At 42.9% G+C, this 72,089-nt stretch overlaps 1 protein-coding gene across 1 annotated transcript; it reads left to right on the top strand.

Annotated features, from left to right (window-relative positions):
• Window positions 1-24,603: 24,603 nt before the first annotated feature.
• Window positions 24,604-58,315, top strand: znf653 (zinc finger protein 653). Its single transcript, XM_068021129.1, has 8 exons — window positions 24,604-24,914; window positions 33,514-33,563; window positions 37,062-37,997; window positions 42,972-43,056; window positions 46,391-46,502; window positions 49,560-49,674; window positions 53,564-53,663; window positions 56,033-58,315. The coding sequence occupies exons 1-8, from the start codon at window positions 24,628-24,630 to the stop codon at window positions 56,232-56,234; spliced, it is 1,887 nt and encodes a 628-aa protein (XP_067877230.1). The 5' UTR covers window positions 24,604-24,627; the 3' UTR covers window positions 56,235-58,315.
• The last annotated feature ends 13,774 nt before the right edge of the window (window positions 58,316-72,089 follow it).

Raw genomic sequence — 72,089 nt, 5'->3', positions numbered from 1 at the left:
ATTACCTGTCTCTTGCTGGAGTGCAGTTCCATAGACACTGGCAGCCCTCACCCAAGTAGTTACACTACCTGTATGAGCTTGGGCAGTGATGGTCAGCTGGCTTTTTGACCATGATGAGCAAGTTTTAACCTAGCATCCACAGACATCCAGCAAAAGGGCAAGTGGGGTGGGGGGGGGGGAAGGGGTGGGTGTATGGGTTATTGGGTAGTGATCAGTCATGCTTGTATTGAATGGTAGGGAAAGCTCAAAGGGCCAACCTATTCCTGCTGCAATTTCTTTTGTCCTTGGTGTACTAGGAGCTGGGACCCTGGCTAATTTCATCCTACCCCAGTCTGGGAGTGGAAATCCAAACTGCTGTAATATAGTGATCAACTAACTTAGTCTAGTTAACCTGGAGATTGTTCTGGTCTGTTTAGTTTAGTACTGCACCACATGATGCCATTACGGGAGCTGGTGGTAATAGTTCTAACTGGGTAGATGTGACAAGCACAGAGGAAAACAGTTTCTATTAGACAATAATAGAATGGGAGATGCACATTAGAACATTGTAAAGTACTGAGATACTTTTGAAGTGTAGTCACTGTATGCAGAAAGCAATAGTGGTCAATGTACACTCAGCAAGATCCCACAAACATCAATAAGGTGAAAAATGATCTATTTCTTGGTGATGTTGGTTGAGGGATCAACGTGGACCAAGAAAACTTTACATAATGCCTTAGGATCTTTATTATCAACCTCCTGTGTAGAAGGAGACAACGTTGTCCTGGGCTTATTGTCTCATCAGAACGACAGTGCCTCAGACAGTGCAGCACTTCCTCACAAAGATTATATGCACAAGTCTCTGCAACAGGGACTTACAAGACTGGATTACCCTCAACCCGCCTGCAAAGGGTGGGGATAGAACCTCTATCCACCACCCTACACACCCCCCCCAACTCAGGCTCAGGGTCTACGTTGGCAGCCACAGTGGGCTACCAGCAGCATCTATGTCACCAAGAGGGAACCTACCAGAGTCAAGCAGCTAATGTTGTGGTCGGACTGGAAGGGGTGGACACTACTTGCCAAGGGTCAGCGGAGCCCTGAAGGTTGGCTTTGAAAATGTGGAGAGCAAGAGCATTGGGATTACTAAAAAGAGTTAAAGTAGCCTTAAGAGAAGGAGAGGAGCCAAGTGCTGAGCCCTTTCCCTCTGACATTATTCTAGTCAGAACTACTGGCATTATCCTGGGGCCTTCTGGCATATTGCCCCTATGCCCTTGTCATCTGCAGTGGCATTGGTGAAGCCCAGGGAAATTGACTGCATTGTTGGACAGCATTGCCATCATTGAACTGTGAGAGGGCAGTGAAGAGAAGACCGCTAACTTTATTGCCAGGGATGGGGGGAGGACAGTTTGGGCCAGGGTGTGCATGCAGCAATCGGACATCCTACGCAATGTTTCTGCTGTTTCCACCACTATGTCCCCCGACTAGGGGGCATTATAATGGAGAAGACCTCAGGCCACAGTCTTTACACATCTACACATCAATATTGTCAGCTTATAGCCATTGGGTGGGTGGAGATTGCCAGTGTGCTGCTAATTATTTAATACAATTATTATGCAGCAACATTGTAATTTATTTGGCTGCGACTGTTTAGACTAACTGCCGATTTTGATATCTGGTTTTTATTATGGTAGTGTAGTTGGAAATTAACCAAATTCTTTCATATTTTATTGATATATAGAGAATTATAAATGAATAAAATAACAAACCGATGGACAGGGGCTCTCTTTGGAGGATCAGAAAACATGTTCCTGGTATGGAGCAGTTTGTTCCATTAATGCTCTGTGTTTTCACTGCGTGACGGCTCATTTTAAATTAAGCGCAAAACCATATACTGAACAGGCAACTCTAGTAGGCTCAAGCCCTTGATCGGCATATACAAGAACAACAACCTGCATTTGTATAGTGCCTTTAGTGCAGTAAAGCATCCCAAGGTGCTTCACAGGAGCGTAGTCAGACAAAAATTGACACCGAGCCAAAGAAGAGACATTAGCACAGGTGACTAAACACTTGGCCAAAGAAGTAGGTTTTAAGCAATGTCATAAAGGAGAAGAGAGAGGTGGAAAGATTTGGGGAGGGAATCCCAGAGCTTAGGGAATAGCCAACTAAAAGCATGGCTGCCAATGGTGAGATGAAGGATGTTGAGGATGCGCAAGAGGCCAATGTTGGAGGAGTGCAGGATGATTGTAGAGCTGGAAGAGGTTTCAGAGATTGGGAGGGGGTAAGGCCATGAGGGGATTTGAACATTAAGGATGAGAATTTTAAAATAACTTGAGTTTATAATTGTCATTCAAATATTAGTTTGATTATTTGTTCTGTTGTTTTCATTGACAATGTCTCAACATTAGATGAACTCTATTTTTGACAAGATGAGGGATTTTATTTATTAGCAAACGGAACACTTATTTCATGCACTTAGTATTAATATTCAACACCCCAACTATGTACATCTAACCCTTCTCAGTATAGCACCTTCTACTCCACCAGTGCGACATTTGCGCCAACATCCATCCCAAGGCCTTTGAAAGTGAGAGGTAATTTGGGATTACTAGGTGCTAAATTAAGGGCAGTTTTCTGTTCTAGGCTGTCGCCTACTGGGAACTGAGTGTAAACTGTCTCAAACTCAGATCACATAGTGCCATTAAATATAATTTTGCCTCATGATATTTACAAAGACAGATCCTCAAGTTGCTCAGTTACCATTGAGTTCTCTTCAATCATGAAATAGAAAGTCATATTTCATGGATTAATGCTCTGTATCCTCTTTTTTTTTTTAACCACAATTTCCCTCAATGTTTCATTGCCCCTAATGCTATGACAATCTCTCCTTCAAGCAATACTGTAGGACTGCAGCTCTGCTCCTTCATCACTCAGTCAGACTCGTCAACCATCAAGAGGTATGGCTACCTGTGGGTAGGGATTGTCTTTGATGGGTTTTTTCTCTCACTTTGAGAGACAGCATTTCTAGGTCACCTGACAGGCAAAGATTGTAAAAGGATGACTTGCATTTATACAGCGACCTCATCACATCACAAAGTACTTTGCGAGTATGAATTGCTCAGAAGATCTTCAAAAAGCAGCTGGACGAGTTCATGAGAGAGGAGGACATTTCAAGTTTTAATAGGTAAGTTGTAGGGGCATGAGGTATTTCCTCTCTCACTCACAAAGGTGAGCAAGCAAGGCACGAGGAGACTGCAGTGATACATGACTATCACTAATCCCAGACATTTTCCTAAATCAGCCTCAAGATTTTCCATTGTGTTTTGTCGCATCCTTGGGACACTGCCTTTCAGTTGATGAGCTGATGGTGTGTATGGCTGCACAATGCCTGGGGATTTTCAAATCCCTTTTCTTTTCCCTATGTTCATGATTTGTGGGTTATTATGTAAGAAAATGAGGCAGCCACTTTTCACACCGTGTGGGTGTGCAGCATAATGAGCATCTGTTCTGCTACTGGGTGGCACTGATTCAGATAAGATGTGTAAGATGTGTTACCCCTCCAACTATGCTGCATTGACTTGAACCCAGCAGGGAGGCTTAGTTTAATACATCATGCAAAAAGGCAGAAACTCTGGCAAGGCAGCATGTCGAACAGCATGGCATTCCCTCAAACTAGCAATGGGGTTTCAGATAGATTATATGGTCAGGTCCTGGAGTGGAGTTAGAATCCACAGTTCATTGCTGTAAATCTGCGAGTACAGTCAACTGAGTCAAATAAACACTGGAGGTTGTAAGCCTGCTGCATTTAACATCAGGAGTGTGATGGAATACTCTCCACTTGCTTGGATGGGTGCTGCTCCAACAACACTCAAGAAGCTCGACACCATCCAGAACAAAGCAGCCCACTTGATTGGCACACAATGCACAAACATTCACTCCCTCTACCACCGACGCACAGTGGCAGCAGTGTGTGCCATCTACAAGATGCACTGCAGCAACGCACCAAGGCTCCTTAGACAGCACCTTCCAAACCCGCGACCTCTACCACCTCAAAGGACAAGAGTAGCAGATGCATGGGAACACCACCACCTGCAAGTTCCCGCCCAGGTCACACACCATCCTGACTTGGAACTATATCGCCGTTTCTTCACTGTCGCTGGGTCAAAATCCTGGAACTCCCTTCCTAACAGCACTGTGGGTGTACCTATCTCACATGGACTGCAGCGGTTCAAGAAGGCAGCTCATTACCACCTTCTCAAGGGCAATTAGGGATGGGCAATAAATGCTGGCAAAGCCAGTGACGCCCACATCCCATGAATGAATTTAAAAAAAAACAGCATGGACCAACTCTTGTTGGGGTACAGTTCCATGGCTGCTCGAACCCGATTGCCGACGAGGATCTAAACTCGGTACCCATTGAATGCCAGTCCTGGTCAAAACTGCTGGGGCTACCAAACCACTGTGTTGGGACTGTCTGGAGCTAATATGTCATAATAGAAGCGAAAGTGAGGCTTCAGAAATGTGGAACTCCTCACCTTCCTCAGTCTTCCTTTCTTCTTACAATTTTCAGAACATTTTAAAACCCATGCTTGATGACACCTAACATCTTACACTTTCATTTACTTCATCATCTCTCCTGCTCTTGTGGACCCAAATGCACCTGCGCCATGGAGTTTGTCCCATTCATCTGGACTTCCCAACCTCAAAAAGATGCAGGTCCATTGATTCATTAAAAATAAACGACACTTGACAAGAAAGGAAAAGAATATGAGATGTTGAATCCGTTCACTTGGTGTTTTCTTTAAACAAAAACGGGAAAGATATGTTAAGAAACTCGAAAGATATTTGACAAGCTTAAGGGAGGTCTTTGTTGTCTTTTTCCTGCACTTCCTGTGGTCTGTGTTTATTCTCCCCCCTGGGAGTGTGCTTAATGTGTGTGGGCTGAGGGGGAGATAGTGGGGGGGTCCACTCAGAATGCAGTCAATTCATAGATTTGATATGCATGGTGTGTTACTCTAACAGTGCAGAGGTCTGTAGTCTGAGGCTGTCAAAAGCAGATAGTATCACTTGATTAATCTGCAGCCCAGATCTGCTGTACAGCCGGAGACTAATTTTAAAAACCCACAACTAATTAAAAACCCATGGTTTTAAAATTGTATCTCCTATTAAAACCAGCATAGCTGTTCCTTTAACCCTTTTGTCAGCCTCTCAGTCTGTCAAACAGCAAGGTACAGAAAGAAGGAATTTGCATTTATATAGTGCCTTACATCTCAGTACATCCAAAGCACTTTACAGCCAATGCAATACCTTTGAAACATAGTCACTGGTGTCATGTAGGAAACATGACAGCCAATTCGTGCCCAGCAAGCTCCCACAATGTGATAATGACCAGGTCATCTGCTTTAGTGCTGTTGGTTGAGGGATAAATTTTGGCCAGGACACGAAGGAGAACTCCACTGCTTTTCATTCAAGTAGTGCCATGGGATCTTTTACAGGGCCTTGGTATAACATCTCATCTGAAAGATGGCACCTCCGACAGTGCAGCACTCCTGTACTGGCATACCAGCCTTGATCTTGTGCTCAAGTCTTTGAGTGGTACTTAAACCTACAAACCTTCTAACTCAGAATGTAGAGTGCTACCAACTGAGCCACTGCTCACACCCTAGCTCATTGGTAAAGCCAGTGAGTAGGTGGGTATTTGTTTTTTTTGCTGGCATTTTCAGCATTGCCTGGGCAACATTCAGAAAGGAAAATATGGTGGGGAAGGATGGCACTCCTGTAATGGAGACTGCCCAATACTTTTTTTCATTTGAAGAGTATCTGACTGTCGTGCGATCCTGCCTTGACTGATTCTATCTTCTAGTGTGCAACTAAGACAGAACAGCTGGAACTCCTCAGCTTGCACTCCATGGTCTGGTCTTTAATGGTTTCCTGTGTCTCCCATTGGAAAGTGTGTGAGTATTTCATGTGGGGCAGTATCTGGTACAGCTGTGTTGCTCCCTCCCTCCCACAGAAGAGCAGCATACTGACACTCACTGCTAGGCTTCAACATGAAGAAAGGCCACATCAGCAAGATACCCTTGGGTGCCCAGTGACTGTGAAACCTTAGTCAGTAGGAATCTTGAGGGGGAGGAGGGGGAAATCAGGATTTTGCTGTACTGTCAATGCTTACCATTATTACTAGGTAAAACTGGCTGCAGTTTCAGGCAAATGTGCAGTTAAACACAGAAATCTAGTAATCGCTGTCAGTGATACCTTGCTCTTCCACAGGGTGTGCTGTTGCAGTTTTTGCTGATGGAATCTGCACAAAAATCATTGTTAAGGTGTGAACTTAAACTAGTTACCCACTATTATTGCATTAAAGACCAATGAAAAACTTCAGCCTTGTTCAATCAGGAGTAGCTGATTTTTTTAATGGTGTGGTAAGTCATAATTCCTACTGAACAACCTCTCTCGCCCTTAAAAGTTAACTTTACAAGTGTGGAGTCTCATTCCTTCAGAAGAAAATTAACGGTACAGATTTTTTAAAGAAACCTAAATGTTACATTTTAAATTTTTTGGTGTTTTTCCATTCTTTTGAAATACATATTTTTTTTTACATTTACAGATTTCATTTCCTCTGGTATTACACTGGTTAATATATTTGCTTAAAATTCCTTTGGTGTTATTTTAACACAGTTATTCATCCATTATTAGCAGTTTTGATTCAGTGATAGGGAGAAAATGTTTCCACTGGCAAGAGGGTTGGTAACCAGAGGACACAGATTTAAGATAATTGGCAAAATATCCAGAGGAAGATGAGAATATTTTTATGTAGCAAGTTATTGTGATCTGGAATGCAATATTTGAAAAGGTGGTGGAATCAGATTTAATAATAAATTTTAAAAGGGAACTAAATAAATACTTCAAAAAAGGAAAAAACTTGCACAGCTTTGGGAAAAGAGCAGGGAGGTGGCACTAATTGGACAGCTCTTTCAAAGAGGCAGCACAGGCATGATGGGCCGAATGGCCTCCTCCTATATTGCATGATGATGTGCTTTAAAATGAACAGGTTACTGACTTTGTTTAAACAAGGTTACGCAAACACATAACCAATACAGTCTGTTGTGTTATGCCCTGGGGCAGGTCCTAACACAAGTTGTTACATGTGATTCTTGAGCCACTTACAAAGGGAGAATAACTAAGATGGTTTCAGGTTACCTTCCTTACGGTTTTTATGTCACGGAGTGCCTTCTGTAACCAAGGCTAAAAGGCTCCTCCTATTTGTACAATTGGAGAGGAGTATCCACTGGACGCAAGTACTCCATTGGATGTCAACCCTGTATTCAGAGTCGGAGCTGTCTGGAGTGGGGCTCGAACCCAACCCTTCTGACTCCAAGCTGGGAATATTACAGTGAGGTCTCCAAATAATGGGTTAAGATCTAGTGGGGTATCGCCTCATAATGGAGGCAATGGTCACCCCATCTGCACTCTAGTCTCCACTCACCAGGGTGACCAATACAGTGGCAGATGATATTAAGCTCCCTGGTTTCAATTTAAGACCGTGGTCTTACTTCCATTGTGGAAGCGAGGATCAGAGAATTGGCTACGGGGGTCAAACTTCAAGAGGTTTCCGGTGTCCATCAAACTGCTGCCCCCCTCTCCCTATCTCCTCAGCCTGAATCAGCTGCATCTGTAGAGGAGTGGAGGAAGGAAACTAAATGGGAAAAAAAAGGCTCCAAACACTCCTTTCAGGTGAAGCAGCGATTTACTTGTACTTCTTTCAATGTAGTATACTGTATTCGCTGCTCACAATGTGGTTTCCTCTACACTGGGGAGACCAAACACAGACTGGGTGATCACTTTGCAGAACACCTGCGCTCAGTCCGCAAGCAGGACCCCGAGCTTCCGGTTGCTTGCCATTTCAACACTCTCCCCTGCTCTCATGCTCACATCTCTGTCCTGGGATTGCTGCAGTGTTCCAGTGAACATCAACGCAAGCTCGAGGAACAGCATCTCATCTACCGATTAGGCACACTACAGCCTGCCGGACTGAACAGTGAGTTCAATAATTTCAGAGCATGACGGGCCCCCCATTTTACTTTCATTTTTAGTTATTTTATTCTTTTTCCTTTTTTTAATATATTTTTTGTGTTTATTTTATTTTATTCCATCTTAGTTTGTTCAGTTCGCTTACCCACTGTTTTTTTTTCATGTTTGTACTTGCGGCTGCTCAATTTTCAGTCTATTAACACCCTATCTGTACTAATGCTTTGTCCTGCAACACACCATTAACATATTGTTTGCCTTTGCTCCATGACCTTCTGGTCAGCTATTCTGTGACCTTGTCCTATCTACACCTTCTCCTTTGTTATCTCTTGCTCCACCCCCGCTTTACTTATAACCTTTTACATTTCTAATATTTGCCAGTTCTGAAGAAAGGTCACTGACCTGAAACGTTAACTCTGCTTCTCTCTCCACAGATGCTGCCAGACCTGCTGAGTATTTCCAGCATTTCTTGTTTTTATTTTAAAAAAGAGGCTTTGGCTGACTTGAAAATCATGAAAAGCCAGTGTGGTAGAGATCTGAAGGTTTATTTCCACTGGTTGATGAGCCATAGGAATATAAAAACAGGAGGAGTCCATTCAGCCCCTGATACTCTGTCATTCTATTGGATCACAGCTGATATGAATCTTAACTCCATCGACCCCCCCCCCCCCTTGGTTCCGTAACCCTTCATATCCTTACCTAAATAAAATCCATCAATCACAGTTATAACATTTTAAGTTGCCTCCCCAGCTTCAACAGCTTTTTGGGGGAGAGAGTTCCAGATCTCTACTTCCCTCTGTGTGGAGAAGTGCATCCCACCATCACAATGGCTTTGTTCTATTTTTAAGGTTATGCCTTGCTCTGGATTCCTCCACTGAGGAAATAGTTTCTCTCTATCAACCCTAATGAATCCTTTAATCGTCTTCAATTGATTAACTTGATCACCCCTTAATCTTCTACACACAAGGGAATATGAACCCAGTATATGCTAGTAACCTGTGAACGTAAGTTTAAGATGAAGATCAAAAGAGCAAAGGGACAGGTTCGTTAGGACATGGCTTGCCTGCCCAGAAACAATAGGGGAATCAGAAACTGTAATAGCTTTTAAAAGGACACACAAATATTTGAAAAGGCAAAACTGCAAAGGGAAGGCGAATTTTGTTTCTCCTCATTTCGAGCACTGGCCACAATTTGTAATTGAATCCTTTCAGTGCAAGTGGCTCTGGGTCAGAGGTCACTGTGTGTCTGTTGAGTGAAGGATAAACATAGGAGGGGGTAGAATGCAAGGAAGACAGATCATCAAGAGTGATTACCAGCTGAATATTATTACTCATTACAGCAACAAAGATGTAAAATTTACTAATTCACAATGCAAAAATGGGCACTCAAAAAAAAAAGGGTATTACTTTGGAGTGACTGATGGAACTTGTTTTTATATACCAATGAGAAAGGAGTCATTTTGAGAGCATTTTTGTGACCCTTCTCTTGTGTGTCCCTTGCTTTGCTTCAGCAAGTTAAGAATTTGGTCAGAGCATGTTCCAACTCAAGAAACAGGCCCATCAGCCCATCGAGTAGGGTTGCCAACCCTCCAGGAGTCTCCAGGAATTGAAGATCAATGTGTTGGATATTGCTTTGAGCAACTCAGGAGAAAAATCATTTGAAATGTATCTTTTAACACCTTTTGTTCAATAAAACTATTGGAGATGGGATAAAAGGCTGTTCAACTGCGTGAGGCAGTTGAAAGTGAGAGGTCATGTGACGGAACCTCCCGGAATATATCCGCCAGTGTTGGGAACCCTACCATCAAGTCTGCACTGGCGTTTTCCTCCAGATAACCCATCAAGTCTTAATCACACTCTCCCGCTCACTCCCCATACCCTTTAATATTCCCCTTTTTCAAGCAATGATCCATTTCACTTTTAAAGCAATTAAAGACCCTGTTTTGGCACCAGTGTATGGTGCAATACTCCAAATTCTAACCACCTTCTATGCAAAGAATGTTTTTTTCTTCTTAACATGCTTTAATTCTTTTTGTGATTATCTAACACTTGTGCCCTTTAGTTACTGGCTTGCTGACAAGTGGAAATAATTAATAACCTTCTATAATCTACAAGCCTGCCCCCCCCCCTTAACCTTCTCAGCTCTGTTAGAAAAGGAATAAATGAACATTTATCACATTTATATTACCTCTTCTGCCAGCTATTTAACTTTTTAAAAGAATTGAAAGAGAGGCTTGCATTTATATAGTGCCTTTCACAACCTCAGAACATCCCAAAGCGCTTTAGAGACAATGAAGTACTTTTGAAGTGTAACCACTGTAGGAAACATGGCAGCTAGTTTGTGCACAGAAAGCTCCCACAAACAATGAGATTAATACCAGATCATCTGTTTTAGTAATGTTAGTTAAGGGATAACTATTGACCAGGCCACTTAACAGTGTGGAGGGGGAGCACTACATGACCATGTTAACCATTCATCTCCAACTATCCCCAGCAATATCTCCTAGCCTAATATGATTAGAATACTGCTGCTTATGTGAGAAATAATGAAATGGGACTTCATTGTAAGATGAAAAGGGATAGACTCAGGTGGGGCAGCAGAAGGTATTCACTCGACTGTGAGTGTGGTTGATTTTGGAATAGTTTATTAAGGGAGGTTATAGGTGGCGAGTAAGTTTGATCTCTTCAAGGTCAACTTGACAAGTGTCTTGAAGAGATGCACATTATCCATTACAACTGCTGGGGCCATAGAATGGCAGCCCACATGGACCAAAGGCCTTTCCTAGTTTTGGTCTCTTCTATGTTTATATCAGCTCAGGGTGACACACAAAGATGCAATACAGCTCTTCACAGTCATAGACTCATTCAAAACCTGCAGCAAAATATAAATAAATTGGGGGAATGTTTGGGTACAATTGTCTCTTTTTGTTGTATGTTTCATCTTTTTCTTTACCAATGCAGATTAATACCTACATCCAATATGGCCGGCTCACAAGCCACTCCTTTTCCCCAATACAGATCTGCTGGGAAATGTCTGGAATTGTTCAAATCCCTCCGAGACCTCTTCCCTCCCTAACTCGCTAACCTCCTTCATCCCGACAACTCTCCAGGATCTCTGCATTCCTCCAACCCTTGCCTCTTGCCCATCCAATCCTTCACTCCAGCATTAGGGCCTGGCCCTAATCTCTGGCATTCCCGCACTAAAACTTTTCTCCGCCTCCTCCTCCTTAGAACCTACCTCTTGCACCAGACTTTTAGTCACCTGCCCTAATATCTCCTTATGCAGCTCAAGGTCAAATTTTTGTGTGATTACGTTACTGTGAAGTGTCTTGGGACATTTTCCTACATTAAAGGTGCTATATAAATGGAAGCTGTTATTGTGATATGGCTCATTACTGCAGTGAGGTAAATTAGAATCTAGATTACCAGCACCTCCCTTTTTAAAAGTTGGCTGATGAAGGAGCAGTACCTCCTGTAAAAAAAAATCAACAACTTCAGGTCTGATTTGGCCTCCTCCTTATCGATTCTATCCTTGGGGCCCAAGGGCCCAAAACAGGCTCTTGAGGCTCATGAAGGTTTTTTTTTTACTAATTTCACACTCAATTCAGCATGTGAAGTGCATGGCAACTCCAAATCATTAACATGTCCAGGTGATGAATCACTTGGTGAAAAAGAGAGGCGAAAAAGTCATTTTGGGAAAACATCCCTCTATTAACAGAAGCCGGACAGAGACAGTGTGTGTGAATCCGTGTCCAGCATACATTATAAACAACTCAAGTAAGAAGCAGTTGACAGATAAATGGGACAAATGAACTCGAGTCTTTGTGGGGTGGGGAAAGGGTGCGGCAATTTTTTTTTTAAAACAATTAACTCCATCAGCACTGACAAAACAAAACTATGTATAAACATATGTTCAGCCTTGTGTTTTCCAGTGGGCCTGTCTTTTATCGTAACACTTTTCAACTAACTTAAAGTGAAAATAAACTTAGCTCTTTGCCGAGGAAACAAGATAAAAACTCAGTGGCGGATCTGTAAAAGACAAAGATGGAGCTACCCAGATGTTAGTTTGTTAAGGCCCTTTGGGGAAAATACCAGTCTTTTTTTTAAAACATAGAATTAACAGCACAGAAACTGGCCAGTTGGCCCAGCTGGTCCTTACTGATGTTTATGCTCCATGTGAACCTCCTCCCACCCTTCTTCACCTAACCCCATCACATAACCTTTTATTCCTTTCTCCCTTATCTACTTATCAAGCTTGCCCTTGAATGCATTTATACTATTCACCTCAACCACTCCCTGTGGTAGGGAGTTCCACATTCTCTACACTCGTTGGGTAAAGACGTTTCTCCTGAATTCCCTACTGGACGATCCTACATTTAAGGCCCCTAGTTTTGGACTCCTCACATCTTCTCTACTACTACCCTATCAATCCCATCCATAATTTTAAAGACCTCTTTTAGGTCACCCCCAGCCTTTTCTCTGCCTACCACCCACCTTGATTTTCTCTCCTTTAGACCACAACCCAATAAAAAAAAGCTTGCATTTATATCTAGCCCCTTTCGTGACCACTAGACATCCCAAAGCACTTTATAGCCAATGAAGTACTTTTGAAGTGTAGTAATGTAGGAAATGTGGCAGCCAATTTGTGCACAGCAAGCTCCCACAAATGGCAACGTGATAATGACCAAATAATCTGTATTTGTGATGTTGATTGAGGGATAAATATTGACCAGAACACTGGGGAGAACTCCCCTGCTCTTCTTTGCAAAATAGCACCCTGGAATTATTACATCTACCAGAGAGGGCAAACAGGGCATTAGCTTAACATAAAAGCAAAATACTGCGGATGCTGGAAATCTGAAACAAAAACAAGAAATGCTGGAATCACTCAGCAGGTCTGGCAGCATCTGTGGAAAGAGAAGCAGAGTTAACGTTTCGGGTCAGTGACCCTTCTTCGGTTCCGAAGAAGGGTCACTGACCCAAAACGTTAACTCTGCTTCTCTTTCCACAGATGCTGCCAGACCTGCTGAGTGATTCCAGCATTTCTTGTTTTTGCATTAGTTTAACATGACGCTTAAAAGGCAGAACCTCTGCAACTACAGTACCTGCCTAGATTTTTTGCACTTAATTCCCAGAACAGCGATTGAACTTGTAACCTTCTGGCTCAGAGATAAGCATGCTACCCACTAAACCACAAATATTGGGACCTGATTCACAGACTAGCATCACCCTCCAGTAGCATGCCCAAATGGCTGTCCTTTATACGTGACCTCAGACAGGGAATAGCAGCAATAGCCTGTGCATATACAGCACCAAGCAAACGAGCAGGAGTGAGGAGAAGTGGAAGGTAGTCAATCCTGTGCTCCAAGAGATGGCTCAGAAGGTGAAGAGAGGTGCAACAATGTGGAAGGTCAGCACAGTCTATGGGCTGAGGGATGGCCTGTTAGAGGTCTGCAAGATTATAAAAGGGTTTGGCAAGGCAGATGTAAAGGAGATATTTCCATTTGTGGGGGAGATCAACTAGGGGCTATAAATATAAGATAGTCATGAAAAAATCCAATAGGAAATTCAGGAGAAATCTCTGTACTCTGGTGAGAATGTGGAACTCGTTACCACAAGGAGTAGTTGAGGTGAATAGCATAGATGCATTTAAGAGGAAGCTAGAACAACATATGAGTGATAAAGGAATAGAAGGATATGCTGATGGAGTTAGAGCAAGTAGGGTGGGAGGAGGCTCGTGTGGAGCATTAATACCAGCATAGACCAAATGGCCAAATGGCTGTAAATTCTACATAATTTATATGTAAATTCTACAATGACGACTTGCAAACACTCACTTCCCAGCAGTGTTTTCCTCCCTTTTGGTTTAGGAGAATTAGTAGCACCCCCTTACTGCCAACCCAGCTGAGATCAGCTCAACTCAGGGACGGAACTTAAGTCCTTCTTATTCTGTGTGACCTAGCAAAACTATTGGGAGAGGCTATGTTCTTTTGGTGAGGGAATCAGTTCAATGCAAGTAAATGGAAATGTACTCCCAATTAGAAGGAACCCCATCCATGATTCAGCACTCCCATAAAAGGGCACTGAGGAAAACTTGAGGGGGGAAGGAAGGGGATATATTTTCAACTCTATATAGATGTTAGTACTGAGCTAATGTAGAAACAGCAATATAACAAGACAAGGCAGTAAGATTACATCAGACCTAGGAAGCTCAGCCCCAACTCCTCAAACTGCTTCAATTACTCACGGCTCACAACCTTCTCAAGGGCAATTAGGGATGGGCAATAAACGCTGTCCTAGCCAGCGTTTATTGCGCCCACATCCCATGAACGAATAAAAAAAATGTAAATTATAGAGATAGCAGAGATCCCTAATGATGATATGCACAAGAGGAACTGATCAACTTCAAACTGGATATTATCTTAATCCGTAGAATGTAGTGCACAGAATCCCCGATTGTGACTGTCAAATCTACTTGGGCAGTAATTTGAGGTAATTCCTGCTCCTCTCCTGAGGGTGTTGAACCAAGCTGGGGCATTGGAACTATCTTTCTTTTCACTTGAACTCAACTCGCTCCTTCCCTCCATCCTTCTGTCTGCTACTTTCCCAGAAAATCGGCAACATGGCCTCCCTTACGCCCCAATATAACTTCTTAAATCAATTAACACCTTCAAATTGTCCCTCTGAGGACTCAAGTGACTTTGAATAGCTGAACCACACACATCCTGGTCTATATTGAGACAGCTGATCTTAGCTGGAGGGGGAAGGGGCGGTAGAGGTTGTCCAGTTGGCTCCATGGTTAGATGGGAAAAATTGGATCCTACTGAGAGCCACTCAATGGCTACAGCTGGCCATGGGCACATGTAATGGTTGATGACACAGAATCGGAGGATGCGACTGACAGGAAATTTGCTCACACGTACTGTTTGGACGTACTAGATTCTTGATATAGGACTTCATCACATCAAAATATCTCAAAGCATTTCCCGCAATTAATGACTTTCTGATGTGCAATGACTAAATGTCGGACAAGGTGGCCATTTTGTACAAGCAAAGGCCCACAAACAGCAATCTGTTCCATTCATGCTTTGGCGGGTATTGATTGGCATCCAGTGCCTTGTATGTGAACATTGTCCATCTGCAAGCCTTGATAGAGAGTGTTGGCAGGCCACTTAACTGTTGTGTGTAAAGGGTCTGGAGAGGGGGGGGCTATTTGATTGGCGGGGGGGGGGGGTGAGGGGAGGTCAGAGGCCATTTGATTGCAAGGGGACAGGACATTTGACAGCTGGGTGTGGGAGAGGCTTTGAAGGGGGTGGCATTTGATTGTGAGGAGAATGGGGTGTGGGAGAGACCATTTGACTATGGGGTGTGTGGGGGGAGGGGAGAGGTCGTTTGATTGTGGGGCTTGTGAGAGGCTGAACCTAATTCCACCCACAATCAACATCCACACAATTGTGTTTCCACCAGGAGTCCCGAGAGGGACAGGGAATGGAAGCTGAGGCTAATTTCCCTTTTCTGACCCAGTGAGTTTGAGGTTAAGCGTAGAGCCCTTACCATCACCCAAGTTGAGGAGAGCTGACTTAACACACACTGGGGATCAAACCAGGGACATTCCTTATGTCTCAGCTACCCACTGGATAAAATCAGTGAGTTCTGCTATTCACTCAAAGAGGCTGCAGGAAGCACACACATGAACAATTAAACAGCAAATTAACTTTTTTTTAAGGATTGGCAGACCTTTTAAATTCAAGACTATAACAATTATTGTTAATGTCCTTCACAGAAGCTCAGAATTTTGCCAAAAACAGAATGTACAGACATACAAAGTCTATTCCTCTTAATTTAAACTTGCTTAATTTGAAGTTAATTAATTCAAATTGATCTAATATGGAAACACCTCCTGTGCTGTTTTATTATAATTGCTTAATTCGAACGGTGGGATATCAAATTTGCCTGAATGAAGAAAAAAATGACTTCAAATTAACAGGAGTAGACTGTCCTGTTAAAGATTTACTCCACAGCAATGACAGAAATAGGTTATCTATTGGAAAATAATAACAGACCTGATCAGTTTAGAGATTCTCCATGCCCTTCCCCAGATTAAGGTCTCTTTAATAATCCCACTGAGAACAGTCAAGGGTACTGAACACTCCTGCAGACTGTGTGAAATGTCATTCCCCAGTTCACTTGCAGCCACTTATGGAGAGCAGTATCACCATCTACGGTGCACCAGTGGAAATGCAGATTATACAATATCATCAGATCACGGATTTGCAGTTTTCATGGAAGATTGGATGTAATTGTTGACAATGATCCCCAAAATGCTGATGAAAATATTATAAAACCTCAGAAAACCCATGAACTTGACTTTGTTCTATTGCCATAAACTAGTGGCCTTGAAAACCCACGTTCCAGCGAAGGTTGCATTATAAAGAGGTCATTTTTTCATGTGGTTTCTTTATTCGAGGGACTTTGGAGACACTGTTTAATCAATGGGTCAAAATGGTTCTATAATGGGAGGGTGATTTGCTTCACCCAGTTACTGCCCAGACAGTGAGATAGAAATTACCTCCATTGTCTTTATTCTTATGGAGGTCGAACAGCTGTAGCAGGTGTAGTACGTAGTATTTACAGCACAGAAGCATGCCATTTGGCCCAACAGATCCATGCTGGTGTTAATGAGCCTCCTCCCATGCTTCTTCATCCAACCCCAGCACAAAAAAGCAGGACAAGACCAACTCGGCCAATTACCGCCCCTTCAGCCTACTCTCAATCATCAGTAAAGTGATGGAAGGTGTCATCAACAGTGCCATCAAGCGGCACTTGCTTAGCAATAACCTGCTCAGTGACGTTCAGTTTGGGTTCCGCCAGGGCCGCTCTGCTCCTGACCTCATTACAGCCTTGGTTTAAACATGGATAAAAGAGCTGAACTCAAGAGGTGAGGTGAGAGTGACTGCCCTGGACATCAAGGCAGCATTTGACCGAGAATGGCATCAAGGAGCCCTAGCAAAACTGAGGTCAATGGGAATCAGGGGGAAAACCCTCCGCTGACTGGAGTCATACCTAGCGCAAAGGAAGATGGTTGTGGTTGTTGGAGGTCAATCATCTGAGCTCCAGGACATCACTGCAGGAGTTCCTCAGGGTAGTGTCCTAGGCCCAACCAACTTCAGCTGCTTCTTCAATGACCTTCCTTCAATCATAAGGTCAGAGTGGGGATATTCGCTGATGATTGCACAATGTTCAGCACCATTCGTGACTCCTCAGATCCGTGTAGAAATGCAACAAGACTTGGACAATATCCAGGCTTGGGCTGATAAGTGGCAAGTAACATTTGTGCCACACAAGTGCCAGGCAATGACCATCTCCAACAAGAGAGAATCTAACCATCTCCCCTTGACATTCAATGGCATTACCATCGCTAAATCCCCCACTATCAACATCCTAGGGGCTACCATTGACCAGAAACTGAACTGGAGTAGCCATATAAATACCGTGGCTACAAGAGCAGGTCAGAGGCTAGGAATCCTGTGGCGAGTAACTCACCTCCTGACTTCCCAAAGCCTGTTCACCATCTACAAGGCACAAGTCAGGAGTGTGATGGAATACTCTCCACTTGCCTGGATGGGTGCAGCTCCAACAACACTCAAGAAGCTCGACACCATCCAGGACAAAGCAGCCCGCTTGATTGGCACCCCATCTACAAACATTCACTCCCTCCACCACTGACACACAGTGGCAGCAGTGTGTACCATCTACACGATGCACTGCATCAACGCACCAAGTCTCCTTAGACAGCATCTTCCAAACCTCTGACCTCTACCAACTAGGACAAGGGCAGCAAATGCATGGGAACACCACCACCTGCAAGTTCCCCTCCAAGTCACACACTATCCTGACTTGGAACTATATCGCCGTTCCTTCACAGATGCTGGGTCAAAATCCTGGAACTCCCTTCCTAACAGCACTGTGGGTATACCTACCCCACATGGACTGCAACGGTTCAAGAAGGCAGCTCACCACCACCTTCTCAATGGGCAATTAGGGATGGGCAATAAATGCTGGCCTGGCCAGTGACGCCCACATCCCATGAATGAATAAAAAAAAAATACCCTTCTATTCCTTTGTCCCTTATGTATTGAGTAGCCATTTTTATCACAATAACATTTTTGCACGTAATGATGTATTTCAAGGCGAGTTAAATCATTGCATCACAGGATTTGGTGTCCATGTAATAAAGTTGTGCCAAAGGCATTTATATAGCGCCTGCAGCATACTAAAATGCCCCAAAGTGCTTCACAGGAATGCTATCAGACAATATTTGATAACAAGCCACATGAGGTGATATTAGGTGACCGTAAGCTTCGTCAAAGAGGTAGTTTTTAAGGAATGTCTTAAAGAAGGAGAGAGGCGGAGAGGCAGAGATATTTGGGGGCTGGGGGGGTAGGCAAGACCCTGGGACCCAGGCAGCTGAAGGCACTGGCACCAATGGTAGGATGCAGGAAATCAGGGATGTGCAAGAGGCCACAATTGGAGGAAAGCAGAATTCTGGGAGGGTTGTAGTAATGGAGGAGGCTAAAGAGATAACGAGGGGGGAAGCCATGGCGGGATTTGATCACGAGGATGAGAATTTTAAATTCAAAGTGTTGCAGCCGTACGAGCCAATGAGGATCAGCGAGCACAAGGGCGATGGGTGAATGGGACGGTGTGAGTGACGATATGGGCAGCAGAGTTTTGGATGAGCTTTGGAAGTGGAAGATGGAGGTCAGCCAGGAGAGGATTGAAATCGTTGAGTCTGGAGGTAATGAAAGCATCAATGTGGGTTTAAGCAGCAGGTGAGCAAGGGCAGGGGCAGAGACAGGTGATATTAGGAGGTGGAAGTAGGCAGTCATGGTGATGGAGGGGATATGAGGTCGGAAGCACATCTTGGGATCCAATAGGACACTGACACTGTTATACTGAAGGGGTCAGTGTTTGACATAGAGGTGGTAGTGTGTCAGAGTGTTACAGTGAAAGATATAATGCTTTACACAGAGATGTGATGTATCGTAGAGTGTTATAGTGAAAGGGATAATTGATACAGAGGCCGTGGGACACCATTTAACTAAAATGTCGGTGACATTTCCACGCTTTCTAGTTAGATTGCACTTCAAGCTTAGTGTTTGAGGTCAATAAAGTATGGTTTCAATACACTATTATATATCATCTAGTTCGCCAATTAAGCAATAAGATCAGGGGCATTTACTATAAATGACAAGAACTCTTTAACACAGCACTGCTGTAACAGCACCATCTACTGGTGTCAGCCTTCCAAGTGACCACACGTAGCAAATCCACAATCATTACACCAATTCCTCCTGATATTAAGCACCAAGGAACTCAAATTAGGGTGTAGGACAATTTAGATGCAGAGTAAACCTTCTTCCACATCATGCACTCCCAGGTCAGGTCCAGAACGGCTAGAAAAAAAGTGAAGCTCCCTCACTCAGTCCCAAAAATCTACAAGTCTGCAAATGTAAATGGATTATAGGCTAGAAGTACATCTATGCCATCTTTATCCCTCCACCCAAATCAATAATTCTTAGGCTGCACCTGTATTACATTGACAAGGTTATTGTCAAGTAGTTGGGTTCACACTGAGAGATCAGGGGAGATAGCGAGGCCAAGAATATGGGCAAACAAAAAAGGACTAAGAAACCAGTCATTAAAGGTAAGAGGTAAAAGCTCTCAGGGAGACCTGTGAGACAAAATGAAGCTTGTCTCATTGAAGGACATTTGCGGGGAGGAGATCGAAACGTTATGATTCAGACATTACCTAGCGTGAGGACTGTAGGCTGTAAGAAGGAGGGTGCATTGTTTGAAGAACATTTATGAGCATAGTTTGTTCATAGTTCAAGTTCCCCTCCAAGTCACACGCCATCCTGACTTGGAACTATATCGCCATTCCTTCATTGTCACTGGGTCAAAATCCTGGAACTCCCTCCCTGTGGGGCACTGTGAGAGTGCGTCACCACACAGGCTGTAGCGGTTCAAGAAGGCAGCTCACCGCCACCTTCTCAAGGGCAATTAGGGATAGCCAATAAATGCTGGCTTTGCCAGCGATGTCCACATGAATAAATAAAAAAAAGAGTAGAATCATCATCAAAAGTTGACAGATTGAATAATGAATGGAGGAGGTGGTTGATATGAAGATGAAAACTGAGAGTATAAACTAGAAGAACCCCTTAGTTAATTGAAACAAGCTAGAGCCTATAACTACAGAACAGATTTGGTATAGCACTAGATAGCCAGGAAAATAATTTTGGTGGGAGGTGATATGATGTTAAATAAAGATAAAGCACAGATATAAAAGAACTAGCATAACAACATAAAATGAAATTCTAAATATTTGCAAGTTATACCTGTACATATCTCCCATACTCACAGTTAACAACATTAAATAAACACTAGCATTGGCATTCATAATCAGCAAACATAGTACGTGTGGAGTTATTAACAATAGCACAATACTAGGAGTCAGATTGATGAGTCCAGCTGACCATTTATAGAAGTGCAGAGATGCAAAAGTTTCAAATCAAAATGGGCATTTGCATATTTTGCAAATCTATTTAAACATATGGACCTTATTAAATCACATTTCATCAAGCTCAGCAAGGTGGTAAGCATACACAGCCAAAATATCATAACCTGTCAGTTCTTTTCAAAAATGCTGACTGACATGGTCTGTATTACACAGAATGTACAGCACAGAAACAGGTAATTCAACCCAACCCATTGATACCGTGTTTGTGCTCCACACGAGCCTCCTCCCACCCTACTTCATATCACCCTATCAACATATGCTTCTATTCCTTTCTCCCTCATTTACTTACCTAGCTACCCCTAGAGGCACCTGTGCTATTCGCTTCAACTGGAAGGTGTCATCAACAGTGCCATCAAGCGGCACTTGCTTAGCAATAACCTGCTCAGTGACGCTCAGTTTGGGTTCCGCCAGGGCCACTCAGCTCCTGACCTCATTACAGCCTTGGTTCAAACATGGACAAAAGAGCTGAACTCAAGAGGTGAGGTGAGAATGACTGCCCTTGACATCAAGGCAGCATTTGACCGAGTATGGCATCAAGGAGCCCTAGCAAAACTGAGGTCAATGGGAATCAGGGGGAAAACCCTCCGCTGGCTGGAGTCATACCTAGCGCAAAGGAAGATGGTTAGTGTTGTTGGAGGTCAATCATCTGAGCTCCAGGACATCACTGCAGGAGTTCCTCAGGGTAGTGTCCTAGGCCCAACCATCTTCAGCTGCTTCATCAATGACCTTCCTTCAATCATAAGGTCAGAAGTGGGGATGTTCGCTGATGATTGCACAATGTTCAGCACCATTCATGACTCCTCAGATACTGAAGCAGTCTGTGTAGAAATGCAGCAAGACCTGGACAATATCCAGGCTTGGGCTGATAAGTGGCAAGTAACTTCCGCGCCACACAAGTGCCAGGCAATGACCATCTCCAACAAGAGAGAATCTAACCATCTGCCCTTGACATTCAACAGCATTACCATTGCTGAATCCCCCACTATCAACATCCTAGGGGCTATCATTGACCAGAAACTGAACTGGAGTAGCCATATAAATACCGTGGCTACAAGAGCAGGTCAGAGGCTAGGAATCCTGAGGCGAGTAACTCACCTCCTGACTCCCCAAAGCCTGTCCACCATCTACAAGGCACAAGTCAGGAGTGTGATGGAATACTCTCCACTTGCCTGGATGGGTGCAGCTCCAACAACACTCAAGAAGCTCAACACCATCCAGGACAAAGCAGCCCGCTTGATTGGCACCCCATCTACAAACATTCACTCCCTCCACCACCGACGCACAGTAGCAGCAGTGTGTACCATCTACAAGATGCACTGCAGCAATGCACCAAGGCTCCTCAGACAGCATCTTCCAAACCCGCGACCTCTACCAACTAGAAGGACAAGGGCAGCAAATACATGGGAACACCGCCACCTGCAAGTTCCCCTCCAAGTCACACACCATCCTGACTTGGAACTATATCGCCGTTCCTTCACATTCGCTGGGTCAAAATCCTGGAACTCCCTTCCTAACAGCACTGTGAGTGTACCTACCCCACATGGACTGCAGCAGTTCAAGAAGGCAGCTCACCACCACCTTCTCAAGGGCAATTAGGGATGGGCAATAAATGCTGGCCTGGCCAGCGACGCCCACATCCCATGAATGAATTTTAAAAAAACTACTCCTTGTGAAACCGAATTCCACATTCTAACCAGGGGATAAGAGTATTGTCTACTTTCATTTCATTTCCTATTTCCAATACAATAATGTGCATCTAGCAGGTTGTCAGCATCTGAAAAGTGTAAGTATAGATTATGTCTAGAGACACTTGTTGAATACTGACAAAGCAGAGCAATGATGTTAGAGGTCTGAATTATGAGGGAAGTTTGGACTTTTCAGCTTTTAAAGGAGACATCTAAGTTGTGATCTTATAGAAGTATATAAGATAGATAATGGCATGAAAATAGTAAATGCAGAAAAGTACTCCAAACCAAACTGCGTTTAGGCATCAATTATTCACTGCATTTATTAATGACTTAGATGAAGGGATAGAGAGCCATATGTCCAAGTTTGCCAATAACACAAAGATAGACAGTATTGTATGCAGTATACATGGAAGTGTAAAATGATAAAACATGTTAACAGATTAAGCGAATGGGCAAATGGATTTCAATGTAGGCAAGTGCGAGGCCATCCACTTTGGAACAAAAAAAGGATAGATCAGAGTTCTTTCTAACTGGTGAAAAGCTCAAACAGTGTAAGAGTGTTTGGGTCCCATGTACATCGATTATTAAAATATCATGGGCCAGCACAGAAATTAATCAAAACGACTATTGGAATGCTGGCCTTTTATTCAAGAGAACTAGGACACAATGGGGTCGAACTCATGCTTCAGCTACACAAAGCCCTGGTTAAAGCACACCTGGAGTATTGTGTTCCGTTCTGGGCACCACACCTTAGGAAGGATATATTGGCTTTGGAGGGAGTGAAGCACAGATTTACTAGAATGGTAACTGGACTTTAAGGATTAAATCACAAGGAGAGATTACACGAACTAGGGTTCCCTGGAATTTAAGAGTAAGGGGCGTTTGCTTAAGGTTTTCAAGATATTAAGGGAATCCAATAGGGTAGAGAGAAGCTATTTCTAAACTGAGTGAGGAGTCTTTGACTGGGGGAATAGCTTAAAAATGGAGCAAGACCTTAAGGTACAAAGTTAGGGAGCACATCTACATGCAAAGGTTGGCAGAAGTTTAGAACTCTCTTCTAAAAATGGCAGTTGATTCTACATCAATTGCTAAACTTTAAATATGGAATTTTGTTAACCAAAAGGTTATTAATGGATATGGGACAAAGGCAAGTTTATTTATTTAGAGATACAACACTGAAACAGGCCCTTCGGCCCACAGAGTCTGTGCCGACCATCAACCACCCATTTATACTAATCCTACATTAATCCCATTACCCTCTCACATCCCCACAATTCCCCTACCAATACTAGGGTCAATTTATAATGGCTAATTTACCTATCAATCTGCAAGGTCTTTGGCTGTGGGAGGAAACTGGAGCACCTGGCGAAAACCCAGAATTGAACCCGGGTCGCTGGAGCTGTGAGGCTGCGGTGCTAACCACTGCGCCGCCCCTTATATGGATTTAGGTCACATATCAGCCATGATCTCATTAAATGGTGCATAGGCTTGAAGGGCTAAATGGCCTACTGCTAAGAATTCACTATTGGATTTATTAATGGCTATTTTATATTTATACCCTTTGTTCTGGGCTCTCCCACGAGTGGAAACATCTTCTCAATGTCTACACTATCAAACCATTTCATAATCTTAAAGACCTCTGTTAATCAGTCTTCTCTTTTCTGGAGAAAAGAGACTCAGTCTGTTCAATCCTTCCTGATAGGCATAACCTCTCAGTTCTGGTAACATTATAGTGATTTTTTTCACCTTCTCTGGTCCCTTGATATTCTTTTTTATAATATGAACACCAGAGTCATTTAAGAAACAAATGGACACTGTAATGGGGCAACATATAACATTGGGTTATGAATCTTTGGCATCCTGTCCTAGAGAGCTCTGGATGCTTAGTCATTGAGTAGATTCAAGACAGAGGTCAATAGAATTTTGGGTAGTCAGGGAATTACTGGATATGGAGAGGAAGAAGGAGTCGAGGTAGAAGATCGGTCATGGTCTAGTTCGACTGTGTAACAGCCTTGACGGGCCAAATGGCCTACTCCAGTTCCTATTTCTTATATCTTGGATGTATGAATTAAGATGGGTCAAATACCCCTCTCATCCAGTTATCTGAAAAAGCAACCTAGCCATTCTGTTGTCAGGTGTTTACTGACTTTTATGGAACATTTCCCTTCCTAATTTCAGCACCCAACTCTTCCTATTGCATCTCTGCTCTCTATCGAATTGGAAAGCTAAATATCCCGTGCCAGGTCGAAGCTACTTCCGGCCTAGCTTGTCGGCCATGTTGGTGAGGGCTTTGGGGTTGGTGACCCTTTGCTCCGGAAGCACAGGGAGTTTGTGTATGGGTTGAAGTGCGAAGATGGCGGACGGGATCGGGTCCGTTGCTGAGGCGGAGTCGGGTCCGCCGCCGCCCGACGAGGGGGAGGCGGAGGGCACCAAGCGGGGCCGCGGGCGGCCGAGGCTGAGCGACACCGACCGGCTGCAGCGGCGGCTCAACAGTCGCAAGAAGTACGACAACCGGCGCATCTACATCGGCGAGTCCTACGTGGTGTGGGCCGCGCTGCGCGAGCGCTACGGCTGGTCCGACAAGCGGCTCGCGCTGCACCTGGTGCAGCTGGAACAGGGCGCCCGGGCCAAGCGGCACAGGTGAGCTGCCAAGGTGGTTCCCAACCCCTCCAGGGCTGCCCTGGAGCCTCCAGGTTAGAGGAACGGGAGGAGAGGAGGGGGGAATGCAAAAAAAAAAACTGCTACTGAGGCAAAAACAAAGTCCACAACTGCAGGGGAGAGGGGAAAAAATTGCAGCCATTCATTTATTTTAAATGCTATTATTTAGGGGGAAAATGAAATGGTTAAGCGGCTTATCCTGTTGGGTGAATGTATTGTGTGACCAATAGTAGGGGTACTACATGTATTGACTCCTTCTGGGATATATTCACCCAGAGTTGGCAACCCTACCCGGGGCTTATACAATCCAGCGGCGAGTCTGGCTATTGATTAGAGCGTAAGAAATAAGAGAGGCATTAGGCCATTCGGGCTTGCTTCCTGTCATTCAATACGATCAAGGTTGACTTTCTACCACCTTCCTGAGCTATCCCAAAATTTGTTCATTCCCTTGGTACGCAGTAATCATCTTGACCTCTGGTTTGAATATAGATTAATCCATAAAATCTAGGTTGATGTTTTAGTGCGCTGGGAACAAAAACTATATCATTGGAACTTGTAAAATACAGTTGATCGTTATTCATAACAAGGCATAGAGGGATTTGGAATTAATTATATGGTGGGATTAGTATAGATAGGCATCAGTTTCTATGCTGTATGACTCTGTTGGCAATGTGGCCTGGCCTGCGAGTATTTAAATTATGTTTTATGTGTGGAATGAATCATGCAGGGTTTTAATAGTCCCCATGACTGAATGTTACCCATCAGTGTAGAAAATTTCCCAGGTATGTCGTGTCCACAAAAACAGGACAAATCCAATCCGGCCAGTTACTGCCCCATCAGTCTACTGTCAACCATCAAAGTGATGGAAGGTATCACTATCAAGTAGCACTTACTCAAAAAAAAACCTGCTCACTGATGCTAAGTTTCAGTCCCACCAGGGGCACTCGGCTCCAGATATCATTGTAGCCTTGGGCCATAGGTGGACAAAAGAGCTGAATTCCGGAGGTGAAGTGAGAGTGACTGCCCTTAACATCAATGCAGTGTTTGACCAAGTGTGGCATCGGGAGCCCTATCAAAATTAAAGTCAGTGGGAATTGGGGAAAACTGTCCATGATTGAAGTCATACCTAGCACAAAGGAAGATGTTTGTGGTTGTTGGAGGTCAATCATCTCAGTTCTAGGATATCACTATAGAGGTTCCTCAGGGTACTGTCTTAGGCCCAAATATCTTCAGCTGCTTCATCAATGACCTTCCCTCCATCATAAATTCAGAAGTGGGAGGTTCACTGATGAATGCACGGTGTTCAGTACCATTTGCGACTCCTCAGACTGAAGCAGTCCGTGTCTGCGTGCAGCAGGATCTGGACAACATTCAGGCTTGGGCTGATAAGTGGCAAATAACATTCACACCACACAAGTGTTAGGCAATGATCATCTCCAACAAGAGAGAATCTAACCAGTTCCCCTTGATGTTCAATGGCATTACCATTGCTGAATCCCCCACTATCAACATCTTGGGGGGTTACCATTGACCAAAACTTAACTGGACCAGCCATATAAAAACTTGAGAGGCTGTGAATTCTGCGTCACGTAACTCACATCCTGATTCTCTAAAGCCTGTCTGCCATCTACAAGGCACAAGTCAGGAGTGTGATGGAATACTCTCCATCTGCCTGGATGGGTGCAGTTCCAAGAACACTCAAGGAGCTAGACAACATGTAGGACAAAGCAGCCCGTCGGCACCCCATCCATTATCTTAAACATTGACTTCCTCCACCACCAGTGCACAGTGGCGGCAGTGTGTACCATCTACAAGATGTACTGCAGCAACTCACCAAGGTTTCTTCGCCACCTTCTAAACCCACAATCTCTGTCTTCTCAAGGGCAATTGGGGATGGGCAACAAATACTGGCCTTGCCAGCGGTGTTCATATCTCATGAACGAGTTTTTAAAAAGCTTGTTTAGACTCATTTGCTAGAGGCCTCCTGATGTATCTGGAATTAAACTCCTCAGGCTAAGAGGGAGTGGGGATAAGACTTGAATATAATTCTTTAATTACTTTTAACGATCATGTTTATTATGAGAAGGATAACTCGATGAAGGTCACTCTAATCATGGCGAAAAGATGTGATGAACAGTTTCACTACAAGGCATCTTGTGGTTGAATGGGGATAAGAGAACTGAGAATTGAGCCAATTTGTTAAACGTGACATAAATGGAAATCTTCCTCATGTCTGTAAACACCTCGAGCATTTCAGGTGTAATAAATGTGGCATTGGTTTGAGACTTGCTCCACATTTCTCTCTGTCAGAGTTGATTCAGAATTTGGAGTTAGGATAAGCAATAGGGTTTAAGGGAGGACTGAATTCAGGATGGACGCAGTGCTTTTCGTCTGTTTCTTTTCTTTTGGGCCTCCTTATCTCGAGAGACAATGGATACGCGCCTGGAGGTGGTCAGTGGTTTGTGAAGCAGCGCCTGGAGTGGCTATAAAGGCCAATTCTGGAGTGACAGGCTCTTCCACAGGTGCTGCAGAGAAATTTGTTTGTTGGGGCTGTTGCACAGTTGGCTCTCCCCTTGCGCCTCTGTCTTTTTTCCTGCCAACTACTAAGTCTCTTCGACTCGCCACAATTTAGCCCTGTCTTTATGGCTGCCCGCCAGCTCTGGCGAATGCTGGCAACTGACTCCCACGACTTGTGATCAATGTCACACGATTTCATGTCGCGTTTGCAGACGTCTTTATAACGGAGACATGGACGGCCGGTGGGTCTGATACCAGTGGCGAGCTCGCTGTACAATGTGTCTTTGGGGATCCTGCCATCTTCCATGCGGCTCACATGGCCAAGCCATCTCAAGCGCCGCTGACTCAGTAGTGTGTATAAGCTGGGGGTGTTGGCCGCTTCAAGGACTTCTGTGTTGGAGATATAGTCCTGCCACCTGATGCCAAGTATTCTCCGAAGGCAGCGAAGATGGAATGAATTGAGACGTCGCTCTTGGCTGGCATACGTTGTCCAGGCCTCGCTGCCGTAGAGCAAGGTACTGAGGACACAGGCCTGATACACTCGGACTTTTGTGTTCCGTGTCAGTGCGCCATTTTCCCACACTCTCTTGGCCAGTCTGGACATAGCAGTGGAAGCCTTACCCATGCGCTTGTTGATTTCTGCATCTAGAGACAGGTTACTGGTGATAGTTGAGCCTAGGTAGGTGAACTCTTGAACCACTTCCAGAGCGTGGTCGCCAATATTGATGGATGGAGCATTTCTGACATCCTGCCCCATGATGTTCGTTTTCTTGAGGCTGATGGTTAGGCCAAATTCATTGCAGGCAGACGCAAACCTGTCGATGAGACTCTGCAGGCATTCTTCAGTGTGAGATGTTAAAGCAGCATCGTCAGCAAAGAGGAGTTCTCTGATGAGGACTTTCCGTACTTTGGACTTCGCTCTTAGATGGGCAAGGTTGAACAACCTGCCCCCTGATCTTGTGTGGAGGAAAATTCCTTCTTCAGAGGATTTGAACGCATGTGAAAGCAGCAGGGAGAAGAAAATCCCAAAAAGTGTGGGTGCGAGAACACAGCCCTGTTTCACACCACTCAGTATAGGAAAGGGCTCTGATGAGGAGCCACCATGTTGAATTGTGCCTTTCATATTGTCATGGAATGAGGTGATGATACTTAGTAGCTTTGGTGGACATCCGATCTTTTCTAGTAGTCTGAAGAGACCACGTCTGCTGACGAGGTCAAAGGCTTTGGTGAGATCAATGAAAGCAATGTAGAGGGGCATCTGTTGTTCACGGCATTTCTCCTGTATCTGACGAAGGGAGAACAGCATGTCAATAGTCGATCTCTCTGCACGAAAGCCACACTGTGCCTCAGGGTAGACGCGCTCGGCCAGCTTCTGGAGCCTGTTCAGAGCGACTCGAGCAAAGACTTTCCCCACTATGCTGAGCAGGGAGATTCCACGGTAGTTGTTGCAGTCACCGCGGTCACCTTTGTTTTTATAGAGGGTGATGATGTTGGCATCGCGCATGTCCTGGGGTACTGCTCCCTCGTCCCAGCACAGGCATAGCAGTTCATGTAGTGCTGAGAGTATAGCAGGCTTGGCACTCTTGATTATTTCAGGGGTAATGCTGTCCTTCCCAGGGGCTTTTCCGCTGGCTAGGGAATCAATGGCATCACTGAGTTCCGATTTGGTTGGCTGTATGTCCAGCTCATCCATGACTGGTAGAGACTGGGCTGCATTGAGGGCAGTCTCAGTGACAGCATTCTCCCTGGAGTACAGTTCTAGGTAGTGCTCAACCCAGCGGTCCATCTGTTTGCGTTGGTCAGTGATTATGTCCCCCGATTTAGATTTGAGGGGGGTGATCTTCTTGATGGTTGGCCCAAGAGCTCTCTTCATGCCATCATACATTCCTCTGATGTTTCTGGTGTCTGAGGCCAGCTGAATATGGCTGCATAGGTGTTGCCAGTAGTCGTTTGCGCAACGCCTAGCTGTTCTTTGTGCAGTACTTCTGGCTGCTTTAAGTGCTGCGGATGTTAAATCGCTGGGGGCTTTCTTGTAGTTCAAAAGTGCAATGCGCTTAGCGGCTATGACAGGTTCCAGCTCTTCATTATGAGATTGAAACCAGTCTGCATTTCTCTTCGCACTTTTGCCGTAGGTGGTCAAAGCTGACTCATAGATGGCGTCTCTGATGTGGGCCCACTTGGTCTCAGCATCCCCTGTGGGAGTGTTTTGAAGGGCTGTTACAAGTGAATTTAGAAATTTTTGTAACAGCTGTGGGTGAGAAATTCTGCTCGTGTTGATGCGCGGGTGGCCCTTCTGCTTGGAATGATGCAACTTCTTTGGTCTGAGTCTAACCTTGCTGCACACCAGGGAGTGGTCGGTGTCGCAGTCCGCACTGTGGAAGCTGCGTGTGATTTGAACACTGTTTAAGGCGGCTCGCCTTGTGACAATGAGGTCTAGCTGGTGCCAACGACGTGATCTTGGGTGCCTCCATGAAACCTGGTGACAGGGTTTAGTGTGAAAGAACGAGTTGGTGATGCAGAGGTTATGATAGGTACACAACTCAAGCAGTCTCTGCCCGTTCTCATTCATCCTTCCAACGCCATAGCGCCCAAGGCAGGAGGGCCATGAGTCATGGTCGGCCCCAACCGTAAAAGCAATGCTTTTCGTCTGTATAAGTACAGTAAGGGGTAGGTTGGCCTGTCAGGTAGGAACAGAATGACTTCCCAGGGATAATGACAGGAAGGCAGGGTTTGGGATGTGGTGCAGTGGAATGTCCCTTTTATAAGGCTGCTGAGGGAACTACAGCCTCACAGTGACATTGGGGATAGATAGCTCACTCGAATGCTAAGGCTGAGTCGCAGTTTGTTAATTCAGTACTGACCTACTAGTCCTGTCTGCTCAAACTAATTTGTATGGAATTTGTTTGTACTGACAAGTTTATCCTGAGCTGGATATTTTTCCTTTTTACTCAGTGATAATGAAACACAGTGGGAGGGCGGGGGCAGGAGTGGATGGCAGTATATTTAATGCAGTCTTTTCTGGACTTCGCTTCTGTTGCGCTTTACATATTTAATTACAATGTCGTGAGCTCACCATTAACTGCAGCAGCATCATCATTCATTGCAGCAGCATCGTTGTGTTCCCCTGTTTGGGAAACCAAAAAATGCCTTGGAAAGTGACAGGCTCCTTTTTAAAGCATAGGCTTTCAAACTGGCATCCTAGAGTGCCCACCCTGCCCCCCACTGCCCCCCCCCCCCCACCCAACAAGTGCTCCATGAGGTTGTCAAATATTTGCATTAATTTACTTAGTGACACGTTGTTTCTGTTATGAGTTATATATAATTGCTTCTAATAAAAATACGCGCTTTGTTTCACAGTTGCTGTCTGTTGAAAGTGAGGATAGGAAATCTCGGTATAGGATAGCATATAAGCTGAAGTTTAAAGAAGTAAAGAAATTTCTGGAGGGCTAGCTTGGAGACCATTAGAATAATCCAGTCTGGAGGTGATAAAGATATCCATAAGGGTTTTGGCAGCAACTGAGATGTGTAAGACTGGCGATATGAGGGGCAGGCCAGGCCTTTGTTTAATGTCTCATCCAAAAGATGGTACCTGCAACAGCCCAGCACTCCCTCAGTGCTGCACTGGAATGTCAGCTTTGATTTTTGTGCTCGCGTCCTGAAGTAGGACTTGAACCCACAACCTTCTGGCTCAGAGAAGAGAGTGCTGCCCACTGAGCCATGGAAGCAGAATTGTGTAGGGGTTAAGCAAAAGCTTGGATTCTTGGTGGCATCTTTAGCAGTGGATGAGATATGGGTGCTACCTTAGAGTCATAGAGAGATACAGAACTGAAACAGGCCCTTCGGCCCACCGAGTCTGTGCCGACCAACAACCACCCATTTATACTAATCCTACATTAATCTCATATTCCCTATCACATCCCCACCATTCTCCTACCACCTACCTACACTAGGGGCAATTTACAATGGCCAATTTACCTATCAACCTGCAAGTCTTTGGCTGTGGGAGGAAACCGGAGCACCCGGCGAAAACCCACGCATCACAGGGAGAACTTGCAAACTCCACACAGGCAGTACCCAGAACCGAACCCAGGTTGCTAGAGCTGTGAGGCTGCGGTGCTAACCACTGCACCACTGTGCCACCTTGAGACCTGAGAATTATTGGGGATAGGAAAATTGGTTCTAACTGAAGAACAAGTCTACAGGTTAGTTTGCCATATTAGGTACCCTGTGCAGTGCGTGTGGCATTGATTCTTACTATATATGCAATATTAAACTATGTCAGTGATTGGAGTTTGAATATCTTTTTTTTAAACAATTCACACTGTGAGCTGAGCAGAAACAGCACTTACTTGCATTATGTAGTATACGAGGAGAGACGGTGGTGTATGGTGATGTCACTGAGCTAGTAATCCAGAGGCACAGGCTAATGCCCTGAGGACATGGGTTAAAATCCAAGCTGGTAGAATTTAAATTCAATTTTTTAAAAAACTGGATTTGAAAGCTATATTCAGTAATGGATTGTCATAAAACCCTTCTGGTTCACAAATGTCCTTTAGGGAAGGAAATCTGCTGTCCTTACCTGGTCTGACTTGTATGTAACTCCAAACCCACAGCAATGTAGTGGACTCTTAACTGCCCTCTGAACTAGTCTAGCAAGCCACTCAGTTGTAGGGTCACCGCCACCAGCCGAAGGGCAATTAGGGATGGGTAATGAATGCTGGTCTTGCCAGTGGTGTTCACATCCTAAGAATGGCTAAAAAAAAAAATGTACAAGCTCGTTTTCTAAACTTTTGAAGAACTTGTTGAGTGTTTAAAATTTGAAGACAATATCTGAAAACTTTGAATATTTGGGGATTTTCTATTAATATGCAATTTTTAAAAATAATGCAGAGTGCTGCGTGGTGCACACTGGTGTTTCATTTCTTTCAGCCTGATGAAAGTCTTTTCTGTCTATTGGCTGTATGGGACTTAAGTGTCAACCGTCACTCAGTGGGAGCATTCTCGCCTCTGAGTCAAAAGGTCGTGAGATCAAGCCTCGCTCCAGCGACTTGAGCCAAAAATCTAATCTGACACACTAATGCAGCACTGAGGGAGTGCTGCACTGTCAGAGGTGCTGTCTTTCATGTGTTTGACTGAGGGCCCCATTTGTCTCCTCAGTTGGATGTAAAAGATGCCATGGCACTATTCAAAGAGCAGGCAAGTTCTCCCTGCTGTCCTGGCCATTATTTACCCCTCAACCAATGTCTGGAACAGTGACTTGGTCATTGATTTTATTGTTATTTGTGGGACCTTACCATGCGCCAATTGGCTACCACATTTTCCTCCATTACAAGAGTGACAACAGTTCAAAGAGGCAGTGTGTCTTGGCATCTCTGAATATGATCCAGCTGCAGTGAGCTAGACAGAAACCCGTACCTCGTGGTGCTGTTGCTCAAAACCATTGATGCTGGCACTTGCTGTGTGGGTTTACTTCGGTATCTGACTGCCGATGCAGTGCATTTTGAGTTTCTAATGAGTCTGTTCAATTTTTTTTGCGTATTCAGCTAATCAAAGTGCATTGATGTACTAGACAATCATTGACTTGAGATGGCATGATTTTTCGGGATCAGTGATGTGATTTCCCCCATGTAATCAAAGCTCAAATGTACTTGAGGTGTGGTCGCTATTGTTTGACGTTGTAGCCCAGTAAACTTCCCTGACTGTTTATCCCAGAAATTTTATCATACATTAAACAAGGAGACCTAATGGTTTAAAAAAATTGCTGGTAATACTCAGGTCAGTAGCATCTGTGGAAAGAGAAACAAGCAAGGAGTCAGATCAGGCCATCAATCTGAAACGTTAACTCTGTCTCCCTCTCCACAGATGCTGCCTGACCTACTGAGTATTTCCAGCATTTTCTGATTTTTATTTCAGATTTTCAGCATCTGCAGTATCTTGCTTTTGTATTTAACTTAATAGTTTGCCTGTTGCTTGAACTTCTATTGCTGTAGCTTGAAAAAGAAATTATTACATGCAAGAATAACAAAACATGTTCTGCCTCCATAATGATTTTATTATATTGCAGCAAATCCGGAGCAGAGGAACAGAACTCGAAAATTAATTCTTCACAAAAAGGTAAGCCTGTTGATCAGCTGTAGGAGGATGTTCTGCAGTAATATCTATGCAAATTGGGGCTCAGTAGCTACTTAGCATGGAGTTTGCAGCATTAATCACCAGGGGGTCTATCTTTTCCGTTAATTTTAGTGAAAATATTGGTGAGAGTATAAAGTGAGAAAATCAATTTTATTCTTCCATTGACTTTTGCTGGCAATGAATGGAGGAATATATGCCATCTATCTGCATTTAACATATTCTAATCTCTATTTTCTAGTCCTCAATACAAATTTTGCAAGGTTCTAAGCTTTCCAGCCAGGAGTGCGTGTGAATTTTTCAATTCCTTAACAATACTTTAGCCATCAAACCAGAATATCTTGGATAGGATTCCTCACTCTAGTTATGCCAGCTTCCCACTGTTACTCAAGCAGAGTGATAGGAAAATTCTGCTGTTTGGTAGGTGGGTGGGGGGCAGGAGTCATGGGAGCTGGTTCCCCTGAAGGGTTCTTATGACCATTCTGCCTCTGCTAGCTCCCTGCCTGTCCCTGGCACTTCTGGCATTGTCTGCCAGAAGTTATTTTAGTCATATAATACTTTCAGCTGATTTCGATGGGTGTATTATAATTGCATGCAAATTACACCAATGTATTATATGACCCCTTTCCCAGCACTTGTGGCTTAGCAACACTGGATGTCAACGGATATTGGTGTACAGCATTGATATTGATGGAAGAGAGGGGGAATTAACTTTTCAGAGTCAGAAAGCCTGTGTAGTCTATTACACAGCAGTGGCACTTTTGTTTTGAATATAAAGTGTAATCGTCGTCAGCCAACACAGCAGCTATCAACCAGTTTTCATTGTATCAGACCTCCAAGGCCACTTGCAACCAATCTGTTTATCTCTCTGTCTAGGCGGGCTGTCAGCAGAGGCTGGGGAGAACGCATAAAAAATGAGTATCCTTGACTCAGAAAATAGGCCAGGGTCCAAAGTGTGTTCTTGAAGCCGTGCCAGGATTCCACGCAAGTGGAAAATTACAGCCCTTCTGTCTAAAGGTGATGTTAGATGGTGGCAATATCCAGTGAACTGTGTCATACAGTTGCCTTCTTGTGATTTTCCTTAGTCGCTATGTGAAGGCATATTACAAACAAATGCAAGGAATTTTGCCCTTGTAATCTCTAGCAAAGTTAGATGCATCCTGAAGAGCATGTTGGGGTTCTCACTAGAAATGAGGAGGTGGTGACGTAGTGGTCATGTCACTAGACATGTAATCCCAGAAGCAAGGCTAATGCTCTGGGGAGACTAGTTTGAATCCCACCAAGGCAGCTGGGGAAATTTGAATTCAAGTAATAAATCTGGAATTAAAAAGCTAGTCTAATGGTGACCATGAAACCATTGTCGATTGTTGTGAAAACCCATCTGGTTTACAAATGTCCTTTAGGGAAGAAAAAATGGCATCCTTACCTGATCTGGTTTAAATGTGACTCCAGACCCACAATGTGGTTGACTCTTAATTGCCCCTATGAAATGGCCTAGCAAGTCACTCAGTTCAAGGGCAATTAGGGAAGAGCAATAAATGCCGGCCTAGCCAGTGATGCCCACATCCCTCAAATGAATTTTAAAAAACAGCCAAAGAAAATCTTCTGTAAGTGAACGTAGCGACTGGAGGAAATCAGCCCACTGAGCTGTTGGGTGAAACTTGGTCATTTCATCTATTTTCTTTTGGAATGCTAGAGGTTTTTACATTGCTGTTTTGGTTCTGAACACTATCCCACACTATCAACAGAATGAATTCAGAAGCCATGAATTTATTTTATCACATCTGTACAAAGTTTGTTTCATGTGTCTAACTGAAATTGCTCCTGCTGGCATTATACAGTCGGCTTTACCCAGGTCCTCAGCTGTTGTGTACCCACAATTTTCTGATGCTAACTTGTGATGGCTGAGGACTGAGAAAATCCACCTCTGTAATGACAAGAAATAGCGCAGTGTGCAGGCTAAGGTGTGACATTAGAAATCCCACCCTTCCTCACATATTAATCCTTGCTGATGTCCTTAAATATGTTCTGTTGTTTCAAAAGTCTGGATGTTGCATTGGATTCTTACATCCATGAGCCGTAACTGAATATTTCAGTACCTTTTTAAAATTCTTTACTATATTTTAAACAATTTTCATAAGTAACCTTCCTTTCTTGGGCACTATATTTTTTATAAAAGAGAATTTTGTGTTCACTGAAGTGAGGGGTGCCAATCCTGGGAAATGGAGCACATTCTTACTCTTTGTCTCCCTTGTCAGGTGTAGACTGCTAACCCCCAACCTCAGAAGAGCAGACATACTTGGGTCAGTGTGACATTTCTTTTTCTCCATGTTCACCGTCCATGTGGACAATTTGAGACTTAGAATTTAGTGCAGGGCAGTGCTAAATTTGGGAAGTTTTGTGGGTGTGAATTACTAATCATGTTCCACACTGAGCCTGTCTAAAACGCTGAGTGCAGTCTAACAGACAGCATCTCATTCCTTCATTCTGGACCGGCTTTAAACCCAGGCCCAAGTGGTAAAAGGAAGATTTGTTCGAATTAAGTTGATCAATAATTTTAGTTGAACAAGGTAACCATATATAATCAACTAAACTTGAAGATATTTAATAATTTGAACCCCTCTAATAGCTTTAATAAAGAACTATTTTTTATGTTGTTGGTTTTAAAAGTTTGCATTGAAAAGTCTGAATTGAGGATTAATTTAAAACCTTGAAATGTTGACATTGCTTACACATTTTGCACACTTTGTATAGAAATGGAGTCATTTTAAAATTATGATTGGTTCCCCTCTTATTTCTCAATGGTTTAATTGGCCTTGTGTAGAATTGGGATGTTCAGGCCAGCAAAATCCTGAGTTCAGTCCCTATTCTGCTCTGAGTTCCGTAATCTCAGTCAGTGATATACTGTGGTTTTCCTGAGAAAATGCCAAATCAGACATGGTTATTGCTTCTGATCACTATGTAGTGACTTGTTTGTGACCATCTAGTAAGGGCAAGATTGGGCTGAGCAAGCAGTTAAAATCACTGTCTCTGCACGCCTATGAGGAATGGTGGCTTGGGCCAAATTCTGGGGGGTGCTGGCATCATGAACTGCTCCCCAGCATGTGTCAATACCTTCGTAGGTGGTGGGGGGGGGGGGGGGTGGGAAATTTGAGATTATCAAAAGTTCTATGGATTAAAAAATGTTGTGTAGGGTCTTCACTTCCTGCGCACCAACCTTTATTTCTGTTGTCATTATTTTCGGTCATGCTTTTCTGTCAGGCTTTATTGGTGTAAATGACTCTTCCAACTTTCACAGTGTAGTTGTAGGTTCTTGCACTCAGTGGCACTGTGGAGCAACTTTCTGAAGTCTCTGTCCAAACATTTAACCTTATATATCTTGTATATGTGGGAAAATGATTTTCATTAACTGACTGGGCAAAGTCACAGGCAAATTACTAGTTTGACAAATAAGTTATAATGATTTCTCTGTTTTGCCCACAGTAAAGAAACAAGCAGTAAGCTCATTGAAGACTTTGGTGGTATGGTACGAGCACCATAAGCAGACGTGCAAACAGGAGCCTGTGCTCCATGAACTGCAACGGGTGTGTGACTGTTCGGTGGCTGTTGTGTGGCAGTGTGAAGCAGGGCACCAGTACCTGCAGTGTTTAGAGCCTGTCCAGAAGAACTGCCATGTCCCAGATGCTGAGCCCCCCGCCAAGGACAGTGTGACCGTCAGCAGCTCGGAGGAAAATCAGAGTCAACAACCCTGTCCTGTCGAGAAGAAAGTGAGGAAGGACAAGAGAGGCACAATCAGGAAGAACCCGGGGCAGTCTAATGAATTGTACATGAAATGTGAATCCGACACCGCAACCTGTGACGAGTCTGACTCAGATCAGAAATTCCAGGAATATTTCAACGTGAAACTCATTGACGTTGATGCCAGAGAGTCAATTTATGAAGGTGGAAACAAAGAGGGCGGCGTGAATGCCAAAGTGTTGAGTTCAGTAGGCCAACCTACTGAAGAGACAGATAAAAATGAAGACAAACACGGGACTGAAGTTCGTGAGCTGGCATCTCCATGCCGAGCCCAGTCACCGTGCAAGAGCTCCATTGATGAAGGCAACCATCTGTCATTGTCATCGGAGCTTCCCGCACTGAATAACATATCACAGAATGTCGAGAAGGACGCTTTGAACTCCTTAGCTGCCAACTGTCCTGTAACTGTGCAGATTTCCACAGTACAGAGCTCGGAGATCACCAGCATTACAGACTCGGAGTTTGAACACGTGCCCTTGGACCCTGCACAGCAAGTAAATCCCACTGAATACGAGGAAATGACTTGTACTTTTTCAGAACAATTGACTTATGTGAATCCAGTGGGTGAATGTTACAGCATTGAGGGGCAGAATGAAGCTACAGAGTGGAGTGAGCATCCAGGTATTATTTTAACATTTTTTGTTCCCCCTGATGGGAGTTCATTATTCATTCTTCACCTCCTCCATTAAGTAATTTTTACAGGTGGTTACAAGAATTCCTTTTATGTTGGCAAAACTGATTTTGAATAAAATTGGCTTTCATGCTATATTTCTTATTAAAACCACAATGTGAATTATTTTCTTATTAAGCCAGTTCATCGCAAAGGCTTATCAGATTTGGGTCTCTCAAAGTATAGAAATACTCTAGATACGAGAGATACTATCTCACCACCTGAATTTTGAAAATATTTTGTGGCCACTAATTAAACAGTGAAATGATTTGTAGCTTGATGTCAAGTTTTTCATTGAGATATCACCATCTACCTGTTGTTCCTGACCTGGGAGTGTGTGACAGGGTAGCGTAAAGGGAGCTTTAATCATTGTGCCATAATGTACCTGACTTGGTGCTTGATGGGCTAACGTTGAGGGAGGTTCACATATCTAACCTGTAGTGGGGGTGGGGGATGTAAGGGGAATATTGCTCTACATCTAACCCAGAAAGTCGTCTTTTGTATATGACAGTGCTAAACAGTTCTTGATCAGATATTCTGCAAATTGTAGTGGATTTGGGGTGGCAAAGCCCTGAATTCTCCACTGTTTCAAATGAGCACATTTAAAAAGATTTAGCATTAAAAGTTTAAGCCTCTCAAATGATACAAAAGTGGAGGGATAGCAGTTTCCACTTAGCCTTTCCTATCTTCACTACCTAGTATTGGAATAAAAATAGGCTTCCTGCCAGTAATGTGCTGTTGCATTAACATGCTGATGATTTGATCTGACTGGCACAGCTTGCATTGCTTGGGCTTGACACCATGCGAAGGGTCCATTGTGGCATCGAGCCACATTTAAGAAGTGCTCAGCTAATCTGTTGGACCTCTGAACCATCTTAAACTTATCAGAGTCTTATTTTTAATATATTGATACAGCAGACATTTACACAAAACATTCAGGAATTACTCTGGGAGTGTAGCTTTACACCCAACACATACGTACACAGTGCTGCTTTCTAGTAGGTATAGTTTGAAGCTCAGAGCATAATAGGATCTTGCCACATGCCTTTGACTCTCTGCTGTTACTGCCCTCTGAAGCATTAGTGTAGTAATATTACAATCGCTATTGCCTTCAGAGGATCCAGCAATATTTTAGTTAGCCTTTACCCCTACCCCTAGCTACTTTGGTAAGTGGGGTTATCAGGTGCAGGCTAGTAAGAACTAGTAGCCCTCAACATGGATGCCTTTTTAAAAAATTTTAGTTAGAGAGCAGCAATTGGCTGTTTTTGAAGTAAGTATTCTTTTACAATCTTTCCTCATAAGATGATGGTGGGCATTGGTTTCTGCTTTCACAAAAAAAAGGGCAGGATTCTGTAATTCGATCCCTAAGCCTAAGTACAAATCCTGGAATCCCATGTAATACAAACAGTTTTTGACTTATTTGGTTATTGTTAATCAGTTGCCCTAATGCTGCCCCAGTGAGTAGGGAAATTGTCAACCTTAGGAGGGATCTCTTTCCCCATCCTTTTGGAAATTACCAAAGTAACCGAGAACTAGGCCAAATAAAATAAGTTGAGAGGGGAGGTGAAGAGGAAAATAAGACCGGCAAAGAAAGAATATGAGAATAGAGTGGCAGTCAACATAAAAGGGAACCCAAAAATCATCTACCAGCATGTAAATATTAGTGGGTAGTAAGAGGCGGCGTGGGGTCTTCTACAGGCAAAGAAGGTGATATACGCTTAGAGTTGTGGGGCAAGGCTAAAATACTTAATAGTATTTTGTATGGGTGTTTACTAAGGAAAAGGATGCTGATAAAATATTAGTAGAAGCAAAAATGGTAAAGGTAATGGATGGGATGAAAATTGATGAGCAGGATGTATTGGAAAGTCTGGTTATGCTTAAGTGAATGTTGCCTGGTCTGGATGACTTGCATCCCAGGTTGCGAAAGGAAGTGGGAGTGGAGATAGTGGAAGGGCATGCCATAATCTTTCAATCTTCCCTAGATGCGGGGGAGATACCAGAGGTTTGGAGAGTGGTACATGTGACATTCTTATTTAAGAAAGAATATAAGGACATTCCTAGTAACTACAGACTAGTCAGTTTAACATCAGTGGTGGGTCAGGTTTTAGAAAAATAATCATCAAAAAGATCAGCAAGCACGTAGAGAGGTTTGAGTTAATTAAGGAGAGCCCTCACGGATTTGTAAAAGGCAGATCATGCTTGACTAATCAAATTGAATTTTTTGATGAAGGAACAGAGAAGCTTGATGAAGGGAATGCAATGGATGTTGTCTAAATGGATTTTAAGCAAGTGTTTAACAACGTACCATATAAAAGGCTGGTTAACAAAATTGAAGCCCATGGAATAGGAGGGTCAGTGTCAGTTTGGATAAAACATTGGCTTAAGGACAGAAAACAGTGATTCTTGGTAAATGGTTGTTTTTCAGAATGGAGGATGGTATTCAGTGATGTTTCCAAGGTTCACTGCTAGGACCACTGCTTTTTTTGATATAAATGACTTGGATCTTGGAATATGGAGTAAAATTTCAAAATTTGCCAATGATACCAAACTTGGAGGTGTGGCAGGCCGTGAGGATGATACAAATTGGCTGCAAGAGGGCATAGGCTAGCAGAATGGGCATACAAGTGGCAGATGGAATTTATAACAGAGAAGGTGATGCATTTTGGTGGAAGGGATAGGGAGAGGTAATATAAAATTAATAGCACAGTTCTAAAGAGTGTGCAGGATATAGAGGAACTTTGGGGTCCATGTACACAGATCCTTGAAGGTGGCAGGACATATTGAGAGAATAGTTAGCAAAGCATATGGGATCTTTGGCTTCATAAATAGAGGTACGAGTACAAAAGCAGGGAAGTTATGCTGAAGTGTTATAAAGCTCTGGTTTGGCCACAACTAGAATATTGCATCCCATTCTGGTTGCCACACTTTAGGAAGGATGTGAGCGAGCTTGAGAGGGTGCAGAGGAGACTTACCAGAATGGTTCCATGGTTGAGGGATTTTAGCTACAAGGTTAGGTTGGAGAAGCTGGGGTGGTTATTCTTGGAGCACAGGAGATTGAGAGAAGATTTGTAAAGGTGTACAAGATTGTGACAGGTTTAGATAAGGTAGACAAAAAAAAAGTTGTTCCCATTAGCTGATGTACAAGAACTAGAGGACACAGATCTAAGGTTTTGAGCAAGAGATGCAGGGGGGGTGTGAGGAAAAATTTTTTTAAGTAGCGAGTGGTGATGACTTGGAGGGCGGTGGAAGCAGAGATGATTCATGATTTCAAAAGGAAATTGGATGGGCACTTGAGGGAAATAATCTTGCAGGGCTATGGGGATAGAGAGGGAGAATGGGACTGTGGATTGCTCTACAGAGATGGGCCGAATGACCACCTTTTGTGCCGTAATGACTATGACTCTAGTTTCTGGCAGAGCTGACACAACTCCCTGATCAGTTTGCACTCTGCAGATGAAATACAGTCGGACCTCAATTATCCACTATTTGACATTTAGTTTTGCATAAGCCAGCTGGAATGTTGAGCATTAATTGTGTTTTTAACTGGCTTTGCTGATAAAACAGAATAAATTATGTCTGAAATAAAAGCAGAAAATGATGGAAATACTCACCAGGGAAGGCAGCATCTGTGGAGAGAAAAACAGTTAACATTTCAGGTCGATGACCTTTCATCAGAACTGGGAAACATTAAAAATTTAATAGTTTTTAAGCCAGTGAAAGGGGAGAGTGTAGGAAAAAGACCAAAACCATAAATGATGTCTGTATGTCCAATATTTGATTGAAAAATATTTTATCCATGTAACTGATATGAGACCAGCAGGGATCCAGTGTTCGGGACCAGGAAACTGCCAGATGTTTTGATGGCAGCCGTTTTAGAATATTTAATTTGTAAATGAAAATGTGTGGTTTATCTGCATGTGCTGAGAACTTGATTAGGTGATGTAAATAGACCCCTCAGCAACTTCAAAAACTAGCTGTCAAATGAAATGTAGGGGCCTGTTTAGTGTGAATAATGAAGGTACTGCTATAAATACACACGCACACATTTTTGTTTCCCTCCAGAGAAACAGCAAGGTAGATAGAAAACATAAAATGCAAATAATTCCCATCAAAAGTAACTCACTTTAGAAATTTGTGCAACTTTTTCATGCACTTCATGCACATCAGCCACCCCAATGATCTGATTTTGAATGCCATCCCGAATGGTTTGAGTGAAAATCTGTCCCCTTTACTTAGCTGTTCCCAAAAGGATTGAATTGGAGACTCTTCAAGTTGGGTGTGTTTTGACTCTGTCCTAAAGCGAGTATGCAACCTAAAACTGCCTGTAGTTTGGCAGAACTTCCCATTGCACGTGAGCCACCCTTCCATTTAATGCAGATTGCAATTAATTTAATGAGGGCTAGATTTCTCTAGATTGTTTGTCGAAGCCAACCAGATCTATTAAAACAATATCAGATAGTTAGATTCTCGGGTCATCTGAATCCATTGATGTTTTTCAGTAGAAATGGTTGGCTGAACAAGTGGATCCATTGACACTGTTACAGAGCATTTTAAAAAAGATATAAATTCCTATACTCAATCCCACCAAAAGTAAATATTGTGCATTTTTAAAGAACTGTTCGGAAGGTTTAATGCGAATAACTTTTAAAGATGTAATGTTTGTGTCCTAAAACATTTTTTAAATGTAATTTTTAAAATCTGATTTTCAGTTTAACAGCTTAATTGTGGTATTGTTACTTCTGCGACGGCCTGAAATCTGATGGTCTGCTGTCTTCTGGAAGTTCTCCTTTAATCGAGTGACCGGATCGCAGTACTGTGTTGCTGTAACAACAAGTTCTTTCTGCTGGCTTCTCGAATGAGCTTCAACTTTGGGATTGAGTTGGTGTGGTTCACAATAATAGAAACTTTTTTCTTTACTGACGCAGGTGTGATAGGAGAGAGAACTGTCATCGTTGGCTCTGCGTTGCCTCCAACTGAACCAAAGGAAGCTGCACAGGAAATGCCACATAAGTGAGTGTTTGTTTGGTTAAAGCTTCTGTGATGGGGTGTTAGGTTTAGATTTTATGATGATGACCTCAGGCGCTCTCAATGTCCTGTATTTCTGTCAGTCTTGTTTTGCTTGTTTCTGAAATATCCATTGCATGTGTATCTTCGATGGTAAGGTCAGGCAGATAGGAGTCACGTTGGTATTGTGGATACTCAGAAACATATAGGTAATTTTTCCTGGTGGCTCAGTGGCTGAATGCATTGTATGGTGTGGTTACAGTGGCAAGGAACATCCCAGATGTAGATCTTGAAATTTACCGAGTTAGCTGATCACAACTAAGGACAGCTATCGAGGTGCAGCATCTGGCTTTCATTTCGACGGATTAGGGATGGGGGCAATTGCATGGGGTTTCTGTATCCAATCACTCGAGCAGTCCATCCTAGATACGGGTGGTAACGATGGGGTTAGCTTGGCTTATGGTCAAGTTGCCTTGACACTACCATACAGGCCCGAATGTGGACAGTGGCCACTTTGATGAGGTAATAATGAAGACATAGCTCTGGGAGTAGACCAACAGAATGGATTCACTGACTTAGGGGAGAAGAAACTGGTGGTGAATAAAGTAGTTGATGAGGAAATATTTGTGCATTTATACATTGGTGTATCTCGTATGGCATTGCCCGCAGTAAGAGTTTAATAGTAACGGGCATTTTGCTGTGTGTTATTTTGCTGTTGAGGCAGAGCTTTGTTTAACCAGGCTTAGATATATAGATGAATTTCTGCCAATAGGGGATACCGAGATCACTTGCTTTTTGAGGAGGGAAATTTACAACTGGCAGGTTGGGCATGAAATTACTGACCTTTTCCTTTTTCCTCTTATACTTTTGACACTTTAGCTGTTGTCAGAGTCCAAACTATACAACTTCAATATTAATATGTTTAATTTTGACATCATGCGTTATTGGTTAAAATGATGTTTCTAGTCAAATTTTTTTTTTTAAAAACAACATTGCTCAGTCACTATCCATTTGTCAGAAGTGTTAATCTGTTTAGCAGCAGAAAATGTTGCCTTAGATTGAAGAGTTAGGAGACAGCTGCAACAGGCCGGAATAGATGAGGAAGAAACGAGGATGTTGCCTGGTCTGGAGAGCATTAGCTATGAGGAGAGGTTGGATAAACTCGGATTGTTTTCACTGGTGGAGGGGTGACATGATAGAGGTTTACAAAGTTATGAGCGGCATGGACAGAGTGGATAGTCAGAAGCTTTTTCCCAGGGTGGAAGAGTCAGTTACTAGGGGACATAGGTTTAAGGTGAGAGGGGCAAAGTTTAGAGGGGATGTGCGAGGCAAGTTCTTTACACAGAGGGTGGTGAGTGCCTGGAACTTGCTGCCGGGGGAGATGGTGGAAGCAGGTACGATAATGACGTTTAAGAGACATCTTGATAAATACATGAATAGGATGGGAATAGAGGGATACGGTCCCTGGAAGTGCAGAAGGTTTTAGTTTAGACAGGCACCAAGATCGGCGCAGGCTTGGAGGGCTGAATGGCCTGTTCCTGTGCTGTACTGTTCTTTGTTCTTTGTTTGTTCTTTGAGGAGTAGGACAGTGGAACAGCTGCTGAGTTTTGCTGTTCTTTGCTGCCCACCGCTGCTCATCGCTTGGCGAATGGGGTAGTAGAATTACTGCGGTATTGTAGGTGCGTACTGCCATCGATATAAAATGTAATATTTTAATGGCTGTTTAGATCTTGGACAGGTGGAGGTGGGGAAGCAGGTGACCCTTCTGCTTTGGGATGTAAACCCCAAATGAAATGTATTGACATTGTACCAGACTGAGCTTGTGATGGGAAAATGTCCTGTGGCATTGCTCATGGGAAGTGGAACAAAGTGGGTGCTTAGTGATGCTCCGAGTATAGTAGTATGTCCCTTCTTCTGTTGACAGTGCCAACAATGAAGGGAGCATAGGTTCAGAGTAGAAGGATGCATTGAAGACTATGCAGACTGATGGGTGATGGATATTGTCTACTCAGGCTTCGCATAACCACATTTCTGGGTGGGCTGGGGGGTGAAATTCTTCTCTTGATCCCTCTGTCATTGCCGCTCATTCTGTGTCTCACATCCTGCCTTTGCACTGATGGATGTTGTAGCTCAAAGCCATTCCCTCCTGTTCTCACTTCAGTACACCTTACCTTCTGCTAGACACCAGTGTTTACCAAGAGTCAATTGCTATGTTGCTGTTCCTCAAGTGAACTTTCATTGTGTCCTTGTAGCACATTTGTTTTCCCTGCTTTCTTCTTCCATCCACCTTTACTCAATAAAGTACCTGCTTTGGCAAATGCATATTGCACATTCTAACATGCTCCACCGAGTTGAGTCATTGATTATCATAGCCTTAATACATATGTTGTCAGTATATTCCAGTACTTTGACCCTGTCCTGTAATCTAATACAAAATAAGCTGCGGAGATGTCCGTGATGAAACCTACCCAGCTGTTAAGTGTGCCCTTGAAGTGTCCATGTTTAGCATCCATACAGAAATTGCAAAGGGCAGCCAGCTGTATAAGGGCAGGTGCAGACACGATGGGCTGAATGGTCTCATTCTGTGCTGTAACTTTTCTATGGTTCTATATGTATGAGTAACTGCAGCTTGTTGAGCTCCATCCAGTGGTAGAAATAAGCAGCTACAGGACGATCTGTACTGCCTTTATTATAGAATGGGGATTACATGGAATTTACAGCACAGAAAGAGGCCATTTGGCCCAACCAGTCTACGTGGGTTAATGCTGCACATGAGCCTCCTCCCACTCTATTTATTTCATCTCACCCCATCAACATATTGTTCTAACCTTTCTCCTTATCTAGCTTTCTTTTAAATGCATTTGTGCTATTTGTCATAACCACTTCACGTGGTAGCAAGTTACACATTCTCACCACTCTCAGAATAAAGAGGTTTCCTCACTTTAAGTAGTTTCCTAAATTCTCCTCATCATTGCCAATAAGACTGGTTGAATATTGGCTCTCGGGATTACCAGTGTCAGGTTATTTGACCACCAGGGGCATAACATTCAAATCTCATCATGTTCTTGACCCAATGTCCACATACACGAACCTTTCCAGTAGATGGCACTTGACAGCAGCCAGCGGCGCAAACCTGTGCTGAGGCTAACAAGTGCCACATTGCTTTCCAACTTGAAATCAGCTGAGCTCAGAACAGAGCAGAGATCAAACCTGGGAACCTCTGGCCTATGTGGCTCAACTGCTCACTGTTGATGCCTAAATACGCAGATAATTTACCAAATAGGTTTCTCTATTGCATCACTGAAATGAACATGATCTAAACCCTGCATCCTCTCTACAGACCAAAGAGGAAAAAGTGGGGCCACATTATCGATGCTGATGGGATGTTTCAGCTGTTTCACTGTCCGCACGAAGGATGCAGCCAGGTGTACATCACACTGAACAGCTTCCAGGCAAGTACTGACCATTAGCAGTAGCTCTAACCTGTTGAAAGATTAAATGTCTAAGGTTTGTCATTAATTCAAGGTGAGAGAAAAAAACGAATTCTCACTGACCCTTCATGCACAAGGCAGATGTTGGCAGTGTGGTTGTCAAAGTTTGTAAAAGATACCTAGTATGGTTGGATATAGTCAGACGATCTTCAATAATTTTTTGCCATATCAGTGAAATCTGGATTTTCTCATTCAGTTTGTGTACAAATACAAAAAGCTTAAAGGCTGATGTCCACACCAACAAAATCTGATGGTTTAATCTTTCATTTTCCTGTGAGGAGAGTTGACAATGTGGGTTACTGATTTTTTTTTTCAGTAAAGGAAATGAATTACCCATTATTTACATTCAGCAACGAAATAACACAGCAGAGTGTCCTAAACGATTTGAATTATCTTAATTTGAACTAAGCAACTTTAGAGTAAAGAGTAGACTGTACTCTTGTAAGGACAGCAGTCATTTTTTGTCCCCAGATTTTGAAAACTCTTCACTTAAACTAAGCAATTTGAATTTGGAAAATTGTTTTATGAATTTTCCCAGATATCAATTAACAGCAAATAAGCCCATGTCTGACTTTGCTTCTTGTAATCCAAAAAAACTGATTACTAAAGGAGATTTTTCCTTGCTGCTACAGTTTTTAACAGCAGCACTATACTGATCATCTACTGCTACTCTCATTGATGTCCCTGTCCAGTAGCGTCCTCCGAAAGATGCCAGCCAGCGGTGGAGTCTGCTGGCCATCCACTAAAGACAGGAACAGGTGGGTCTGTGCTGCCACCCCAACTTGGGAAATCAGATCATTTATAACTGTGTACAGCCAAAGTGGAATAACTCTTGTGTTCACTGCCTATGGCCTGATTAAAAAGAAAAGCTTGCCATTATACATCTCAAAGCACTTCACATACAGCCAATGTTCCCTCTAAGCTATGCGGCCATGCAGAGAAGCAGACAGGTCACGCACAACCAATGTTTCCTTCAAGATGCATGCATGTGCTGCCATGCAGCAGTCTTAAAGGGATTGCGCCATGTGACATATGGGCCACCCACAGTAAAGAAAAATTAATGGGAACATTGCATATAGCGCTTTAATTTAAAGTGCAGTGTTTGCCATTATGTAGTGCAGCTATGTTGCACGCAGCAAAATGCCACAAACAATAATAAGATAACTGATAAACTAAACTGCTTTTGGTAAAGTAAAAGAACCAGAAAACTGCACAGCAACTCGATCCACAGTGGTTCCATGTAAATAGTTTCATGGTTTACTATAATATTCATGAGATTTCATTTGTTTGATTGCTTTCCTCTGGTTTTTAATTGCTAAGCTCATTTGCAAGCTCCAATTTATACATTCTAGTATTTAAATGCAAGAATTCTTTGTAAAGCCGACTTCTTTATAAAGCCAGGACAGAGTGAAAGTTACAAGGGGATATTTTATTTATATTACACTTGAATACTGAATGGTTAAGCACTTGCAATTTGATAAAGTGGTCCTAATGTTAATAGTCACAAACAATATTGTTTCAGTGCTTATGTAATGTACTACTAACGATGAGCTAGTGGAAGACCCACAATTAATTTGATTCACTTTAATGTGCCAGTTTGCTCCTTGTGCAATAACTCTTAATCTATCACCTCATTTGTTGCCACTGCCATCATCGCCAGTGACTGACCTGGAACCGCTAGTGAATCACCCTCCACATAGCTTCAAATGCTCTTACTGGATTCAGCCCACAATTGAAAACAAGGAATCTATCATTCTTAATTCCCTTTAAAAAATTTATAATTCTGTAATTCTAATTCTTGTAATTCCCTCAACCAACATCACTAAAACAGATTATCTGGTCATTATCACATTGATGTTAGTGGGAACTCGCTATGCGCAAATGGTGCATTTCCTACATGACAACAGTGACTATACTTCAGAAGTCCTTCTTTGGGTGTAAAGTGCTTTGGGACATCCTGAGGAGGTGAAAGACGCTATAGAAATGCAAGTTCTTTATTTCCTCAATTATGCTGCTGGTGAAAATTCGTAATTCAAGTGGATACAGTAGGAAAGATTTGCACAAATTTTGCTTGCTTCACTTAGAAAATGGCAATTTAGCGCACAGTTCTGCAGATCAGAAGCACAAGACCTCTCTCAGATCCAATAATATGAGATGTTGATGTAATAAGGCATTTTTGATTCACTGAAATTAGTGTATAGCCCAATTACGACACTTAGTCCACTTGTGGATAGCAAAACGGAATCTGATTGAGAACCGAGATTATACACTGACTTGCAGTCCGTGCCCTGATTGCAATGCTGCCAGTGATTAAATACAGAATAATAGATGAAACATCCACATTCGCTACCTGTCCTCTGGGTGTAAAATCCAGTGGCAAGAAAGGCGGTCCAGCAGTAGCGTCTTCTGCCAAGCCAACCTGCCCAGCATCGGGCTGCGACTCGCCAAAACCAGCTCCGCTGGGCGGGATATGTCGTTTGTATGCCTGACACCAGACTCCCGAAGCAGTTGTTCTACTCAGAATGTGATCACGGCAGGAGACTCCCAAGAGGACAGTGGAAATGCTTTAGAGACGTCCTCAAAGCATCCTTGGAGAGACCAAACATCCCCATTGCCTCATGGGAGTCCCTGGCTAGTGACCATCCTAGATGGAGAAAGCTCATTCGGGATGACGTACACCTCGAGGGACTTTTGTCGGGCACGTGTGTAGGCAAAGTCGAGGTGTCGGAGGGAGTGTACAAACCTCCAAACTACTCATCTACCTGACTCTTCTAGCACCACCTGCCCCTCGTGTGGCAGAGTCTGCAGATCACACATTGGACTTAACAGATACCTCAGAACCCATCAAACCGGAGTGAAAGAAAGTCATCCTCAAACCCGAGGAACTGCCTAAGAGGAGGAGGAGGAAGGGATATAAAGGAACTAGAACGTCAAATCTAGCACCTGTAAGTATTGTTTATTTGTTTGAAAGGAAAGTGTTGCCCCATTTAATTTTTAAAAATATTTCTTCCTGATCAGAACCATGTCAACCTTGTGCACAGAAAAGGGAAAACGAAAATCTGCTCACATCCAGGTTGTGGAAAGAAGTTTTATTTATCCAATCATCTACGGAGACACATGATCATTCACTCAGGTAGGTTCCAGATAAAACTCTACAGCCTTTATGTGAGAGATTTCAGCTCTACTTTCAACGAGAAGATTGCTTTTCCAAGTTGCAATCTGCTCATACGGGTTGAAGCTATGAAAATACATTCTTTAGGCTTATACTTCTGTTGAATAATGCAGATACCATAAATAAAAGGTTCTTGTGAGCTTTGATCTCTGGTCACCAGTTGCATCCTCTTGTGACTGATAAGGAGCTGTTTTGTATGTAATACTGGTTTATGGTGTTTGGAGGTAAATTGTATCCTTGGCTGCATTTCCAGCATGGTTAATTAGAAATGCAAATAGGCTAGTTAGGTCCTTGTAACTCATTGCGGAGCCTTTCATCTTCAAATGGGCATGGCTACATTGGTAAAGGTTTAGAAAAGGATGACCAAATTGGTTCAGACCATGAAATACTATCTAGATGAATCTTGAAGATGATTTAGCTGTCCTTGATCGTCTTCCTTGGGAAATAAGTTTGGGGGCGGGGCCATGACCATGAATATTAAACAGTTTCCATTGGAGGAAATGGATCGAGAATTTCTTCTCATAAATACGATCTTGCCGTACTGAAATTGTTTCGTAGAAGAAGTCTTAGATGTGACCTGATGAGCCCTTCACATTGTCAAGGGAATAGGTGGTGTTGTACATAAATACAGAAGAGTTGAACTTTACAGTGAAGGTAGAGATTCACAGGAATGGAATTGAAGATTATAAGGAACAATATAGCTAAAGATGATAAATAGTTTGCAGAGCATAAAGCAAAATTTATACAGGATGCAGCTGTATTATCAGGAGGGAGTTCACTGTTTTGGAACATGGGAATTTTAACTTATGTTTGCTTGCTTCCTTCACAAAATTTAGAAATGTTTTGAGGCAAGATTATAAATGCTCCAGTTTTTTCTTGTATATAAGTGTTGAGCAATTGGCCTCAGGACTAATGCAGCTCTGATAATCTGACTGTCAAAGCTGAGTCAACTCTGTCCTTTTTGCCCTTCTTACAGGCTGATTTGTGCTGTTTGAATTCTGTGGCCATGGAGGTTTGAGAATAACAGCTTTTAGATTTGTTGCCTTGGTGATAAATCCTCAATCAGAACACCACGATCTGTTAACTTAAGCAAATAGAAATATATGCACATTAATAGGAACATGTACTTGAGCCTCATCTGTGATATCCAAGGCTCAAAAGTATGAACTTATATGCCCTCTGAAGACTAAAATTTTGAATAGCCTTGTGCAGAGGACAGCAGATGGCTGTCAGTTATAATAACACCCAGTGACGCCTTTGATTGTAATTAAGTCCTTCATGTTTTCCAAAAATAATGTGCCCTGGGAAAGATGCGAGTCTGTGACCTATGTCTGGGGTTCAATCTGTGTCAAACCCAAGAGTGTGGTTTATAAACAGCAGAGCCCTGTGACAAAATTAGGGCGACAGCTTTGTAACTTGCTTCCGGGAGCAGTATTTATATAATGCAATGTTTTCACTGAATATAAGTAACATTAAAACCCACTTCTTCACTTCACTTCAGCTGATACATGCAGAATGGACTGCAGGGCATAATGAGTTCTACTAGTAGGACCCTGTGATTTATGGAAATGGACAGAGCCTCCAGTTTTAAGGCTATAGTTTTAACAGACTTTGCAGAGAAGTTCTAATGCTTTTAGAAAACATCTGGCCCTAAGGGCATTTTATATACTTAACACCTACGCAGATGCAACCTACTGCGCTGCAAGTCTGATTTTTCAGTTGCGATAAGAAAATTGCAGGCACACTCAATGTGGTGGCAGTAAAAGAAGGAGTTTACGCTCTAAAGTTTAGGGCAAGTGATCTGGCGCAATGCAGCATCTGCTACCAATTCCACTGCTTTCTATGCTGTATGTGTGTAGCATGTTTTGCTAAAGCACAACAAAATTGCATCAGTTTCAAATAGTAAAAATACTGGTGTTTCAGCAGTGACAAATCTCTTGCTTCATCTGTGCCAAAATTTAATTTTAAGAAGTCAAAATAACCAATTATTTCTCGTCTGGGCTTGCACGCGAAGGAGGGGCATTCGGGCAATGTACCAACAGCAATTATATGCCAGCAGCCTTCAGGAGTCATCGAGTCTTGGTGGCACAGAAGGAGGCTATCTGGCCCATCGAGTGCATGTAGAGCAATCCAGTCAGTCTCATTCCCCAGCTTTATCCCCATAGCCCTGTAGGTTTATTTCCCTCAAGTGCCCATCCAGTTTACTTTTGAAATCATTGCTTGTCTCTGCTTCCATCACCCTTGTAGGCAGCGGGTTCAGGAGGTGAAAAAAGAATGAACTGGTAGGCTAACAATAAATGTCTTCAATATGCTTGGTAGAGTGGCCTGATATAGATACAGTAATGCCATGCTTATGATACTGGACTAGCAGTCCAGTGGTCATATGTTTAAATCCCACCATTGCAAGGTGTGAAAGTGAATCCAATAAATCTTGGAATCTAGGTTCGGACTGGAGAAAAATGACCATGAAAGCAATCTGATTGGTGCAAAAACTCATTGATATCACTTAGTGAAGGGAGCATGCCAACCCTACCCAGTCTAATCTAAGCATGGTTTAATGCTGTCTAAAGTGGGCTATCAAACCACTCTGGTGTATGATGGTGATAGCATCAAATTGGGGCAATTGGACATGGACAATAAATGCACTGTCGCAACACCCCAAGAATAATCTTTTAAAGAATAGATGTGCCAGTAACATCTAGTGGCACAATATTGACCCTGCACCAATCATTTTGTCATCCTGGGCCACAGAGGTGCGGATCATGTAGCATCCAGGGCCATCCACAAAATTTGAATTCATGGTCCCATTAATTCGCGCATAACTCATTGCTACTGATACCAGCAGACTTGGTGTTTAATTTCAGATTTATCCAATAATGAAGCAATAGAAGTAAGGGCAGCTCTTTGCAAATTCTTTCAAACAATATTTTCAGCCAATAAAAAAATAACCCCGAATAGGACTGAGTTGCTTTTAAGGATCTGATTGGCTGGCTCAAAGGGCACAAAACGGAGAGGAATGGAAATTCAGCTGTGGACAGTTGGATACCTCAGTCTCGGGATAAGGGGTTGGCCATTTAGGACTGAGATGAGAAATCTCTGTTTACTGAGTTGTGAATCTTTGGGATTTTCTACCTCTGAGGATGGTCAGTCATTGAATCTATTCGAGACTGAGATTGATAGGTTGTTGGGCCTAAAGGAATCAAGGGATGTGAGGAAGTGGAGTTGAGGTAGATGATCAGTCACAATCTTATTGAACAGCAGAGCAGGTCCAAGGGGCCGTATGGCCTACTCGTATCTCTGGTGTTCTTAGCTGATGCAGTACTGGCACCAAAGCAGAGTTTGGTTCTTGCTTTTCCAGGTTTTTTTTTATGATGACACTAAAATAAGAGTATAAGTATTGGCATGCCTATACCAGACTTAGGTTTTAAAAGTCTAGGCTGTATGCAGAAGGTGTGACTGAGAGTACTAAGGAGCTTCAAAGTTTCAAATCCTGGGAAAGAATGAGTTACAGTAAGAGATGGCATGAGTCATGATTTCAATATTGTGAACATACAGGTTAGAGCATGTGGGATCATTGGTAAGGACAACTTAGATTGAGATGATTCACTTATCAGTCAAGGTTTTTCTTGTATCCTGTCTAGGAGTGAGAGAGAAGTGTTGATCTCCCAAATATGGGAGCAGTGTTCAAGTCTTGGACTTGGGGAAGTTATTGAATGGTCATGAAATATTTGGTATCAAAGAGGGGGTCTAATTTATTGGAAGGTAACTTCATGCAGATTGTTTTAAATCTGTTTTAACTTCAAAATAAACTCAGAATTGCTGGTTCTAATTTTAGTTTTGTGCCATCTAGGTGTGCGGGATTTTATCTGCGAAACTTGTGGAAAGTCATTCAAAAGGAAGAATCACCTTGAAGTTCATCGAAGGATGCACACAGGAGAGACACCGCTCCAGTAGGTTTCTTGTTGCTTTATAGTTCCCTTAAGGAAAACACAAGAGGCATTTGCTTGTAGTTTTGTTTTGTGTTCCCCTCACTTGAATCCGATCAGGCAAGTAAGCTGAGCACCTTAATTACACTTCACATTTATTAATATATTTTGTTCATTCGAGCTGGAAAGGAACACTCACTTTGGTCACAAAGTATAAGTGTCAAGCCCTCCCAAGTCATTTGCAGCTCAGCCATTTTCCAGAGTTAGGCTCTGTCTCCTCTGCCCAACAATGTTCCAATTCTGTAACTATGTTTTGGCCCCTCTGAAATTACCCTTTTGATGCCAAGTGTTTGTGTGCCCTCTCAGACCTCAGTGGAGACTACGCAATTTCATTTCCTCACATTGAACTTGCATCGTACTTAGTCCCAGACGTGAAAGGATAGTTCCCTGCTGCAGTGCAGTTCCCCGCTATTTAGTGCATTTTATACCTGACCCACATTTTGATCGACATTAAAACTGCTCACGAAGCCCTGTTTTGGGTGTCTAAAAAGATGCCTGATAGAGTAGTCATTCCAATCGTTAAAGGAAAACTTGGGAGCAGCGTTTAAAAGAGAAAACTCTCCAAATTGCTAATCCATGCTTATAATCCATTAACATCTTTAGTGTAAATTAAAGGCAAGAGGTTGTACTCTTGGTTATATCTTGCTTGTGATTCAAACATCTGTATACTTTATGTCATGTACATTGAATTGTGCAATAGTTCATCTGAGCGGAGAAATGGGAGTAAAATAAAAATACCAGCCTCCTGCCTTTCCTCTTTTGTTTGATCTCTTTTGGCCCATATAAAAATCAGTTTAAAGTAAGGTGAAAGACTTTGTACATGGAAACTCAAAGCTTGTTTTTTTTTCATTTCAAAGTGCTCTGCGAGCAAAAGAAAAATTGAAGGAGGCAGGCTGTGGGCAACAATGTTTTCGGACATCGTAGAATTTCTACTGTAGAGTCCACTAGCAGTGATAGATTGACTTCCATTAGGGATTAAGTGAGGCAAGTATACTCGGGCTCACGTAGTGGGTAAATGCACTGCATTGAAAAGTGCATGTTGTGCATAAGTCATATGAACCAGAAGGTCCCATGTTCAAATTCCACTTGGTACCGAGTTTCATGGTCTCACTTGGAGTTCTGTAATTGACACTCCTGCCCCTGAGCTGGGGAAAGAAATAAAATCAGCCCAGGTCTGCTTCTGATCACTGATTAGGGACTCCTGTAGGAAGGTGTAAGCAGGTGGATGAAGTGAAAGGAAAAAGGGTAGAGCAAAGTGTGTAACAAGCAGCCGATCCGCTAACTCCCTTTTTGTGCTTGGCTGTCGTTGATTATCACCCCTTTTATGTTGATTGGTCCTTTCAATTTTGGTATATCAAGATCCCACTCTATCATGGACAAATTGCTGCTGATTTCCCAGACCTGATAGCTAAAGAGAATGCACCATAAGGGCCCAGGTTTGTTTCCCAGCCAGACCAGCGATAGGAGTGCGACAGCTAGTTGTAGTGCCTCTGGACTATAGAGGAGATAAATGAGCTAGAGTTCCCACTCTCATTGGGAGTTATCATGTCCCAAAGAAGAGACTGATCGCTGGGTAAATTTGATCTTTTCCAGTCTGAAAAAGAGACATCTGAGAGGTGACTATTATATAAGATAGTTAAGGGGAGTGGAAAAAATACATTGTTTAAATTGAGAATAACTTAAAAAGAGAGGGGAAAAAAAAGTTTTTTTTTAAAAAAAAAAGCAAAATGCTGCAGATGCTGGAAATCAGAAATATGAGAAAAAGTTACAAATACGCAGCAGGTCTGGCAGCAATTGTAGAGAGAGAGAAACTTAACATTTCAGGCCAACGGCCAGACCTGCTGGGTATTTCCAGTTTTATTTCTGTTGTGTAAAAATGAAAGACATTTCTACAGTGCCTTTCACCACCTTAGGCTGTCCCAAAGCGCTATTACAGCCAAGGAAGTACTTTTGAAGCGTGGTAACTGTTATGTGGGAAATGCGGCATCCAGTTTATGTGCAGCAAGGTCCACAAACAGCAATGTGATGACCAGATAATCTGTAAATTTAAGACTGATATCAGGAAACTCGTCCACACACAGTGATCAGCCCATGGAGTGGATTCCTAGACAAAGTAGTGATAGCAAAAGCCCTAAAATTAGTTTAGAGACAACTGGTTGCATCAATGATGGGAGGCAGGTTAGGTTCTTCGATGGATGAACTAAATGCTCATCAAAATTACCTTGTTGGCTTACGACCTTGTGGGAGAAGTGCTGAGTTGAGTATTGGAATGTTTAACAGTGGCATTAATGAGGTTAATATTGATTAGGGTTTTTTTTCCTTGGTGTTTGAAGGTGTGAAATCTGTGGGTATCAGTGTCGACAGAGGGCGTCCCTGAACTGGCACATGAAGAAACACGACACTGAGATACAGTACAACTTCACCTGCGAACATTGTGGCAAGAAGTTTGAAAAAATGGACAGTGTCAAATTTCACAAGCTAAAAAGCCACCCTGATGTCAAACCATGTGATGCTACTGGAATTGTACTGCAGTAATACTTGAGGCACATGCACAAACCCTCCTCGACTCTATGTAAATTCTGTGCAAGTACAGAGACTATATGAAAATGAGATTTTATATTATTTTCAGCTTTTTCTCTATATTAAATATTTTCAAATGAGGGTGCATAGAGTGAGGGAAATGCAATGAGTTTACTTGAATCTTGGGCCAGTGCAATCACTGGTGCTGAGGCGGGTGTGTCACTCTCACAATGCACTCTGAACCGACAGCTGATGAAGCCAAAGGTGGATTTGGTGCTGAACTTGTAAGTGTCCTGCAATTAAATGGCATAATTTTAAAACTCTTGATTGCCGATGGGTCTCAGTGCAACGTGTAGTGGAGTTGATTGGGCACTGTGGTGTTGGTGAGGGCAGTGTTGTTTTGGCAAACATCCTCCTGCAAGGAGCTCCGGTGAACTATCTGGCAGTGGCAGTCAATAATGTGACCTGATCAAGCTCCAATCACCTATGGTTGAAAAGTTGGCCACTTTCAGGCAATTTATTTTAATGGAACAGCAATACACACAACTCTAAAACGGACAGTGGGTTGGCAGGCAAGAAAAAGGGGCACGTTTATTACTTAGAAACAAAATGGCAACAAAATACTAATGGCAAGAAATGAAATGGCACATGTAGATAATTTTTTTTTTCTTGCGTTTTCTTAGTCATTGACTACTTTCAGGGTACAGTTCATGCCCAAGCAGCCATTATTTATATGTGAACCTTGATGTTGGTTAGCTACTAAAGCATGTGGGGCATCACCTGATGCCCACATAGAAACTTGGGTCAATTGTAGTGCCCCTAATATCACCTTAGCTACAATCAGCTAACTCAGCACAGAGCAAGGAATCAAATGTGGGACCTTCCTGGTCTGTATAGTTCAGTTGGCGCCTCCGGGCCAAAGACGGGAAAATCAGCCAGGGTTCTTGCATCAGATCACACTGCAAGGCTGGTTAAGTGCAAGGGTGAATGTTTGGTGAGTGCAGGATCAAGCTTGGCTATGATGTACCCCATCCCTCCCACTCACTTGAGATCACAAACAAATGACCATCTTGGTGAGGCAGAAGCAGGTGCCCAGCACTACAGAATTGTGCCCCAGCAGGAGTTGGTATCTTGAGAAGAGCCGGGGGTAGATTTGGAAGAGAAAAGAAAAACTTCTATTTGGCTACTTATAATCCAAATTTATATTGCTGCTGTTAACGTTGACCATTCATTCATGGGTTAAACATGAACAGAAAGAGAAATGAGCTCAAGCATTGTAAAATTGGAGCTATAGACTCTTGTTAAATCTTTGAACATTGATAGTTTTAATAAGGTCTCTAAAATTCTTGCCATTGGTAATTTCTAGCCTTGAGGTTTGTTCAATCTATTTTCAACACTTATCTAACCTCTCACCACCCTACCCCAGCATGAACAGCATAAGGAAGAGTGGACTTGAGTACCAGACTCTTACAGGCTTTCACTCATGGCCAAACCTCCTCCATGCACTGTCTGTACATGTTGCTCATATCTTCAGTTGGTGTTGATATTGGTGTCCTTTTACAGTAATTATTTGAGTGATGGAAAAATTGGAGATTGGAACAATGAGTAATAATTCTGGATTTGCATTTGGGATATTATAGTTGCCTCTGTGCCTAGGTTAAGCAGTCAACCAAGCTGGAAAGTGCATGGGCATGGGTTTTGGACAAAATTGGGCTCACTATGAAATGGCCGAATGCACACTTTGGGCAGAACACTGGAGTTTGAGCAGCACCTGTGGTACTATAACGCCAGCAACAGATGATACCTTTAAGGGCTGGAGCGAGTGTAATGGAATACTAAATTTTTGCAAGTGCCTCATTCCACTGCATTTTAATTCAGGTATGTAAAGTGCTGTGCCTCTACCTAGCCTGCACTTAAGACACGGTGATGGAGCCTTGGGCACTTTATCAGTAATGCCTTTCAGATCTCATTAAAGTTGAGAGAAACATCGACACAAGGACTGTTTACAAACTGAACTGGTACGGTGGTGATGATGAATGTATATTGAGTTTTTATTTCGCGTCTTTTTTGTGTTAGTAAATGTCTAATTATTTTAATGTACGTTTTTTGATTATTATTTCACACTGGCATTTCCAGGAGTCGCTTTTTTGTGGTGTTCTGTCCTGGTCCCGAATCTCACTCCATGGTTCTCCTGATGTTTGGGAGAAATGCGGCCAGGTGATATGCTGCATGATCCAGGAAACATGATCATCTCCCGTTTCCATCTTTCTCGACCCAACAATTTGTTTCTTTTTTTCCTCTGCCAAGTCCTTGTTTTCAAGCACTTGCTTTCAAATGTTATGGACACCGAGCTTTGCTATTGCCTTGAGAAGATGGTGGTGGGACATATCCATTAATGATTTTTTTTGTGAAATGCCTCGAGATGATTCATTCCAGTCTGTATAAAATGTAGTTTCTTCCCTTGCAATGACAGCAGTACAGCAGCAGATGGAGCCGGCAGCCTAGAATTTGAAAACCCGACTGATTCATTTGTAATGGCCATCTTAAGCAACTGGTTTCCAGGGGCAGCGTTAGATGGATAATCTCTTGGTAGTTTTGCATTTTCGCTAGGCATCTATTTAAAACTGCTAGATGCCATTTGTAAAACTGTAATCGCTTCAATAAGGAACACACATTTGTTAAATCTGATCAGTTGACCAGTATCTAAACTGGTAATTCATGAGGTTTCAAATGGATTAAGTTCTACTTCTGTTTCCCTGTTCTTCCCCACCCCCCGGCTGTTGCCCATTTTCTTCCCTTTCCTGGAGGCACTGATGGTGGCTGGGTAACAGTTCCATTGGCACCAGCAGTCTGTATATTCTGCCTGGTAATCAACCATCAAGTGCATTACTGTCTGCCTTGACCTCACCTGACACGTGCTTCTTCCAGGATGAGAGCCAGGTGCAGAAACCTTTGCCGATCTCCCGCTCCTCCCTAGCTAAGACCACAGAGGCAGAATAGCTGCAGCCCTGTTAACTCTGAGCAGGCAAGAGGATCAGATCACTGGCATTGCATGCTTATGAAGGAACTAGACTGGCCAGTATCGGTCACTCCTTTCTAGTTGGTGGTGACTTCAGTAGCTGATAGGGGAGGGGAAGGAGCCTAGAACTTCACTCTTTCTTAGAACTGTGGGATGAGCAGCCCTTTCATTTTAAGAGACAGCTATGTGCATGGTTGTTTTGATTCCACAACAGATGAGAAAAGAGGGCCAATTTTAAATGCTGTTCCCAAGTCTCTGTCTAATACGCTCACTCCGTGATGAATTGTTTTGTTATCTGCCATAGGGATTTAGTGTGCGATTGATAGGTACACTTGGCACATCTTTTATAACAATTGATAGGGCACTTCTTCTCACTTTCTAGAAGAAGGCAATTTATAACTCTGATTTCCTCAACCAGTGTCTCTGTGTACCATCTGTTCACACTAGAAATACTGAAGCATATTATTTCTCCTCTCTCTTTTCTTCCTGTCCTGACGGTGCTGAAATACAGATCCAGAACCACTAGCTGTTCTCCAAGTAGCAATAGGAACCTAGATAATGAACACCAAACCTGATTGTCCTTCCCTGATTGTCTATGTGCATTTTTTTTAATCGGGTTCACTGGATTTTAGAATTTCCTCAATGTGGGTTTGGTGGAGTGGAGGCAGCAGAAGGGAACAAGAAGTACTAAGCAAACACTTCCTCAGTGGGTTGAAAAGGGGAAAAGTTCTTGGGGAGCAACTTCAGGCTGCCTCCGTTAATGGTGTAACCTGGTCACCTCCCTGATTCTGAACTAGGAGTGGATGGGGGACCCAAAGAAAAGAGAGAAAAATCCCTAAATAAGTGAGGAGGAACCTTGGTGTGTTTTAACTCTTGTGTTCCCATCAACAAATAGTCGTTTGGTAGTACAGAAATTGAGTATTGCTGAAAGTAGAGGCATGGTGTTGAAGCTTTCTGTCTTGCACTCATCAGGACAATCTGCAAGAATACCAATGTAAGGGAAAGCAACAAATTTATACTGTATGAGAAGACAGTGTTGATTGGTTGGCAAGTGAACTCAGTTCTATTTTCAGCAATCATCAACAAACACTTGTCAGAAATAAACATGTCAATCTTTCATATTGGAAAGGATTTCCAACAGGGCAATGATGGTGCTGGAGGACATCAGTAAAATCTCAGGGTCTTGCGGCTCTTAGCAGAGACTTGTTTCAGCGTTTGTGTTTATTTCTTAACCAGTATAGATTTTCCTGCAAGTCTTCATTGGTTGACAGAGCTTTGCCTGAGAGCTTAATGCAATTTGATCCTTGTTTGCTTGGCTCAGTTGTAGCACTCTTTCCTCCGAGTCAGAATGTTATGGGTTCAAGCCCGACCAGAGGACTTGAGAGCATAATGTAGGCTGACACTTCAGTACTGAGGAAGTATCAATGTCAGAAGTAGGGAAATGTAATTGCCAATTTTCCAAGGTCCATCAAACAACAGTGAGACAGAGATGAGATAATTTGTTTTTCACATTTGTTGAGGGATAGATAGTGGCCAAGACTCTGGGGCAGAACTCCCAGCTCATCTTCAAATAGTGCCATGGGATTTTTTATGTGCACATGAGAGGATAGGTACGGACTCGGTTTAATATTATCATCTGAAAGACGGCACCTCCAGTGCAACCTTCCCTCAGTACTGCACTGAAATCTTAGCTTAAATTATGTACTCTCTTGAACTACATATGTCATAAACCCAGCTATTAATTCTGCGCAATGGTCATGGTGTGACCTGGCTCATGTCTAGGGATCCTCCGTGCCAAAGTTAGCCGTATAAATTGCTCATGCGATTGAAAATACTTAGGCCTACGTCTTACTAATTACCGTAGGCTGAACCTTGCCTATGACACTATATTTGAGGAGCCATATACGCAACAAGTTTATATTGAGGCTACATTTTCAAGAGAATGGTATCTGAATTCTAGATGATCAGCAGAATACAGTTGAACCGTGTTTGTGTTTATTAATTTTACTTCTCTTTTACATGTGAAGTCATAAACACTATGGGTTATTTTAAGGTCTCAGAAGTCATTATATTTGAAAGTTTTGGTAGCTATCATGAGTCTGTTTCAGAAAGGATATTGATAATGTATCTGTTAGGCAATGCTACTTGATTAGTCTAATACAGGATGCCGAACAGATACATTATCAACATCCTTAGATAGATCTGAATATTATAATTAGGCTATCGTATTGATTTCAGAAAGAAATTGTGGATTTTTCTTAAGGCTTTGAGGCAGCTGCTGGGAGGCATTTGAGAGTAGCCTCAAGTATCTCAATTCCCAGTATATTATGAGTAGGCTGTAGTAGGAAGGAGGTGGAGCAGTGGGTTAGTATGCTGTCCTTTAAACTTTGGCTCCAGTATTTGAATGTAGCTTAGAATGTTGGGGTTAAAGTCTGATGGTGAGCACAATAAGTGAAATATGTTAGACAGCCTCAACATGGTTCCTTATAGATTGATACAGCAGAGAAAGAGTCCATCGTGCCTGTGCTGGCTCTTTGAAACAGGTATCCAATCGGCCCATTCTTTGTCCTTTCCCCCACTGCCTACAATCTTTACTCCATTTAAGTGTTTGCCCACTTCCCTTTTGAAAGTTATTCTTGAATCTGTTTCAACTACCCTTTCGAGCAACAACAATTTGCATTTGTATAGTGCCTTTAAAGTAGTAAAACATCCCAAGTTGTCACAGGGCTGTTAAATTGATACCGAGCCATGTAAGGTATTATGAGAGATGACCAAAAGCTTGAGGTAGGTTTGAAGGAGTGTCTTAAAGGAGGGTCGAGAAGCAGAGAGGTTTAGGAACGGAATTCCAAAGCATAAGGCCGAGGCTGATGTAGGTGCGGCTGCCAAAGATGGAGCGATTTAAAATAGGGGATGTGCAAGAGGCCAGAATTAGAGGAGCACAGAGATCTTGGAGGGTTGTAGGGCTGGAGGAGGGCGAGGCCATGGAGGGATTTAAAGGCAAGGTTGAAAATTCTAAAATTAAAGCATTGCCGGAACACGAGCCAATGTAGGTTAGCAAGTACACTGGTCATGGGTGATTGGGATGGTGCAAGTTAGGATACGGACAGCAAAGTTTTAGATGAGTTTAAGTTTACAGAGGATGGGAGGCTGGCCAGGAGAGCATTGAAATAGGTCTGGAGTCAAGTTGTCAGTGCATTCCAGAGATGCTTCTAAATTGCAAGATTATCCCTAATTCAGGACCAATTGCTGCTGACAGGATGTATAACTCAGAGGCTGTGAAGATGGTGTGGGTGCTATGGTGCTATAAGAATTGCTCTTCTAAGGTTAGAGTTAAGATATGTTGGATAGGCCTCATCATCTATAGTCATTGTGACCTGTGCTATACCTTATCTTGGAGTGCTTGGTGGAAAATGGATATAAAAAGTGTTCCATTCCATGGAATTAATGTCTCACCTTCAAACCATTGCATAGATGAAGCAACTATATGTATATACATCTCCAGTTGTTTTTTATGGGCCTTAAATGTGTGAAAAATCTGTTTCACACTAATAAGTCAGGCTAATTGCTTATCAAATTTGTCTATGGTGAGTGAACCAATTGTGCCTTTTCACAGAGTAATGCTGACAATATCATGGAGATGACAAAGTTGGCTAAAATGTCTATTTTTGAGAAAAATCTGAAAGTCGTGTCCAATTTGTGTTTACTGTAACATAAATGATGGAAATACTCAGGTCACGCAGCATCCATGCAGAGAGAACAGAGTTAACATTTCAGGTCGATGCCTTTTCATCAGAAAAATTTCACAAATCTAACAGGTCTTAAGCAAGTATGGTGGCAGGGAAAGATGGGAGGGGCGGAAAGGACAAAGAGGAAGGTCTGCAATTGGGTGGAAGGCAGGAGAGACTAAATGACAAAATGATGGTGAAGGGCAAAAGGTAATGGACAATTAAAGAAACAAAGGGTCTTCAGCTGTAAATGACAGGAGCAGAATCATTACCAGCACCTACTGTCAGGAAAAAATCGGAGCAGTGGCTATGATCTGAAATTGTTGAACTCTATATTGAGTCGGGAAGATTTACTGCACTCTGGAACAGGCTCTCTGAAAGATTCTACACGCACAAACTATATAGATGAGAAAGGTAATTCTGCCTTACTGCATCCATCCACAATAAACTTAGTCTCCTCATTGCGACAGGTAACGGTCTTGTATAAATGATTTTGCCTGTGTTAACTTGTACCTATAGCATCTTTAATGTTGTAAAATATTCCAAGGCACTTCACAGGAGCATTATAAAACAAACATTTGGCACTGAGCCCCTAAGGAGTTATTAGGGCAGGTGACCAAAAGCTTGATCAAAGAGACAGATTTTAAGGAGCCTCCTAAAGGAGGAAAGAGGTGGAGAGGTTTAGGTAGGGAATTCCAGAGGTTTATGGCCTTGGCAGTTGAAGGTGCAGCGACCAATGGTGGAGCGATTAAAATTGAGGATGCTCAAGAGGATTGCCGATATCTTGTAGGGCTGAAGACCATGGAGGAATTTGAAAACAAGAATGAGAATTTTTAAATCAAGGAGTTGTTTAATTGGGAGCTAATGTAGGTCAACAAGCAGAGAGGCAATGGATGTCAGGACTTTGGTGCGATTAGGATGTGGGTAGCAGAGTTTTGCATGATCTCAAGTTTACAGAGGGTAGATCATGGGAGGCTGACCAGGAGGGCTTTGGAATAGTCAAATATAGAGGTAACAAAGGCTTGAACGAGGATTTCAACAGCAGGGGCACAGTCAGAAAATGTTATGGAGATGGAAATAGGCAGTCTTAGTGATGGCGCAGATTTGTGGTCAGAAACCCATGTCGGTCAAAAATGACACCAAGATTGCAAAGTATCTGGTTCAGCCTCAGACAGTTGCCAGGGAGAGGGATGGAGTCGGTGGCTAGGGAGTGGAGCTTGTGGTGGGGATTGAAAACAATGGCTTCGTGATCGTCCCAATATTTAGTTGGATGAAATTTCCGCTGATCTGGTATTACCCTAACAGTTTAGAGCCAGTGGACAGGTACAGAGGGATGGTGCTGATGTAGAACTGGGCGTTGTCAGCATACGTGTACAAACTGACGCTGTCTTTTCGGATGATGTCACTGAGTTACAGCAAATAGATAAGAAGTGGGAGGGGGCCAAGGATAAATCCTTGGGCGACACCAGAGATAATGGTGCGGGAGTGGGAAGAGAAGTAATTAGATCCTCTGGCTATGATTGGATAGATCAGAATGGAACCAGGCGAGTGCTGTTCCACCCAGTTGGACGACAGTGGAGAGATGTTGGGGGATGGCGTGGTCAACCATGTCAAAGGCTGCAGACAGGTCAAGAAGGCCATGAAAGTTTATTTCGTGTGAATGAGAGCTTTCCTTTATCAGTTCTGAATTAGGTTTTTTATTGGTTTAGACCTGTACTCCCCTGTCCTATTGATAGGATTGAACTCTAGGTGGTTTCCCAGGTGCTTTTTCTGAACCATTTTCTATCCTGAACATCTCTATGAAGTCGTCTATCTGTCTGAACTGTCCTGTTTGTCCAGTCTTGTAATTCAGACATCTGATGCTCGGCATCGACCTGGTAGCTCTGCTGTATATTGTCTCCATTGTTTTGAGTTTGTCCCTTACGTCACAATGATAATTCAAGATCTTCATGTACCTAAAAAAAAAAATGAAATATTTAGAATTATATACCCCCAATTTTATTTCAAATCTTTTCAATGGGAAAGGTTAAGAGGCTTTAGATATGAGGCGAAACTAGAGAAATTGATGCTGCTTTCATTAGAGCAAACAAAGTTAGGAGGAGATCATAGAATTGTAGAATGATACAACACAGAAGGTGACCATTCGGTCTGTCATCCCTGTTCCAGCTCTTTGAAAGAGCTGTTCAATTAGTCCCACTTCCCTTCTCTGTTCCTATAGCCAGATCTGATGGAAGTGGTCAGAAGCTCCTCTAACACATTATTGTTTAATCAGCTTATTACAATGCCTCTATCAGAAGGTAAGAGATGGTAGTTGATTGAACATATTTCTTGCAAAGTCAATCATAAGCCCAACACCTGACATATTCCTTTTCCTCTGAATGTTTTTACTGATTTTAACTTTGAGCAAAAAATATTGCTTACTGGCCCTGACTCTCAGTATAGATGGGAGATATGTTTAGCTAGGACAGTGCTTAGGGCCCATAGTCCCTAATACGAGATTCCAATCCCAGTTTCACCATTACAAAACCACCAAATGGAAGCTGAGGGAGGAGATCAGGATGCTAACAATTACCAGCAGCTGATCTGAGATTGACCCTTCGGGAAACCTGTCAACAGTTCAGCCGCTTGCTAGAAACTGTGTGCAGAATCCTGAGGAAGGGAAAAAAATACAAAAAGAAAGCGGTGGCCCTCATCTCCAACAAAATGACTAAACCCAGCCAGATTTTAATCCTAAAGCAGAGTTTAGGGAGGAACCCCCCCCCCCCCCGGCCAACCCCAACCTCTGTAATCTCCTCCAGCCCGATGACCCTCAGAGGACTCTGCAGTCCTCCAATTCGAGCCTGATGTGCATTCCTGATTTTCTTTTCTGCACCATTGGCGGTCGTGCCTTCCCTCCCATAACCTCTCCGCCTCACTACCTCTCCTTTCAAGATGCTCCTTAAAACCTGCCTCTTTGACCAAGCTTTTGGACCCCTGTCCTGTCCTAATAGTTCTTTAATAAGAACAAAAAATGCTGGAAATACTCAGGTCTGGCAGCATCTGTGGAAAGAGAGAAGCAGAGTTAAGGTGTCAGGTCAGTGACCTTTCATCAGAACTAATAGTTCTTTATGTGGTTTGGTGTCGTTTTTGTTTTAACACTTCTGCCAAGTGCCTTGGGATGTTTAATCACATTAAAGGCACTATATAAATGCAAGTTGTTACAGTACGTGGAGATCCTCAGCATTAACATGCAGTGCTGGTCGCTCCTAATGTTGCTAGACAAGCATCACATGTTGGCAAAGCAGAGAAGATCCAACTTAACCAAAAATGAGGATGAGGGGAATGGGAGCAAGGGAATGACAAATATTTAACTCAATTCCCCATCAAACCATCCCCTCCCCCCACCCCCCTCCCCGCTTCTCACTCCCTTCCATTGGCATAGTATCTGAATAACAAAAAGGACTACTTCAATACAATATGCAAATGTTCTCCGGAAGATGCAGTTTATTTTGATGTGAAGTGGGCAAATTACCATGTCAATTAAAGTGATTTTAAAAAGCACAGCTGCATGTGATAACTGATGAATATTAAAGTTTGATTCAGACTGTGGGGATGCCATTAATAAAAGGTTTTATCTGGAGTGAATAAATGCGAAAATCTATCTTTGAAAAAGCAGGCGGTGGAGTGGGAGAGTGAGCTTGTGACAGGCTGTTTGCCCATTAGCCTATTGTAGCTGAAGAAAATACGTAAACGACCAGTTAATTGCGACGACCTGGGTCATAATGGCATTGTGCTAAGATGGCTAAACAATCAGTTTTTTGTGTGTGCAGGTACAGTCAGAGGACCCTTTTGACTATTACAACCAATTTTCCAACTCTATGGAGAACATTAAGCTGCCTGCAAAAACAAGAAGTGAAAAGGAGAGGTTAATGAGATGTTGCATAACAAGTATAATCCTTCAGGCTCCTCTGACAAGACAGCTCCAATTGACGTTGTACATCTAGATCTGTTAGTGATATAACAAAAGCAAAAAAAATGAAAACCCCCGTTTTTTTTTTTACTTATTATTTCTCTAAAGATTCTGAGTTCTCCCTATACTTTAGTTATCAAGCACACTGTCTGTTGTGCAGCAGAACCATTCGGATTAGTCCACTTCCAGTGTTCAATCCCTTGTCTGCGCTCAGTTAACTGATCTTGGCTGGGCTGGGAGCACAGAGTGTGACAATTTGCCATCTGGGCGGAGGAGGAAAAGATCGGCCAGGATTCCTGCTACTGGTTTCTATGCGATTACCAACTTTTGCTGAGTTCAAAGCCAGATTGGAGTGGGAAAGGGGGTGCTGGGATAGGTGGTATACATGTTTAAATAAATGGCTGTGGGCATGTGTGAAATGGGCCCAATCAAGTGTACAGTGTAACCGTGGGTGTGCACATGAAATGGGCCCAATCAAGTGTGTAGTATAATGGTGGGTGTGCACAATCAGACCACTCTGCGTAATGACTCCCACAGCTCAGCGCATTAGTGCAGCATGTTTTTAACTCGATATTTGCAAAGTGGGCAGCTGCCCATGTCAACAACCAGCTCTGCAAAGTGCATGTTGTAGATCTCAAGTGTGGACGTCTTAGAAAATGTCTATATTAGAATTATGATATGACGTTTTAGATAGATAAATGTGTTGGAGAATGGACTTCAGCTTTCTGTACCTTTGTCTCTAAAAAGATCCCACGGCACTATTCGAAGAAGAGCAGGAGAGTTCTCCTGAGGTCCCAGGCCAATAATTATCCCTCAACTGACACCTAAAGCAGATGATCTGGTTATTATCTTATTGCTGTTTATGGGAGCTTGCTGTGCGCAGATTGGCTGCAGTGTTTCCTACATTGCAACAGAGACTGCTCTTCAAAAGTACATCATTGCCAGTAAAACACTTATTGAGATGCACTGAGGTTGTGAAAAGCGCTATATAAATGCAAATCTTTATAATAACCGATAGCCAGTACATGTATCAGTGTTGCATTTGATCAATCACCTGGCTTAGATGCTCTTCCTCATTCATTTTATAGTCTGTATTTAGAAAGTAAATTTGCTGACTGCCGCTGTTTGAATTGATGTACAAGAAATTTAGAAATTCACTTTTTAAATTCTTTAAATCCCGCAGTAGATCAGGTCTATCATGTCAGGTTTACAATTATAAATTTGCAATGGCTGACTTGACGAAAAATTGGAGCACCTGCTCCAAGGGGATAAGAACATTCCAGTTGTTTGATGAGGAATGTTTCTTATTTTCTAAGATGGGTTGTATAAACAGTGGGTGCAATGGGGAGCTATGACAATTCTACTTGCCAACTTATGGGCCTAGGGGAGTTTACCAGTCTCGAGCCTGATCAACTCATCAAGCCCTCATTATCCATGGTATACAACAAAAAAATCATAGTTAGTTTTATCCTCAGGACGAATAATTCCAAAAGATATCGGGTGTTTAGGATAGATGGAAAAGACTGGAGAAGAGAGTTAGCTTTACTTTTTTATATATTGTGTTCATCTCTTGGGTCTTTTTTTCACTGCTAATTTCTCTCTCCATCTGTTGTAGAAAATTCTGACACTTTTCTCTGTTCTTCCTGTCATAGCCAGCTCATTTGCTTTTCCTTCTTTCCCATTTCAGTTCCACTACAATAGTGGGTAGCACGATGCTTAGAGAACCCAGAGATCGTGAGTTCATAATCCCGCCATGGAAAATTGTGAAAGTGAGTTCAATAAATCAGGTCATTTGTGGCCTGCCCTCAGGAAAACAAATGGATTGTTGTTAAAAAAAAAACAACAGATACAATATTGCTCTTCAGCCAAGGGAACCTACTACCCCAAATGTGTCTCTGATCTCTCGCGTCATAGCAGTCTAAATATAAGTTCGTTCTTTTGCAGCATCAGGATGACTCCTAATGTCCTCAGAGTAACTAGCAGTGGACAATAAATATGACATTGTTCATGCCACCCAAGGAACAAACAAAAAAATATTCATCCATGTTGGGGACTCCTTGATCAGAGCAAACAAGTCAAGCAATATACAGTAGGATATCGAGAAGTGTAGAGGAGCAGAGAGACTTTGGAGTGCATGTCCATAGATTCCCCCTGAAGGTAGCAGGACATGTAAATAAGGTGATTAAGAAGGCATATGTGATATTTTTCCTGCGTTGGCTGAGGCATAGAATATAAGAGTGGAAAGGTTATGCTAGAACTGTATAAAGCACGAGTTAGGCAACAGCAAGAGTGTACAGTTCTGGCCACCGCATTACAGAAAGGTTGTGATCATACTACAGAGGGTACAGAGGAGATTTACGAGGATGTTGCCAGGACTGGAGAATTTTGGCTATGAGTAAAGATTGGATAGGTCTGGATAAAAGCAAAATACTGCAGATGCTGGAAATCTGAAATAAAAACAGGAAATGCTTGAAATACTCAGCAAGTCTGGCAGCAGCTGTGGAGAGAGAAGCAGAGTTAATGTTTCAGGTCTGTGACCTTTCATCAGAACTGGCAAAGGTTAGAAATGTAATAGATTTTAAGCAAATAAAGTGGGGGTGGGGCAAGAGGTAACAAAAGGGAAGGCGTTGATAGGACAGGGTCACAGAGAATAACTGACCAGAAGGTCATGGAGCAAAGGCAAACGATATGTTAATGGTGTGCTGAAAGACAAAGTGTTAGTGAAGATAGGGTATTAATTAACGGAAAAATAAACAGCCCTGGCCCAAAGCACAAACATGAAAAAAAACAGTGGGCAGGCACATGGTAAAAAAAAATGAAATAAACTAAAATAAAATAAAAAGAAAAAAGAACTAAAATTAAAAAGGGGGACCCATCACTCTTGATCTTTTCATTAAAAATTATCGGCGAGACATCGGCCATCTCAATCACCACCACCCTCCTCCGCCTGGCTGAACTTGTTCTCACATTGAACAACTTCTCCTTCAACTCCACTCGCTTCCTTCAAGTAAAAGGTGTTGCTATGGGTACCCGCATGGGTCCTCGTTATGTCTGTCTTTTGGTGGGATATGTCGAACATTCCTTGCTTCAGTCCAACTCAGGCCCCCTCCCCCAACAGATGACTGTATCGGTGCCGTTTCCTGCTCCCACCCCGAACTGGAAAACTTTACCAACTTTGCTTCCAATTTCCACCCTTCTCTCATCTTTACATGGTCCATCTCTGACACTTCCCTTCCCTTCCTCGACTTCTCTGTCTCCATCTCTGGGGATAGGCTTTCTATTAATATTCATTATAAGCCCACCGACTCCCACAGCTACCTTGACTACACTTCTTCACACTCTGCTTCCTTCAGGACTCCATTCCATTCTCCCAGTTTCTCCGTCTCTGATGCATCTGCTCTGATGATGAAAGCTTCCAAGACAGCGCCTCTGATATGTCTTCCTTTTTTCTCAACTGAGGATTCCCCCCCACTGTGGTTGACGGGGCCCTCAACCGTGTCTGGCCTATTTCCCACACCTCTCCTCTCACCCCTTCCCCTCCCTCCCAGAACTGCCCCACCAGCCTCCACATCCAAAGGATCATCCTCCGCCATTTCCACCACATCCAGCGTGATGTCACCACCCAACACATCGTCCCCTCCCTCCCCCGTCAGCATTCCAAAGGGATCATACTCTCTGTAACACCCTGGTCCGCTCCGCCAGTACCCCCAACACCTTGTCCCCGTCCCAGGGCACCTTCCCATGCAATCGCAGGTGGTGTAATACCTGCCCTATTACCTCCTCTCTCCTCCCTATCCAAGGCCCCAAACACTCCTTTCAATTGAAGCAGCGATTTACTTGTACTTCTTTCAATTTAGTATACTGTATTCGCTGCTTACAATGTGGTCTCCTCTACACTGGGGAGACCAAACGCAGATTGGGCGACCACTTTGCAGAACACCTCAGCTCAGTCTGAAAGCATAACCCCAAGCTTCCTGTTGCTTGCCATTTCAACACACTCCCCTGCTCTCATGCCAGCATCTCTGTCCTGGGCTTACTGCAGTGTTCCAGTGAACATCAATGCAAGCTCGAGGAACAGCATCTCATTTACCAATTAAGCACGCTACAGCCTGCCGGACTGAACATTGAGTTCAATAATGTCAGAGCATGACAGGCCCCCCTTTTTATTTTTAGTTATTTTTTCTTTATTATTTTTATTTTATTTTAGTTTGTTTCATCCTTTTTTTTTACTATGCGCCTGCCCACTGATTTTTTTCATGGTTGTGCTTCGGGTCAGGGCTGTTTATTTTTCTCCTAGAGTCATACAACATAGCAACAGGCCCTTCGGCCCATCATGTCAAGCACCTATCTATTCTAATCCCATTTTCCAGCACTTGGCCCGTAGCCTTGTATGCTATGGCATTTCAAGTGCTCATCTAAATACTTCTTAAATGTTATGAGGGTTCCTGCCTCTACCACCCCTTCAGGCAGTGCATTCCAGATTTCCTCAAATCCCCTCTAAACCTCCTGCCCCTTACATTAAATCTATGCCCCCTGGTTATTGACACCTCTGCCAAGGGAAAAAGTTTCTTCCTATCTACCTTATCTATTGCCCTCATAATTTTGTAGATCTCAATCAGGTCCCCCCTCAGCCTTCTCTGCTCTAAGGAAAACAACCCTAGCCTATCCAGTCTCTCTTCATAGCTGAAATGCTCCAGCCCAGGCAACATCCTGGTGAATCTCCTCTGCACCCTCTCCAGTGCAATCACATCCTTCCTATAGTGTGGTGACCAGAACTGTACACAGTAATCCAGCTGTGGACTAAATAGCATTTTATACGGCTCCATCATTACCTCCCTGCACTTATATTCTATGCCTCGGCTAATAAAAGCAAGTATCCCATATACCTTCCTAACCACTTTATCTACCTGCGCTGCTGCCTTCAATGATCTATGGACAAGTACACCAAGGTTCCTCTGACCCTCTGTACTTCCAAGGTCCTACCATCCATTGTATATTCCCTTGCCTTGTTAGTCTTGCAAAATGTATCACCTCACACTTCTCAGGATTAAATTCCATTTGCCACAGCTCTGCCCATCTTACCAGCCCATCTATATCGTCCTATAATCTAAGGCTTTCCTCCTCACTATTTACAACACCACCAATTTTCATGACTTCTGTGAACTTACTGATCAAAC

The sequence above is a fragment of the Heterodontus francisci genome, chromosome 43 (genome assembly GCF_036365525.1).
Source record: "Heterodontus francisci isolate sHetFra1 chromosome 43, sHetFra1.hap1, whole genome shotgun sequence".
NCBI lineage: Eukaryota > Metazoa > Chordata > Chondrichthyes > Heterodontiformes > Heterodontidae > Heterodontus > Heterodontus francisci.
The sequence above is the reverse complement of the archived record's forward strand: the minus strand, read 5'-3'. Positions and strand labels throughout refer to the sequence as shown.

Coding starts and splice junctions, on each gene's coding strand:
- znf653 (XM_068021129.1), top strand. CDS start 24,628: ATGGCGGACGGGATCGGGTCCGTTGCTGAGGCGGAGTCGGGTCCGCCG. Junction 24,915..33,513: donor GCCCGGGCCAAGCGGCACAG/GTGAGCTGCCAA, acceptor ATTATATTGCAG/CAAATCCGGAGCAGAGGAAC. Junction 33,564..37,061: donor AATTAATTCTTCACAAAAAG/GTAAGCCTGTTG, acceptor TTTTGCCCACAG/TAAAGAAACAAGCAGTAAGC.